The 58,199-nt window shown below is 34.9% G+C and overlaps 3 protein-coding genes across 11 annotated transcripts in view; 2 read left to right on the top strand and 1 right to left on the bottom strand.

Annotated features, from left to right (window-relative positions):
- The first annotated feature begins 6,422 nt into the window (after nt 1-6,422).
- On the top strand, nt 6,423-26,934 carry LOC102603266 (putative cyclin-B3-1). Of its 6 annotated transcripts, none has more exons than XM_015308123.1 (26): nt 6,427-6,580; nt 6,665-6,704; nt 6,802-6,883; nt 7,536-7,593; nt 8,582-8,630; nt 8,714-8,807; nt 11,265-11,322; nt 13,744-13,801; nt 13,882-13,963; nt 14,073-14,105; nt 14,185-14,242; nt 14,863-14,920; nt 15,000-15,081; nt 15,192-15,224; nt 15,315-15,372; nt 15,486-15,534; nt 15,628-15,724; nt 23,062-23,119; nt 23,800-24,096; nt 24,185-24,307; nt 24,435-24,524; nt 24,618-24,779; nt 24,950-25,009; nt 25,815-25,913; nt 26,145-26,323; nt 26,405-26,934. In XM_015308123.1, the coding sequence occupies exons 1-26, from the start codon at nt 6,578-6,580 to the stop codon at nt 26,535-26,537; spliced, it is 2,193 nt and encodes a 730-aa protein (XP_015163609.1). In that variant the 5' UTR covers nt 6,427-6,577; the 3' UTR covers nt 26,538-26,934. The 6 variants fall into 6 exon arrangements, with proteins under 6 accessions (XP_015163613.1, XP_015163609.1, XP_015163610.1 ...); XM_015308124.1 differs by having other exon boundaries at nt 26,409-26,516; XM_015308125.1 differs by lacking the exon at nt 6,665-6,704.
- Nucleotides 26,935-27,874: 940 nt separating this feature from the next.
- LOC102602928 (ent-kaur-16-ene synthase, chloroplastic) lies at nt 27,875-34,183 on the bottom strand. Of its 3 annotated transcripts, none has more exons than XM_006345957.2 (15): nt 34,016-34,183; nt 33,816-33,923; nt 33,702-33,748; nt 33,317-33,602; nt 33,057-33,237; nt 32,545-32,762; nt 32,341-32,461; nt 32,110-32,207; nt 31,805-32,019; nt 31,602-31,714; nt 31,405-31,503; nt 30,821-31,036; nt 30,588-30,729; nt 28,424-28,669; nt 27,875-28,330 (listed from the first exon to the last, which is right to left on the bottom strand). In XM_006345957.2, the coding sequence occupies exons 1-15, from the start codon at nt 34,068-34,070 to the stop codon at nt 27,995-27,997; spliced, it is 2,481 nt and encodes an 826-aa protein (XP_006346019.1). In that variant the 5' UTR covers nt 34,071-34,183; the 3' UTR covers nt 27,875-27,994. The 3 variants fall into 3 exon arrangements, with proteins under 3 accessions (XP_006346019.1, XP_015163608.1, XP_015163607.1); XM_015308122.1 differs by having other exon boundaries at nt 30,821-31,018; XM_015308121.1 differs by having other exon boundaries at nt 33,702-33,745.
- Nucleotides 34,184-45,534: 11,351 nt separating this feature from the next.
- LOC102602589 (ribosomal RNA large subunit methyltransferase I) overlaps nt 45,535-58,199 on the top strand; it is a 19,071-nt gene continuing 6,406 nt past the window's right edge. Inside the window, exons 1-5 of one of the 2 annotated variants that reach the window (XM_015308120.1) lie at nt 45,535-45,725; nt 45,804-46,029; nt 46,116-46,250; nt 47,452-47,674; nt 56,262-56,448. In XM_015308120.1, the coding sequence (XP_015163606.1) occupies nt 45,629-45,725; nt 45,804-46,029; nt 46,116-46,250; nt 47,452-47,674; nt 56,262-56,448 (868 nt within the window). In that variant the 5' untranslated portion in view covers nt 45,535-45,628. The remainder of the gene's footprint in view (nt 45,726-45,803; nt 46,030-46,115; nt 46,251-47,451; nt 47,675-56,261; nt 56,449-58,199) is intronic. The other variant, XM_006345956.2, reaches the window with a different exon arrangement.

The following is a 58,199-nucleotide window of genomic DNA, read 5'->3' as shown; positions in this document are numbered from 1 at the left end:
GGGGGGAGAGTAAGTGATGGAGCGAGATAAGAAAAATATTTTACATTTTTTTTATAGAAAAAAGATTATTTTTCTGGAATAATAATTCTTTACTTTAATTTTAACTAATACTAATAATTTATTTAATTTTTGTTGAGGTGGAATGTTTGTCTATGTGGAGTGTGATGTGACATTTTTTAAGAAAATGAAAGAGAGTGTGTAGTACACACACCATGGAGAGAATGTAATAAAAGAGAAGGATGTGTTTTTCAAACTAATAAGTGATAATTTAAGCATGAAACTTCCACTCTCAATAATTTAGATATGAAATTAAAAAAAAAAAAAATAGTTTAGATGTGTGTTTTTGACACTTATGTCTTTATTAATTTTACTAGATAATGTTGCCCGTGCTATGCACGGGTCCAATAATATAAATGTATGTTCTGGGGCTAATAACCGAGTTTTTGAAGCGATTATTTGCGTGGATAAAGGAATAAGTTTTTTTATCACAAACATGTACTTTCTTTGACGCTATTTAAGGCATAATAAGACTACCACATACAACATTTTTGAAAAATTTTATGTTGTCAATTATCATGATTTATAGTATTTTTACGATAGATTCACTTCAAGAATCAATGAAATTTTTTGTATTTTTTCAAAACATATTTTATATTGTCAATTATCATGATTTATAATATTTTTATGCAATTTTTAAATATAAAAAAAAACAAAAAAAAATAAGACAAAGAAATTAAAATGGACCCAATATATGATATTTTGTTATCTCAATTTATGTGACACAAATGAAATTTGGAGAGTCATCCAAATTTTAATTTTTTTTTTAAAAATGTTTTAAGTTATTAATTATTGTGATTTATAATATTTTTATGTAACTTTCAAATAACGTACATTACTGGTCACTTTGTCCTAATTTATGTGATATGGATAAAATTACAAAATTAACCCTTTTAAAATGTCTTTCAGATATTTGAAGTTGTTAATTATTATTATTATTTATAATACTTTTTTGGTAATTTTAAAATGATATGTGTTATTTTTTCTGTCCCAATATATGTGAGCCTGATATAATTCTGAAAGTCAACGTATTGTATTATGTAGCTTTTAAATATTTTAAATTGGTAATTATTGTAATTTTTAATGCTTTTTAAGTCATTTGTAAATGATATATGTTGCTTCCTTGATTGGGACTTTTCCATTTGTGACACATATATATAGATATTTGGTGCCCGTGCCAACAGGGCCCAAATAATTATTAATTTTTTTTGTTTTAATTTATGTGATATCAATGGAATTTGAAGATCAGTCGATTTTTTATATGTTTTCTTAAAAATATATTTGAAGTTATTAAATTGTTGTGATTTATAGTATTTTTGCGTTAGTTTTGAATAATATAGGTTACTCATGTTTCAATTCACGTGAATAATCATAAATATTTTCAGTTGTTAATTTATTGTGAATTCTAGAAATTTTGACGTTATTTTCAAATAGTACATGTTACTTATTCTATTCCAATTAGTCAACCAAATGTGTTTTATGATTTAAAAATATTTTTAATTGCTAATTATTGTGATTTATAGCATCTTTTATGTAACTTTTAATAATATATAATTTGTTCAAATTCATATGACAATGATAAGATTTCAAGAGTCAACGCAATAAAAATTTAAATTTTTAAAAAAGTTGTACCTCTAATTTATTTTGTAACTAAAATATACTCTCTCCGTCCACTTGTATTTGTCATGTTGCGCTTTTTGAAAGTCCATTTGACTAATTTTCAAAGTTAAATCAGATTGTATTTAATTCGATATTTTAAACAAAAAATTCAAATATGCAAAATCTATACAAAAAGTACTATAAATTGTAATTTTTTGCCTATGAATATGATGAAAAACACATTGTAAAATATTAGTTAAAATTCTTATAGTTTGACTCTAAAAAGGAAATCATAACAATTAAAAGTGCATAGAGAGAGTAATAAATATGTAATTAAATTTCAAGAAATTTAAAATTAAAGGTTGAAAAAAAGAATTAGATAGACAACATATATTGAAAATTGAAAACATATAAATAATAAGTGGGCCCAAATGAGGTCAAACTTTTCGGCTAATAAAGTAGTAGGTAATTAATGGTGTTAAAATTGTCTAATAATACAAATTTTAAAGGTACAACTATAAAAGAAGAATGTACAACACTATCTAAGCACATATCATCCAACATTTGTCATGTGCTAAGTAGTAGATATTCCACTTATTATATACAGTAATACACTCGATTACACATATTTCGATAGACATTTGTTAAAATAAATATAAAAAAATGTAAATGAGTCAAATCTGAATAAATTTACACGAAATTGTTGTTCACTAATTCTTTTTGCATTTGGTTTTATTTTGATTATGTATTAAGTACTACGGTACATTTTCTTAAAAGAGTTTCAGTTTTTCTTTATAATTTTAGATCTTAAGACCATCTCCAATCTCATCCCCCCCCCCCCCGACAATCCCCCATCCTTTTATTTTTATAATTTCTCTTATAATTTTTTTTAAAAAAAAATCATACTTCACCCTCTCCCCCTCCCTCAAACCACCCACTCATTCCCCAAATACTCTCCATTTTCTATATTTGGAGAGTAAAATAGAGATATGGGTCTTCAACCACTCTCTAAAAAACTCTCTATTCTCTATTTTATTAGAGAGATGAATAATAGTTCTCCAAATTTCTCTATTTAACTTTTTCATTACTTTAATATTATTTATACTATTTGTAACTAACATATTATTTTTCATATAAGGTTATTAATTAAATTTCTAATATTCGTAATTTTTTTTAGGTATAATACAACAACATAAATAATTATTTTTTTTAAAGTCTGCGGAGGCAAGTAAGAAATACTTTCCTAAAAAGATATGTACATATCTAACACAAAACGAAAAAAAATGAACGAATTAACAATATTTTAAATATATTTTTTCAATTTTCATCACTTTAATAGATAATTTGATATTATTATTGATTTTCACTATGAAGAATGCACAAAATTTAAATGATAAAATGAAAAATTTAATTTTAAAATACAATACATGACATAATAATTTAAATACAAGATAACAATATAATACATAGCATAGTGATTTTTAAAATCACAACAATAATTTAATAATCTGTTAGGTCGTTTTCAGATTTAACAATATTCGAAAAAAGATAGTGTATGATCTAGAGAATTGTTGTGTTTGTGATTGCGGTTGTGCTTGTTGATTTCTTTTTTCAATTTTCCGTAGTTATTCTTTAAAATTTAGAATAAAATATAATTTTATACTAAATAAAGAATTTTTAAAAAATAATAATTTTATATTACATGAAAATTATATAGAGTGATTATTTTGAAAAAAGAAAGAACGAGTTTATATTATGAAATAAGAAAATGAAATAGAAATAGAAATAATAATATAATATTGAGGAGAGAAAAAAAGATAATTTTTAGAGAGAAATAGATAATTGAATTTGAGTTGGTTGTCTGAAAAAATAGAGAATTATATATTTAGATTTGGGACCTCAATTTATATTTTGATTTAAAATTAGTACTTGTTTATCTACGTAAAATTTTAATTTTAATTTTAAATCTTAAATTCTTTAAAAAGTAGAATACAAAATTTAATTTTAAATCTAAGATTCTTTGAAAAGTAGAATTTTGTAGTGTAATTTTAATAATCTTAAAAAATATGAAATCTGACCCGTAAACTTATATGTTGTTAAAAATGATCCATTATTTTAGATCTTATGTACAAACAATTAATTTGTCAACGAGAATAGATTGTTCTTACAATGCAAATGATTATATTAGGAATAACTAGTTACTATTGTTATTTTTTTGAACTGATGCATATTTTTTAAATTATGTGTATTTAAAAGCTTGTAATAATATATATATTTTTATAAATAAACACTTACTTATAAATGAAACATGAAAATTCCAATTAATTAATGTGATGTCTTTAAGATATTTTGATACTTATATATAAACTACTATGATTCGTTTATCGGTAAGGCAGTGTAAAGTTAAAAATATTTTGATAGGAGCTGTTGTATTTGTAAATCGGAAAATGGTCATATTTGCCCTCGTACTCTTAAAAAAGGGTTATATTTACCCTTCATCATACTTTTTTGATATATTTGCCCTTACCATCTAACTTTGGGTACATATTTGTCCTTATACAATTAACTTATTATGTCACCATTTTTATTAATCCACGTGGCGCCTACATGGCTCCATGTGTATATACTTTTATTATAATTATAAATTAAAAAATAACTTTTTATTTAGTATTATATCCGATCCATTTAGTAAAATCCGACCATTTTATACCCATCATCTTGGGTCATATTAGATGAACGGTTCATACAGTAAGAAAAGGCATTCATGTCTTGACTGAGAGAGAGATCCAACAATAGGTAAGATTTCTATCCTTAAATCATCTCTTTATCTTTTTTATATAGTATTAGCTACTGCTAATTAAAAATCCACAAAAGAACAAACAAAAATCAAAATCCAAATCGAAGAACATTTCTTTTCCAAAATTTCATCAGAAAAATGTCAGGCAGAGGTAAGGGAGGCAAAGGAGGAGCCAAGAGGCACAGGAAAGTGTTGAGAGTCAATATACAGGGAATTACAAAGCCAGCTATTTGAAGACTCGTTCGTAGAGGTGGTGTGAAGCGTATTTCTGGGTTGATTTACAAAGAGACTCGTGGGGTTCTTAAGATCTGCATTATCTATGTTTTCATGGGTAAAGTGATGTGAGAGAATGGGTATGGGTATCGGGTAAATGGGTCTTCACATTGGTTGAATTAGGTTTTACTAAGTAGGCGTTTGGCCATGCGATATCATATCACGATATGGTGTTGTGAGATGGAATAAGCGTTTGGACATGCGATTTTACGCTGATTTCATCTCATGATTCCATATCATGAGAGGTGATACCATATTCTCCAAAAACCATTCCATATCATGATTTGAGATATTTTTAATATAATAATTGATCCATGAGTTTATATTTTGTTAAAACAACCCCACATTTATATCTACTAACTATTTGTTTCATATGTAAATAAAATTTATAATTACATCATTATTTTTTAAAGTTTATTATTCTCACCAATATAAAATTTATTATTACTTTAAATTTGGTGAATATAAATGATAAAGTAGAAATTCATTTGGTGAATATAAATAAGAACGAAGGGAGTAATACTTTTTTGATTTTTCATAATATAAAAAAAGTCTTAATCTTATGACTAAGCATAATATTGATAAAAGACAATTTTCATTGGCGGTGTCGCACTTTCTTAATCTTAGTATTCGCAAAATGTTCGTTCACATGATTGAAGAATATCAAGTCCAATTGATTGAGGACTTTGGAAAATCTGATCAATTAGTTATTAATATTTAGTCAAGTGGATTAGTTATAATTTTTTTGATTAAAATTTTATTAAAAGTGTTTTTGACTTCAAACTTGTGGTAACTTTTTAAAATTTCGTTATTCAAGAATATTTAACTATTGATTTTTCTTGTAAATAGTTAGAAGTCAGTGATGTTTGTTAATTTTTATCTTGGTGTATTTAACTTATAAGTTAATATTTACTCACTAATGTATGCTTTTTTTCTACTTTATAGGTTATTTGTAAGAGTAGTTGAGAGATATGAGCATATCAAGTACAATTTAAGTTCAATTCTTTAGATGAAACAATTACTTAAGTGAAGAACAAATAACTTTGTAATAATTTGTTATGCGATTTTATAATTTTTTTTATTTGATAAGATTGAATAAACAATTGGGGCTATTTTAATAGTTTTACAACTTATGAGATTTTTATGTTTATGAGAAAATACACAACAAAAAAATTCCATATCGCATGTCCAAACAAACCTTCAATTTCATCTCATGATTCCATATCATGATACCATATCATGATTCCATATCATGATACCATATCGCATGACCAAACGGGCCCTAAATGGGTTAGATATAATACTGAATAAAAAATAAATTTTTTATTATAATAAAAGTATATACACATGGAGCCATGTAAGCGCCGCCACGTAGACTAATAAAAATGGTGACATGATAAGTTAACTATATAAAGGTAAATATGTATCTAAAGTTGGATGGTAAGAGCAAATATATCAAAAAAATATGACTAAGGATAAATATGACCATTTTCTAAGAGTATAAGGGCAAATATGACCCTTTTCCGTTTATATAAATTAGAAGATTTTCATGTTTTTATAAAAAATAAAAATAAAATAAATGCAAATTTTAAAATTAAAACTATATGTAAATAATAAAATAAAATTTTAATTTGGATGAGAAATGAGATTTGTGTTTTGATTTTATTGGTGGGCAGCAAAGAAAGGACAATAGCGTAAAAAGGCACATTAGCAATTCAAACCCGTGGAAAACCCTCTCTTCATCTCCTATTCATGTAAGCATAAAGCACTTGTTCAATTGAATTTCTCAGATCTGAGCGACAGTTCAGTTCAGTTCAGCGCAACTCATACAACTTCAAACAGGGAGCTTTCATGGTACATTATACTAATCTCTTTCATTTGTGAGAGTTTTAGTTTTGTTACTACTGATATATTATTATGTAAATTGATGTGTTTTAGGGTAAACTGAACTCTCAGAAACATAAATCCATCCAAAACGGTGCTTCTTTCAATTTCCTAGACTCTTATCTCATTTTTAGTTTTACTTTTTTTCCCCTAAAAAAAAAAGGGCTCATTTGAAGCTGCTTTATCTACAGGTGGAGTTAGAGAACTTAAGATTTACGAAGAGGCAGATAAGATAAAATTCCAAAGCCGTGATTCTCTCAGCAGTCGGTGCAAGTAAGCCTACCATCTACTGGTCTTGTATTAAATGATTTACCCTTCGGTTTCTCGATAGCATATACCGAATATCAGCCATGGTTTGTTTTGTTCGGTTCATTGGTGGGGACGGGTACCTAATATGTTGGGTCCCTGCTTTAAAAAAAAGAGAGTCTATTTTCCGAATTACAAAAATGCACCACATTTGAAACTTTTGTGGAATGCAAACTATATATACAGACTCTAAACTCATTAAACAGTGGTTTCATCCATTAATCTAGCTAAAAAAAATATAAAGTTAGACATTTCTTAAATTGGCTCAATGGTTGAGCAGATAGGATCCAAAATTTTTGATACAGCAAAAATATATGGTTCTGAGCCTGCTATGAAAAAAGCATTAAGAGCTTAAAACGAGCATTTTCTTATTTGGGAATCTGTTTCCTCCATTGAAATGACAAAAAATAAGTATTTTGGTTAAACTGAAATACCAAAATCTTAAAGCCAAATACTGAAGTTTTAAAAAACCAATACTTTAAGATTGACTGAAGAAAATTGATTTGGTTTGGTCCAATTTTTCAGGTTTTATGCCCACCTTTACCATTAGTACTTGAAAGCCAACAAAAAGAATTATCTTTTTTGTTTTTACGTATATGTGACCATCTCATGTTCTTAGGGGAAAGTCTGGTGTGCTTAGCATGAGTGATGTGCAGACCAGTCAGAAGAGCTTGAAGGTTGGTCCTATTTCGTTTCCTTTTTTATTTTTTGTTAATAAGTTGCATATCTAGGCAGATGGATTATATATTTGTTAGTAATTCGCATGTATTTTATCTCGTAGTTCACAATTTTCACAACCATTCAAGGAACACATCCAAAAACCACACATCTTATTTAAAGTGTTATGATTTTGTTATGAAAAAACCAATAACTTAGTGATTTTTGTTAAATAGCAACACCTTTGGTAAAAGACTACTGTGGTGACAATTGATTTTAAAAAAAAGGTACTGTGGTGACATATGGTGATAGATTGCGGTCCTCATAAAATGCACCTATAGCCTAGACGCCTGTCTTGTCAAGGCTCACTGGTCACAATTAAGCACTGGAACTAGATACAAAACAAGCTGAGTGTTTTGCCTCGCTTAGGCAGTGCTTCAGTTCAGTCACTGAGACACTAAGACGTGTGTCTTATCACCATGTGCCTTAACTTGAAATGTGAAGCACTGAACATATATATTTCTCTATGATTTTCCAAATTCTGTTTTTCCGATAGTTTTCTTATTTGTTTATAGTTGTCATTCTTGAATATTGGAATTACATGTATATCTTCTATTTCTATTTGTGCCATTTTCACTTTATCCACTGTTTGAGCATAAAGCCTCAACACTTGTGCACTTCTTTTTTCTCGCTTTTCTCCTGATAATATTGCTAAGGATTGGTTCCAGTTCCACACAAGGTTCTATAGTTAAAAGTAAGTGTTGGCATTAAAACAAGCCACCTTACTTAATTAGACTTCTCTAAGTGTGCATAGGAATTCACCTCTCTGTACTTTGTATTTTGATGCATCTGACAGTGCGTAAGTCATAGATTATATTGTATCCTGTGAGTGTTATGCCTAAACTCGTTAACAGATTTCATGCGATGGTAAAATAAATCAATTCATCATACCTCAAAATCTTGATTTCTTACTTTCTTTTTGTCCATCCATCTTCATTTTTTCAACAGAGTGATATTAAGAACGAAGAGAAGATAAAAGAAAAATGCATCACTTCTGGTAAGTTTAGGGAATTTGTTTGGTAAAGTTACTAATTTTCATGTTTCCGAACCGTTCTCAGTATGCACTCATTGTATTTGCAGTTAAGATATTTGTCAAAAGAAAAGTATTGACTGATATCAGCAATATCAGGGGCAACTCTTTGAGAATCAAATCATATAATAGTTCCAAACTGGTGTAAGTGATTAATTTACATCCCGTCAAGTCTCACCTGACAGAGGTTTTCTTGTGTTTTGTGTTGTCGTCCTTAGTTATACTTTTACAGGAAAGTTGTGATAGGGCAAACTAAAATTCTTATGGATTTATATGCTTTCAGCAAACGGGAATCTGTGAATGGTTCTCCTAGTTCATTTTTTCTGTTCTCACATTAGATCTGGATATGAAATGTCAATGATGCTTCTTCAGTAGGCCATTGTAAGCATGCACACAACTGTGGTTAACGAGTCAGCAGACACCATGCAATGAGATAAAAGGTTTATGACATGATGATTAGTGTGTATGGAGTAATTTTTGTGAGATAAATTGTATCCGTCATTTTGGAATCGTCGAGAGAAGAAAAGAAAATACATAGGCTTCACGCGGCATGTCTAATTTCTTTTTTTGATGAAGTAAATAATTGTATTAATAATGGGGAAATCCCATGTATACAAGTAGTCTAAAATATAGTATTATTCCTAATGGAAGACACCCAATCTTCTAAACATGCTGGAACCTCATAATTACACCAAAAAGAAACTAGAAATGAAAGGGTATTTATAAAGTGTTCATAGGCACTCTATGTTGTCAAAAGCTCTCGTGTTTGTTTCCTTCGATAGGACCCACATGAATTCTAGTGGCAACATCCCATGGTCTCGATTTTTGCCTCCACCCAAGAGGTTGGCTCCAAAATTTTGTCAAGTCTTGATCTTAATTTTCAGTTCTCCGCCTTATCCTCATGAAATATATCTTATTAAAGGAAGACCAATAAGAAAATGGTTATCAATGAACTTCGAGAACTCCTAGTTGCACTTGACATCTACAACCCATCCTTTAATAGTATTTGAGTTCCCCCTCTAACATCCATGAAATATCTCATTCCATATAAAAGTGGACTACTCCCAAAATGTCTCCTTCGACTCCTCCCACTAGATCATATACTCCCTTAAGTCCCCAAACATCCCCTGTTCCCATGTTTTTAATGCAAGATGTTATTATGAATTCTCATTTTCTTACCTCTGTTACTTCCAACTTTCTCTCTTCCAGCAGAAGTTGTATGACCTTGACATTCTCATGAGTCAAACAACATCCTACCTGACCCACCTCATCCCCAACACACTTCTTGCAATAAATATTGATATAACCATCATTTTAGTTTTCTATAAACATTGTAAGTTTGACCCTCATTCCTCTCATATTCCAAGATATAGTGTAAGATCCATAAACTGTCATTTTATCCTTCCTACCGTTTTAATAATGACCTTTTTATTTAGGTCATTCATTCCTCTTATGTTCCAAGATATAATTTTACGATCCATTTTTATCCTTGCCCCATATCGCCTCTCCATCCTTCCCTTCTTCCCCCTTATACCTTCTCTCATGCACCACATTGTTACCTTTTCATGAGGTTCCACCACCTCATTTCCCTCCCACCATCCTATTCTTGTTTCCATATCGTTTGCTCTTCTAAACTCCTGTTCAGTGTCATTTAAAAGTTCTATGACTTTGCCCTCATTTCCCTTAAACAAATCACCTTACTATTCTTGTTTCTCAGTACTGTCTTTCCCTATTCGTATAATTTTGTGTTCCCATCAAGGCTGCATCATTGATTCACTCCCTTTGACCCAACTAGTCTCATCTTGATCAATAACAACACCACTAAAGTTATGCTCCTTGATCTTCGACTTGGCTAGAGATTAGCCCACAGATTCTTCGTCCAACGTACACATGCAGTTTATTTGCCATTCTTCCCTTTGTGTTTTAGCTGACCACTTCAACCTATTCTCCGTGCCAATAACCTTATCCAATGGTATTTTCATGTTTTTGTCACACTTTTCACATTCTTCATCTACTTCAGTTTCGATTTTGGAGTGCCTCTCAACCCTATACAAACCCACAGTTCTTCCTCCCTCTCTCACACACTACTTCCCTCCCTCTCTCCCTCTCCTCGTACTCCTTTCTTCCGCCCCTTCCTATTCAACAGGAAAGGCCTCAGTGTGTGGCTCTTTAATTTGGTTTGTTCTTTGCAAGGTTAATGCACACTTCATAAGATCTTCCTAAAAACGTTAGATTAATTCATCTTGCTCTTGTGATAATAGTGTTATTCTTCTTTCTTAGCATTTTCCTTTCTTGTTTCCTTTTTCTTTTGGCCCCAAAACTGTAACCCTGGACTTCTTTGATTAATCATTGTAGTCAATGAATGAATATCAAAAATATTATAATTTGAACTTTCTGTGGTTTATAATCTCTAATCGCTTCCACTTGGTTGAGCTTAGTTTGGCATGATCTGATTCCATCTACTGATATTTTGATGCTTTACTTTCATTTTTGTTTGTGATTCATGATGACTATCTTTTCCTCTTTTAGATCTTTTATGTCCCTAGATGCTTAAATTATCTTAACACAATTGTGTAATATGTGCTTATACTTGCTTTTTAGGGATTCAAATGATAAATGGTCAAGAATAGCAAGCAATTCATCAAGAAACTTTATCATGGTATGCAAACATAACAATATTTTATATGAACTTTTTATTTCTTGTTTAGCCATTTGATGTCTTCTTCTAATCATCAAGTTTTAAAAATTTAGTCATGTAGGGAAAGTAGTTTATGACGGGATTCTTTTTCTATATTTGTAATTTTATTTAAACAATAATAGGAAATAAAAAGGAGTCATCCACAATGTGGCTTTTCATTAGGAATCGACATTGAGCCATTTTGCATTTATCCTAGTTATTGATGAGCTTATTTGCTTTATACGGGATGAGGTCCCATGGTGTATGTTATTTATAAATGATATTGTGTTAATTGAAGAAAGTAACAAAGGTATAAACCAAAAGTTTGAACTATGGAGAAACACTCAATAGAGTAAGGATTTTAGAACTAGTAAAAGTTAGATTAAATATATGCGTTGCAATTAGCTAGCATAAGAAAGATTAAGTTGAGGTGACAATAGATGAGTTGTGGTGCATATACAAACAATTTATATATCTAGAGTCGATGGTTCAAGTGAAACATATGATAGATAGATGCTACACATAATCAAAATAGGATGGCTAAACAGTTGAAAAACCAACAATGTTGTATGATAGTGAATACTTGGTCTTTGAAGTCTAGCATATCCACAATTTGAGTGTTCTAGAGATGTGGATGCTAAGATGGATATGTAATCGTACAAGATTAAAAATGATCATATTCGACAAAAAGTGCAAGTAGCACACAGAGGATAAAATGAGAGAATGTCTCCTAGATGGATGTCTTGTCCTATGCTGACCTCCAGATGCACCGGTCATGGGTGTGAAACCATGACAAGTACATTTGTTAATAGTGTAGGCTTAAATCACATGGAAGGAAGTTGTCCCGAATGTCTTTTAGTCTCTTGGAATCCACGTAGACCTTGCGAGGAACGTAAAGAAATGGAAGAAAAACATCAATATAGGCAATACCAATTTGTTACGAATAAGTTTGAGACATGCTAGTACACTTAACTCATTTTTTCCCATAATTGTGGTGTTTGGGCCAGGTTGCGCGCACATCAACTAATTGCATGGTGTACCTTCTATCCCTATCAGCATAGATACTGGGTAGCTCTGTCCACAAAGGCTTGGATAGATGGGACGAAATCACCTAGTGCCTTCGCTGGATTTGAACTTGACACGTCATGTGTTAGAGTGGGTTACAATCCCACATTGGTTATGGACTGGACTAGTGACCCTTATAAGGACTTAGGAAAATCTCCCCTTATGAGCTAGCTTTTGGGGTTGAGACCAAGTTAGGCCCAAGGGACATATCTTACTTGGTGTCAAAGCCATGTCCATCCGTGTCTGGACCCCATGTTAGATTGTTCACGCTTCAGTTGATGGGTTGGGCGTGTGGTAATTGAGTGTCTTAGAGTCTCATATTGGTTGGGGGTGGAAGACTTGGGCAAACCTCCCTCATGACCTAGATTTTGGGGTTGAGTTTCGCCTAAGGGCCTTATCAAAGTTCTTAACCCACTTCATTGGCCATTATACCACAACTTGTTTTGCTAGTACATAATTTACGTCCAATGTCTTCGAGGAGTCCTTTAGTCTAGCTAAGAAATTTATATATGGTAGAAAATATAGAGAACTTCTAGTAGTAGAGAGGCTAACATTCATATAGCCAGCTCCAACTTGCTTGGAATTAAGTGCATATTGTTATTTTTGTTGTATCTGAAGGACACAAATTTTGTTTCTGGTCCTTCGGGAAGTGAGGGTCCGAACTTTTGATGTTGTTGAACAAGAACCCTATCATCATCCCCTTATCTTTTCCTTGCTTTTGATAATAGCTATGGCTAGTAAGACATAAACAAAACTTTGTTGTTAGGATCTCTTTATGCACATTTATTTCTGTGACTATGAGACCTATCTCAAATGGTAAGGTCTAGACTCTAGCCCCACCAACCCAAACCTCTTGAGATTACTCCCCTTAAAATTAACTGTGTAGTTATTGATTTTGTGTATGTGGGTAATTTTATTATTTGCAGTTTGAACTTGTAATCATAATATTGTAGCAGACATAAGCTGGTCCTGGTGAGTGGTGACATTACAGCATCTAAACAATTAAACCATTTTTGTTTAAGACATTCTCCATTAAGGGCAGAATTGCAGAAGAACGGTGTAGTCTTTCACTGGAGAAGAGCACAAAGTCTAAGTAGGTGTAAATGCTTACCATTTAAAAAAAAGTCTAAGTAGATGTAAAAAAAGTCGATTTGAACCTATCTATGCTTGTGATTTGTGAATATCACATGTCTATCTTTTTCTTTAACCTGCTTGTGATGATCTCTAAAAAGGTAATTAGGTATTTTGGTATCACTAATTTTTTCTGCTCAGGTTCTTGTGATTTTTCTTAGTTTGCAGTAGGTGCTGAATAGATTGTTGTTTTTTCGTACAAACTAGGGAAATGTGAGGACAAACTTGAATGGAGCTACTGGTGACGAGGGAATCTTGACACGGGGTGAGAATTTTGTCCCAAAAGGATAAAGAAAAAGAATTGTCAGTCACAAAATAATGTGTTGCCTTTTTGTGTATGGGTAGCACCATTCAAAGATACAAAAACCTCCTTTGAAGGACCTAAGACCAAAATTCAAGGCCGTAAATCAGTTACCATTGGAATCAGGTATTTGGCATCTTAAACATAGTTATATATGCTCTGGTTTCCATGATGAAAGTAATATTAACTCTCTGTAGTTGTATAAGTTTTATCCCTTTCTGTTTGATTTATTGAGGCCAACTAGAAGGAATGCTCTACCTCCATCAAGGTGTTTAGCTTGTTCCATTTATCTTTCATTAATGTTTTCTTAGCTCATTACCTGACACATTTGTGTTATTTTCATGAAGGAGGTCTTTACCGATACTACAGCAGGTGAACGTTGATGATACAAACAATAAAGAGAAGGTTGTTGTTACATATTTATATTTTTGACTCAATCATGTGCTGCGAGGTTTGGCATAAGAAAAAAGTCTTGTCAATGTAAACTGGTTTAGTCTTTCACCGGAAAAGAGTGAGAGGGTTCAGTAAATTTAAGAAGACTGTTTGAACTTGTCTAAGTTTGTGACTATCAGGCAACCCTCTTTCTCTTTTTAACCTGCTTGTGATGATAGATCTTTAAAAAAGATGCTTAGGTATTTTAAGTGTTAATTTTTTATGCTTAGGTTCTTATCTTTCTTTTTTTGAAACTGGTAAGGTTGTATTCTTCAGCATTAAGGGCATGCTGGCCACCACCAAAAAGTGTCAATTACAAACTTCCTATCAAATCTACAATTTGATCTGTATCTACTATACACAACTGTTTACACCAAAAAAGTAGAGATACTATACAATTCCATTTGACCTTGTGTATGGAATTGGATCTATTGTCGAAACATCTACTGTTCCTTTCCTTCCAAACTGACCACCATATACATGATGGTATTAACCTCCACCATCTCTTCTGGCTCTTGGTACCTCCTCTCCTTACTTTCTTAGATAGCAGTAGGTGCTGAAAAGATTGTTTTTTTTTTGTTTGTAAAAAATAGGGAAACTTGAGGCGACACCTGAGTGGAGTTACTGGTGACAAGCAAATTTTGACACAGGGTGAGAATTTTTCCACTAATTGGATAAAGAAAAATAATTGTCAGTTACAAAATAATGTGTTTCCTTTGTGTATGGGTAGCACCATTCAAAGCTATGAAAGCCCCCTGTGATGGGCCAAAGACAAAAACTCAAGGCCGTAAATCAGTTACCATTGGAATCAGGTATTTGGTATCTTCAACATAGTTATATGTGCCCTGACTTTTATGATGAAAGTACTATTAACTGTCTATAGTTGTATTAAAGTTTAATCCTTTCTGTTTGGTTTATTGAGGACAACTGGAAGGAATGCTCTACCGCCATCAAGGTTTTTAAAATCTCCCGTATATATTTCATTAACGTTTTCTAACCTCATGACTTGCCTTTTACTTGACACATTTATGTTATTTTCATGAAGGAGATCTTTACCAGTACTAGAGCAAGTGAACACCAAGGGTACCCACAATAAAGCGAAGGTTGTCATTAAATATTTATACTTTTGTCTTAAGTTTTTGTCATGTGCTGCTAGACTGGAATCTTTGGCATTAGAAAAATGTTTTCTTAATGTAAAAATTGTGTACTTGTTCAGGAAAATTCCAAAGAGTTGGAGAAAGGCAAAGGAATAAATGGTGTTCCAGGTTAGATGCTCTACTTTGAGTATGTGATTTTCAGTAACATTAACTACCATAATAACTTCACTGATGAATGCTATGCTTCCTATCTATTTTCAGTTTCGGCAAAGCTTAAGGCCGCAGGGAATGTTTTACCACAGCTGAGCAACCACAACAACATCCGGAGAAATCGAGTTAGTGATGCCTCGGCAAGAATGTAAGTTCTTTTACTGATCAACTTCCTATACAACTTAATTTTTTTACCATTATTAGTTTGGACTTGAATGTGATGTTAGTCCACCAAAATCCATATATGAAAGAGATGCTCAAGTTTCAGCAGAAAAAATAATCTTCTTCTATCTCAACTTGTATCTAAGCTTTTCTGGTTGCACTTTACTATTTTTCTGGTGAAGAATTGGAAATCTGTCTATAGCATGTACCATGTGAGGTATATGTGCTTCAAGACGAGAAGATGGGGAAGGGGAACAAAATAAGTACTTTGCTGAAAAGGTCTGAAGCAGCAAGTAGTATACTCTTTAAGGGAGGCATCATGTCTCTAGGAAATCATGAAGCCAATACATATTTTGGTGATGCATATACTATTTGAGCAATTAAATAATTAATATGAACATGTATGCCAAACTTCACATACTAGTTATGGGGAGATTATTATGCAAGGATAGTTTATACGCTGATTAAAAATGAAGAAATTGTTATGTTGTGATCGATAATGAGGAATTGTTATTCATGAATTACTTTAAAAGGTTTTTGTTCTTGTCTTTAAGTAGTTTAATCCTCAGATTGCTAATACATGTATTCTTTTTTGGCATTCTATCCCTCATAAATTTCATGAACTATACCACCAAGACTCACATAAAATAGCAATTCAAAAAAAGGGGTGTAAACTCTTGATTAAACACATATACTATCTAGCCATCAGTAGTGTAGGAAGGGTCCTAAGGGTTGCAAGTGAAGCTATTGCTTTTACAGAATCGCTTAGCAAAAGAACAAAGTTGATTATTTGCTAAATCTAAAGCTTAAACTTGTCGAGCTGGAAATACAAGTAACACAATTACAATTAAGTTAAAATTGATAATACAAAAGAACTGACTGCTTGCTCTTACTCTGGTGACTATAAGTCTATAATACTGTGCTCTATTTGTTAATTTCTCTGCAACAACATTTTTCATATTACTCCGTTTTAAAATGAATGACCTAGTTTGACTTGGAACAGAGTTTAAGAAAAGAAAAATAATTGTCAAAAAGAATGGCCTAGTGAAAGCACAACGTTTGGAGCCTAGGACATGCTCTTAGGCACTTTTCCCAAAAACTCTCTCTCTCCTACTTCCTAGGAGAGAGAGAACCCTCTTTCCGGTAGGTCACCTGAGAACTGCCTCCCTAACTCTCCTTCCTCTATATCCGGTGATCTCTTCCGATCATTGGAACACCTTCTCGCTTCTTCTTTCTCTCTCTTTTCTCTTTCTCTTTCTCTCTCTTTCTTTCCATTCTCTTTCTTCCTCAGCCAAACATTTGATGGACGACATCATTTACTTCGCGGTGGGATTCAAATCATACGATATTGCAAGAACCTCAGGTACAACAGGAGATTGGTATGACTGGACAGAAAGAAACACTGGACAGAAAGAAACAGGAAGTCTGTGACGAGAACAACATTCAATGGCAAAGATATGGAATGGATTTCTTGGACCTTGCGAGAAGCTTCCAATTCGAAGGGGAACTCAGTTAGAAGATGGAAGAAAAAAGATGCCTTTTCAGAAATCTATTGCGCCAGGAATTTTAACAAGTTTGGCAGATATATAAGCTTGATAAACGTCAGATGTAGAAGAAGGGCAGTCATCATTATACCGGAGCTAAATTTTAACTCAGGCTGGACAGGAATTGCAGAGAAAGTTGGGAGATTCATTAGTAGTCACAAACGCAGGGGGAACTCAGAGAAGCATAGACTGATTGACAACAACATTTCCTATGCGAATATGCTAAGAAGCACTAAATGGGGGAATGAGGGGAGGAAAAACACGCAAACAGAGTTAAAAGGGGGGACAAAATTTGCATTTATGAGGACTTAAATTCCCAGAGTGATGTATTAAAGAAAAGTTTGGTGGGAAAATTTATGGTTAGTAAAGGTGAGACTCCAAATCTTACAGAGGTTAGGAAATGGGCAAATAATCTCTGGAAGCAGATTCATGGTCTCAATATTTACGAAATGGGGGAGGGAATTTTCCTATTCGAATTTGCATCCAAAACCACTGCAGAACAAGTGGTAGAAGGTGACTGGGTGTGGAAGAATTTTCCGGTCAAAATGCAGTGGTGGAGTCCGACAATAGGTACATCGGCGGATTATGGCCGACCCAAATCCACTTGGGTTAGAGTGGTAGGTCTGCCGTTGCATCTCTGGGCACAAAAAACATTCAAAGCCATCGGTGATTTTTGTGGAGGTTGGGTTGAAACGGAAGAGGAGACGCACCTCCGTAACCATCTCAAATGGGCGAGAATCAAAATTAATGGTGATGGCTCTTGCGTGCCGAAGGAAGTGACGATTGATGACAGCTCTTTCCAATACACGATGCAATTATGGACTGAAGCTCCAGTGAGAGTGGCTGCCGTAGAAGATGGAATTCAAATCCAGCCTCAGATGGTTTTTACCCAGCAGTCAACCAGTCGTGGACCAGTGGTTTTGGTAGAGAACTCTGTTTTAGTAAGAGAGGGGACAGATAAAGCTGCCCAGCCACGTGCTAGGGCTGAGACATGTGGGGTAGCTGCCAAAATCCCAGATCCGAATTTGGGCTTGAAAGTATTGTGCAATACAGACCTAGGCCCAAAACCTAATGTGGGTCTTTTAATGAATGGCCTTTCTAGCCCAATTAATTCAGTAAAGCAAAAAGAAGTGGCACATGATGAGCATGTGGGGATTATGAAGGGCTAAGTGGACTTAAAACATTGGCTATGCAATTCTTAAAAGCCTTCGATGCCTGGGAAAGTTCTTTGATGGATAAAAAGCAGTGAACCCAACGCAAAGAACACTCAGGGAGAAGTCGCAGATATGCATCTAAAAGAAACTGAGCAAGTCAGGTCAGATGAAAGCGAGGGTAAGCAATCACATGAAAAAGGAGAGAGTTCGAAAGGATGGGACAGTAACAGTGATGAACACAACATGCAAATACAACAAATTCTTGATGTTGAGCTAGTAACATCAAATATGCCTTGGAACCACAATGAAGAGGAGATTAGGGCATCCAACTGGGTTAACCAGCATATCTTGGAACTAAGTGCCACTTATGGAGTGGCTTTTTGAAGGCTTCAGAGAAGAAACCTTTGCATTACTGAAGAGGTTGGATGAAAGAAAAACTGTTATGGAAATCAAGAAGGTAGGAAGTACAACTGCAACACCCAGATCTCGAGGAATTGGAAAATATGAATTGAAAAACTTGCAGTCCAGTTTAAACCAGCAGGTGGAGGGTTCCAGAACCAAAGGGAGAGTCCTTAGCTTAGCCTTTAAATGAAGGTAAAATTACTTTCATGGAATGTAAGGGGGATTAACAATAGTTCTACCAGAAATATTGTTAAGAGTGCTTTGCTGAAGTGGAAAGCAGATGTTTATTGCCTTCAAGAAACAAAGATAAGTAGGGAGGTAGAGAGTATTGCCAAACAATTATGGGCTAGCAGATGGATGAGGTGTGGTTACTTAAAAGCTGATGGTAGTAAAGGGGGAATCCTAATCATGTGGGATTGTAGAATATGGAAAGGAAGCTTAGGAGAGACGGGGCAATTCTCAATCACCTATAGATTTGATGCAGTCCAAACTACTTTTAGTTGGTATCTCACTGGTGTATATGCCCCTCAGAGTAGGAATGAGAAATTGGAGTGTTGGGAAGAGGTGGCAGCAGTCAAAGAATTGTGTGAAGGTCCATGGGTCACATGTGGAGACTTTAACACGGTTAGAGTCATGGCAGAACGAAGAGGATGCAATAGGATCACAAATGTGATGAAAGATTTTGCCAAATGGATTGAGGACGTGGAATTACATGATCCTACAGTGCAGCTAGGTTAGACAGATTCTTATATTCAATGGAATGGGAAGAGACCTTCAAAAATATAAGGCAGACGATAATGCCTAGAGTGACATCTGACCATAGCCCTATTATGCTATACTGTGGGGACTGGGGTCAGAATAAGTCCTATTTCAAGTTCGAGAATTGGTGGCTCAAAGTGGATGGTTTTGAGGGGCTTGTGCATAGTTGGTGGAGTGAGTTTGTAATGGAAGGTTTCCCTGATTACAAGCTCAGTATGAAACTGAAGTTGTTGAAACATAAACTCAGAGAATGGAGTAAGCAAGTGGGTGGGGACCTAGGCACTAAGAAAAACAAGTTGTTATCTGAATTAACTGATATTGATCTGGCACAAGATTCAAGACAGCTGACAGAGGATGAGCTAATGGTGAGGGCTACAATTTTGGTAGAATTGGAAGAACTAGCAAAAATTGAGGAGTCTAGGTGGAGACAGAAATCCAGGATTTTATGGCTGAAACAGGGAGACAACAATACTAGGTTTTTCCAGAGGATGGCTACTGCTCACAAAAGATATAATAATATAGACAGACTGATAATCAGAGGAGAGGAGGTCAAAGAGCCAGAAGTCATTAAGGTGAATATGATTGAGTTTTATAAAAAACTCTATACTGAAACAGAGTTATGGAGGCCCTCTTTCGAGTATGTAAACTGCCCTAGAATCTCCCAAGAGGAACAAGACTGGTTGCAAAGGCCTTTCAGCGAAGATGAAGTGTTAAATATAATCAAACAATGTGATGGTGACAAGGCACCTGGACCTGATGGATTCACCATGAGTTTCTTCAAAGTGTGTTGGGAGACTTTGAAGGAGGACTTGATGCAGACAATCCACAATTTCCACCAGAAGGAAACGTTTGAGAAATCATTCAATGCCACTTTTGTAGCTTTAATTCCTAAAAAGCATGGAGCAGAAGAGTTGAAGGATTTCAGACCAATAAGTTTGATTGGTGGAGTATACAAAATCATAACCAAACTTCTCACAGGGAGAATGAAGAAGGTCATGGGGGTTTTGGTAGATGAGCACCAAATGGCTTTTCTTAAAGGAAGGCAGATAATGGATGCATCATTGCTAGCAAATGAACTAGTGGACAGTAGGGTGAAGCAGAATCTACCAGGAGTCTTATGCAAACTGGACATTGAGAAGGCCTACGACCATGTAAATTGGTCCTTCCTTTTGAAGGGGTTTTTTCAGTCACAAAGAGGTTTGAGACAAGGTGACCCCATGTCACCATTCCTATTTATCTTAGCTATGGAGGGTCTCAACTCCATGATCAGGAAAGCAAGTGAAAATGGGTGGTTGCAAGGTTTCAGTGCAAATGCAAATAGGGGAGATGCTATGGAGATCTCACACCTGCTTTATGCAGATGACTCCTTGGTCTTCTGTGGAGCTGAAGTTAATCATATAAGACACTTGAGGGCCATCTTAACCATCTTTGAAGGAATATCAGGATTGCATGTCAATTGGCATAAAAGTTGTTTATACCCAGTTAATCAGGTTGCTAATATGCAGGTGCTAGCTGAGAACCTAGGATGTCAGGTGGCCTCCCTCCCAACAAAGTACCTTGGAATGCCCCTTGGTGCCAAGGACAAAGAGGTGGAAGTTTGGAATGAAGTACTGGAATGATGTGAGAAGAAGCTGTCAAGGTGGAAAAGCCAGTATCTATCCTTGGGAGGCAGAATAACTCTTTTCAAATCTGTGATGGATGCACTTCCTACTTATATGATGAGCCTATTCCCAATACCAAGAAGTATAGAGAAGAAAATCAACAAATCAAGAAGAATCTTCCTGTGGCAGGGAAATAAAGAGAAGCTTGGGTACAATCTTGTTAAATGGGATGTAGTGACACTAAACAAAATTCAGGGTGGTTTGGGTATAAAAAAGTTGAGTACGCAAAATGTCAGCTTGTTGAAGAAATGGCTATGGAGGTTTTGTAGTGAAGATAGGGCTTTGTGGAGGAGATTCATATCACAAAAATATGGTCTCCAAAACAACTGGATCACTGAAGAAGCAAATGGTACCTTTGGATGCTCTGTCTGGAAGACAATCAGAAGACTGTGGCCATCCTTTATCCCCAATCTATCCTTTAGGATTGGGAATGGGGTGAAAACCAGTTTCTGGAATGAACTTTGGTTAGGGGAAGAGAATTTGAAGATCATGTACCCAGATCTTTATATATTGAGCCTACAACAGATGGACACTGTGGCACAAGTGTGGAGTCCTCAAGGTTGGGATTTGATCTTTAGGAGGGCTTTAAATGACTGGGAGGTTGATAGAGTAGCAGGATTATTACACACACTAAATGCATTTGCAGGTGTCACTGAAAGTCCTGATACTCCAGTCTGGAAAATGCACAAGAAAGGGATTTTTTCTGTGAAGTCTTGTTACTGGAGCTTAAACTCTAATCAGGCTATGGAAATGGAATGGCCTTGGAAACTAATCTGGAAAATCAAGGTTCCTCACAAGGTCTCAGGTTTTATTTGGTTGGCAATTAGGGAAGCATGTCTAACTCATGAAGTGTTACAAAGAAGAGGTATACAGATTTGCTCAAGGTGTTTCATGTGTGGGGAGAGGCAGAAGTTAATAGTCACTTATTCTTACACTGCAGAACAGCTGCAAATCTGTGGAGCATGTTCTTATGTATACTTGGAGTTAACTGGGTAATGCCCAAGACTACTTTAGAGTTGTTGAGACAGTGGGAAGGAGTGGGCAGAAGAAGAAGATCCAAAGAGGACTGGTGGAAATGCATCCCAGCCTGCATCTGGTGGAACATTGTGGAAGGAAAGAAATGAAAGATCACATGATGGGAAACTTAGCAGCACTCAGAAAATCAAGATGAATAGCTTGAGCCTGCTGTATTTTTGGTGTAAACAGGATTTGGTGGGGGAGGTAGATAGCTTAGTGGAGTTTAAAGCTCAATTGTAAAGTTTTGGCTTTTTTTGGCTTTTGAAATTACCCCCTGGGGGCTGTAAATCCCACCTCATCAGGCTTTGCTGATGAGTTTTGATGTGAATATAAAGTTACCTTATCAAAAAAAAGAAAGAAACTTTTTAATCTTGTGGTTCTAAATTAAAGTTATGTCAAATGTACCAAAATGTCCTTTAATCTTGTGGCCTTAAACATGCCACGTGGAAAGTTGAAGTTAAAGTGTTGACAAAAAAGGAAAGGGGTCATTCTTTTTGAAACAGACTAAAAAGGAAATGAGGCCATTCTTTTTGAAACAGAGGGAGTAACATACTAGTGCTTAAAATTCTGTCTTGCTCCTTAAAGATTATAGTACTTTGCTGGTTGAGCTCTTAGGTAAATGTTGTAAATTGTAAATTTTATTGATTAAAGCCCTTTGAGTAAGAAGTATAATAAGGCATGATTTCTCAAGTCATCATAGGTTGAGGTATGAGCTTGCCGTTTTTTAATTGAATTGGAATAAATGACGCTATGTTCTTAATTACTTTGTGGCGTATCTCTCATCAGGGCTCCGAAGGGTCATGCTAAGGCGGAAATTGGAGCATTAAGAAAAAAACCAGTCAAGGTAAATGGTGCATTTGTCATGTTTCACCCTCTTCTCCTTCCCCTATCTCTAGCAGGAAATGATACCATGAATAGTAAATTGTGTTCATCATTGTTGAATACCGTCTGGAATGCCAAATTTTGCAATCCAACAAAAATAATTATCCTTCTCTTTTGCATTTTAGTAGCTACTTTTCCATGCTCTAACTTTAGAAAGAGTGTGACTCCATTAATCTTTTTGTAGCAGTTTTACCATTTATATCTTTCAAAATTTACTTTAACTTAAGAAATTAATAATCCTTTCATTTTGTTGTATATGACCTTATTGGAAGGGCATGGATAAGAAGTTATTTGCCTTGTCCATTATATTAGTAGTGCTGGAAGAAAATATTAGGTCTCAAATTGCAAGTTCCTCCTGTTGGAACGAAGCAATTTTTCATATTAGATCAAATTGTCCGGACTTAAGTGGTTTCCTTTTATTATCCAATATATCAATCATTATAATACAAAGTTATATATAACTTATTTTTGCTTTCTATAGTAGTACTTTTAGTTTGTAGTATCACATTAAATTTCTTAGTAAAACAAGTGGAGGCAATTATTTCAAAATAACTACTGGAGCTTTTGACTCTCAAAGTCCAATTGCTGATGTCTGTTTCCATAGGATAATCTCATTTCTTTGTTTTCTCTTGGATGTTCCAGACAGTTCTGAAAATTACTGCCAGCGGTTTCAATTCACAAACATTTTCAAAGTCAAACTCCATGTCAAATGTGCACAAATGCACCTCTCGAGTTGCAATTCCATATAAAAGGCTGGAGGATGTTAGTACCTCTTCCCTGTCAAAATATGCAACATCAGATATTTCAGCTGAGCAACCTCATCAAAAGGAAGTTGCTTCTAGTAGTAATGGCAGCTTAGATACACCTGAATGTTCAATTGCCAGGAGGAAATCTGATCATACGAAGTCTTTTACGTGTTTACTGATGGCAAGGTCAAAGGTTGGTGTAAAATCTATGTTCTTTCAGATCATTCATTTCTTCTGTTCTCTTTTTATCCATATTAGACTGCTGACATGAGAGTGGACAGCTTCTCAAGGAGCAATGTGGAAGTGTTAAGCTGGAAAATTTGTCAAACATTTACGATAATTGCAATCATCTTGAAGTTATTGAATATGTTGATGACATCTATCTGTATTATTGGGTTATAGAGGTGAGCTAATAATATACTTTCATCTGTCTCATTTGAACTAACAACACAAGTTTCCCTAGATTCTTCCAAGAAAGACATGTTTTTTGTATTTTTGACCTCCAATTGCTTAAGCTGATTCTTACTGCAGGCTCAGAATCAGCCTATCAAAAACTACATGGGTATTCAGAAGGAAATAACACCCCAAATGCGTGGCATATTGATCAACTGGCTTATTGAAGTATGTCTTGGTTATTCTGCATATATGCATTTTTCGTTTTGCTTGTGCATACTTCCTTGATGTCACTTTCAGGGTTTTACTTGTCTCGTCTAGGTTCATTTGAAATTTGATTTGATGCAAGAAGCTCTATTTCTTATGGTTACACTACTGGACTACTACTTATCATTAGTGAGGGTCAAGAAGAATGATCTGCAGCTAGTTGGCCTTACTTCACTGTTTTTGGCATCAAAATATGAAGACCTTTGGCATCCGAGGGTAAATGTTTATGCATTTACTTCTTTATAGGATTTCTCTTTAGGTATATCAAGGAGTTAATTGCGATCAATATGTGGCTCAAATGTTTTCTATGAATAACACATTTAGTAGGTAACATTCTGATTGAAATATGTAACTGCTCTTTCACCTCAAAATTCCAATTGTTACAGATCATGGACTTACTAAGCATCTCTGGAGAGTCATATACTAGAGATCAAATGCTGGAAATGGTGAGCATGCATCTTCTTTAGTTTCAACATTTTTGTGATATTTTTGTGTTATCTAATCTTGTACGATTGATGGATTCATCTTTAGCCTTTATGACACTCATCTTGTGAATATGTTGGAACTTTTAGAGGGCCAACATTCACTTACAATATTGCTGCCCTTAATGTCGTTTTGTAGAACTTACCTTTTACTTTGGTAGGTAGAGATGTTAGTTCGTCTCTCATCTTCTGGTTTCTACTAAATAAAAACTAATTTTTACAGACGATGCATAAGATCCAGTCAGCTTCTGGTCCTTTGGACATGCGGCTTGCTCAAGTACCGAAGATGCTTTATGTGCTTAGAAATGAGTGGGCACCTGTGGCTTTCTGCATATCTTTCAAGGTTAGCTGATCATCTCTCGAGTTTCCTTTACCAATCTTGAAGTCTGCTGTACCAATAAAAATATGGTGTCTGAACAATTAACCTGTGTTGAATATATATTGAGGAGAACTGTGCATATGCTGCTGTCTGGAACTAATAAGATCAAAGTCATATTTTCTTCATCTTATTCTCGCATTTTTTTTTTTTTTTTTTTTTTTTTTTTTTTTTGGAGGGTTGGGGGGGAGTCTATTCATGGGCTTTTAGCTATGTTGCTGCACCCGTTGACATTTGTTGTGAAGAGTTCGAGCAGCATAGGCTTTTAGTGGTATTTGACAGTGTTGTCAAGATAGGGGGGTAAGGTCTGCGTACACTCTACCCTCTACTTGTGGGATTACACTAGGTTTGTTGTTCTTGTCATTTGACAGTTTTGCACATCTTCTTTTACAGGAGAAGGATATCTTAAGGAAATTGAAGTTTCGCCTTAATGCAGCAACTCCTTATGTCTTCATGCTAAGGCTTCTTAAGGCTGCTCAAGCAGACACAAGGGTAGGGAAAAACTTTTAGAATGAGTAATAACAGAATTCCCTCCTCTCAAGTTGGTGATCAGTTCAATGTCAATCATATTTGAAAATGGACAGATTCCCCCACCCCCAGCTAGCTTTTCCTCAAATCCCAGTTAATATTTCTGCATATGTGCTGAATGTTATTCGGGTGAGCTATAAATTTCCTCAATCAAGCAACTAACATGTTTCTAAATTTATGAAAATCTTCTGCTAGTTTGAACATTTGGCCTTTTACCTCATCGAGCTGTGCTTGGTTGAATATGAGGCTTTGAACTACAAGCCATCTATGCTTTGTGCATCAGCTATTTATGTGGCAAGATGTACGATGCAAGTGATGCCAGCCTGGACACCACTGCTGGGAGTGCATGCACGTTACCAAGAATCCCAACTCAGGCAAATTTCTGCATAGTATTTGTGGCTCTTTTCTCTTTGCTCGTTGTCATCTACTGATACATAAATTCTTTGAATGTTCAGACAGTGTGCGGAAATGATCTTGCGGTTTCACAAATCTGCAACAACAGCCCTGCTGAAAGTCACACATGAGAAATATTTGTGTTCCAGCAACAGCAAAGTTGCATCAATAAGACCTTTGGAGAGTCTCCCTTAAGACTATATGAATTGTAGGGACATTTCTTTGAAATGTAAGTTGCAAATGAAATGTTGAGATGCGATTCTTGTGCGTTGAAAAGAAAGGATTGATTGCTTATGCAATCCCTCTGTTATATCTGCTGATTTTAGTAGTGCAAGTACATCTCTTTCTGATTTCATTTTTTTTTTTTTGAAATTATAGATCTTCAGCATATGCAATCCTTCCATTCTGTTCGTCTAAGTCAAAAGCACACATTTTACACGGAAGAGCATTATGCATTCATTTTGTCATAATTTTGTGAGATAGTGGTATATCTAAGTAGATGGGCGTTTGTCGACTTGCGTGATTTCAATACGACAATATTGTATTCAAGTGCAGAAATGTTAGTGAATAGCTGAAATCACTAATTCAATAATTACTCCATCTTTGTGGTAGAACTGGCCATCCCCACCCATACAAGTGCAAAACCAAGATATTTTAAAAGCAGGAGATTGTGCAATATCAATATTTGTCTTCGTAATTGAGATGAATGCTGGTGTGATTTTTACTATTGGAGAAAACGGTAACGGTCCCATCCACTCTGCCGTCTCGTCTTTTGTTTGGATTTTTACAAAATTGCTCCCAAATGGATTTTGGGAGTACTGAATTTTTTGATAATTTAATGATTGGGATGTCTTTTGGAAGTTGTGATTGAAATTTGAAGCCATTGAATGAAGATTTGTGCTACATGATGATATTTTTGCGGGTTAAAACTTGTATAATCGTGTAGAAGTGTGTGAATACTTTTTGTACGTTATTAGACATTTTTATGCAAATTTGATAAAGTGTATAATATTAAATTATAAACCAAATAGGAGTATATAAATACTAATGTATGCATGTTTCACCACCATTGAGGACCTGTTAGGGAATCGGAAAATGTAGCTGTGGAAATCAGTATGAGTAGGTGTTATCTATGGACAAAGTAAGCAAGAAATCTTGAACAGGGGAGGGAGTTTGGTGATCCAAAGAGACCTTGACAGAATGATAGAACTTAAGGAGGAGACGAAAATGAAGATGGCCAATGAAAATGTAGGTTTAGGACTTGGGAGTGGCAGGAGAAGTAGTGACCAAGTCCAAAATGGAAGCAGCTCTTCTGAGTTGCTGAGATAAACTGAAAGCTAAGTGATCAACTTTGTGCTCACAGATGGTGTCAAATGGATCCAACTTATAGGTGGAAATACCCATGAAAGCCTTGCTTCCCAAGGACGGGAGGGACAAGTACAGCTATCAAGTTCCATCAAATCAAGATGACATGCTCGAAATCAGTAGCAGACATATGCTGAAGTGTCCGTGTTCACACACCACAGAGTATGCATAGTAACACCAAAAAATTACAAGAAAGGTCATGATATTAACCTGTTTGCACTATAAAACAGAAATGGTTGTGGATGCACTGGCTAAGGAGAGCACGAAATCTAAGGGGTTGAGACCTCTTAATTGTAATCAGTAATTAGTTTTGAATCCCCAAGGTAGTTAAGAGTTATAGGTTCATGAATAATTGCCTTCACAGTATTGGCCATCCCCATTGAACTGAAACCATCGTCCTTGATGTAAAATTGATGCAACACTTTGCTCATTTTCCAAAACAAATCCTTGCAAGCACTTGGAACTACGCTGCCCTCTCTTTGCAAAACCAATTTCAGGAGTTCTTTCCTTTGCATTTCAACTCTGTGACTCAATCCTTCAATGGCTGCTTCCTCACTTATTCTGCCATTTCCATGAGTGACGCTCAAGGTTACAGCATTTAGTTTTCCATCCTTCGACTCTCTCTGCAAAAAAATAAATTAAGAGGTCAAGAAACTTAGGGAATGACGAACCAGCACAGGAATTTTTGAGTGCAAAATGATGAAGCATGTATATACCTCAAAACTCCTGATATCATTAAGAAGACGTCCACAAGTGCTCACTAACTTGAATAAACTGTGGTATTCAGGATGTTTCACAACATCATCTGGGAGTTTGGGCCCAACAAAATAAAGTGCCGGAAGGACAATTGGTCCTAGGGCAAATGATACATAACCGTTGGCCATATATTTGTCCAATGTTGGCACCGACATATCTCTAGCCCATTCAGCTTCTCTTAACATAGCATTCAGTAGATTCAACCACTGCAAACATAATTTTACCTTAACTCATAAATAAATAATAGAAAAAAAATCAACTGCAAGAATTTTCTACTTGATTTTCCAAACACAATTTGAAATTAGACATAAGCACTTGTAAACAAACGATATTGTGTGAATCTTCAGATATAGAAAGGACCCAATAGCTCTCATTGCAGAGGGATATTGTTTATGTGACAGAAAGAGCATCTTGAAGTCAACCCTATATGGTAACTTATGGTGATAGTAGAACTGCTGTCAACGAAATCTGGATGATGCATGGTTGAAGGTAAATATGCTCTGAACAGCAAGGCAGCTATGCCAAAGGTACAGTAACCGTGTATGCCTGGATGCCTAACAAACACATCATCAAAGAATTCTCTTCCCAGCACGAGTAGTGGGGCATTTAGAAAATAGAATAAAGCATGACTAATAGATTAATGAAGGTCCACTTCTTAAGCTCACTGCTGAAGAGAAGGGGTTGATGCCATCATGTTATAAATGCAATAGGTGGTATTAGTCTGGGAAAGTTATAAAGGCCAACAAAAGTTATCCTTGAATTCATGAGTCGGACCAAGTTTTACAAGTTGAAAACCAGTCAGGTAAAATTGTAAATGTTAAGGGAAGCGAAGTCTACTGAAGAAAGATGATACTACATTAAGTGGCATACTTTCATCTTTCATACTGCTTCTTCTAGCAGTTTTTTCTTAGGGCTAACCACATTAGCCTCCCTTTTACATACTCATAGTCCAGGAGATCTCCCTCTAAGTTAAAATTTGCAATAACCTCCCTCCTACTACAATTTTCATTGTGAAATTCCACGTACGTTGGTAAAGAGTTGGACTGATGGTCATACCAACTCTTTTTTAAAAATATTTCAAAAAAAGAGTTGGTTTGACCGTTGGATTTGAGTAGATTTGAGTAATCAGACCAACCACTTCAAAATACCCAGTTGTCCTTATTTAATCTTTATATCCCATTCGATTAACTCTGCCATTTATTTTGAAAAATAGTACCTTGGGATCAGCTCATCGTGTCAGATGCATTTGATTCATGAGTCATGACAGATTATAAACATAACGAACAGGAAATATTTAAAATATACATTCTTAAAACTACACAAAACAGGACTACTTATTAAGAAATCATACATTTGTGAAAACATATGTATATTTATAACTTACTTTATGAAATAGTTATTCAGGTGGTAAATCAAATATGCAAATGTTAAAGAGTCTTTTTCTCTAGTTATACACTCCTCTAAAGATTACTCCGTCTATTCCTTAAGACCTTAACACTTGACCCAGTTGCTATCATATGGTCAACAATACTCTTCCTTGTCTTTTATGATATTAATTATCCTTTGATCAGTTTAAGTTAAGAATAGTATAGTTAGTTTATGTGGTTCTATATTTGAAATATTTGTTTTCAAAAGATAGACAAACCAACGTCTGACAGTAGACCAAAATTTAACCAAGTCAACCATACGAATTCTAGTATTATAGGACAAAGGAGTATAAGATTGTAAGGGTAAAGTAATTTAACATCATCAATTACCAAGATCCAAGAGTGAGCTGGTAGATATATATTTGAAACTAATTGGAGCTCAGAATGATTGAACGTCAAGGGTATTTGGGGGCCGAAAGGTGGATGAAGGGTAGTTTTGTACCAATTCAAATAGTTGAGGGGCATTTTAGGCCATTCTTTGTTTTTGTTTTACACTTCAATTTGGCATGTCATACCCCACATAGTAAATTTCTTCCCTACAATCCCTATGCAGAAAAAATAAAAAACCTCAATTGGCATGCCATGTTGTAAACAATGTAGAATATGTGGGAGAATTATGAAATATGAATGTCAGAGTGCAAAGTCTCTATTAGTTATCAAAAAATGCATAGAGACTTTTTTGGATAAAGAGACTAACAATATCAGTTATGTGTCTTGTCACACTACGTGCTTGCCACTTTGATGCTTTGTCTCCAATCTCACTAATAGTACTGTGAAGCGCCGAAAATATAATGCCTACTCTCTCCGAACAGCAATCAGTGCTAACATCTACATCCCACCTACCAAAAAGACCAAGGCATTTGAATAAAAAGACAGATGAAATCACCAAGGAATATTAAGAACAAAGGAAATATGAACGAAAACATGTACTTCTTAAACAACAAAATTAGGTTGTTCAATTCTTCCATAGAACCTCCTACATCAAAGAAATCATCAATCACTGTAGTAAGTACACCATTCTTGGCCCATGACATGCGGGCATCAGATAGTTCAGGTTGAAAAATTGTGGCTGCAGCAGAAAAGTAGCAGTATGCAGATCTCTCTCTGGCGAACTTCAGCTTGTCCAATCTGTTTTCCATTAACCACCTGATATCACATAACACTTAAATCTGCACATCACGAAAGCTATAGCAAGAAGAAATCTCTTTGCATTTTGATATCATAACTTTTTCAACAGGATAGAGTGGCAAGCAATGAGGAAAACAAAATCAGAAAACTTATGAGCCAAAGGTTGCATTTGAGTTGAAATCAACTTCCCCTTTTGTCATGTACAGAAGTTGTTGTTGAAAGACAAGAAGTCAAACAAGGAAAGAAAAAACATTTGGGAGCAGTAGTATTTGCTTTAAGTTTTTCCCGTTTTCTTCAATAAATGTACCACCTCTGATCTAACTATCATAAAACAACTCAGGGACAACTGGCTCCACCTAGTTATCAAGGTTCAAAGAGATACGAACCTCTCAAGTTGTTTTAATTCGTTGCGGTGGATAGATTGGCAAAGGTTGAAGTCTTCTACCGCCAGGGTTAAGAAATCTTTGTTGCCAAAATTTGATGAACTGTCCCCAAAATGCGATGAAAAAGAGTAATTGACGAGACGGAGCACAAGATAACCAAAAAATCACAAAATCAGTCCTCAAAAATTTGAAGAAGTTACCTATATGAAGTTTTTAGGACTCTTGTATTATCTACATCATAGTGCTTTATATTTCTCCTGTTGGCTACCCGTTCTAAGTTCGCATGAGAAGGAAACTTAAGAACATCATCCACCTAAAAATAAGCAACAGTAGCAGTTGGCCCTAGATCAAAGAGACTATAACAATAGTATGAGCTAAACACAATGCAACTTATGGCAAGTACCTGTTCATGGATCTGTTTGGTGAGTCCATTTGGAGGATAAAACTCACCTGATAGTCTCTGTATCAATGATTGTAAGGATGATGAGTTCAATTTCTTTGAAACTGGTTGGTCTGTAGCAATAATCATTTCTAAAGCTTGATATAAATCCAACATAGTATATATGTCATTCAAATGCCCACTACATTGCTCTTGCTCCAGAAACTGAGCTACAGGATCTATAATGCAGACAAACTCGTCAAAACTATTTGAACAACAAAAAACATTATAAGAGAACAAACTGATATGATTACAAACGAGTGAAGTACCAGAGGAGATATTATATCCATATCCGCGCAATATCCTGAATGCCATGGAACAAGTGCCAGCACTTGTGAAGATTTCGTCCTCCCCCTGCAGCCAGCATCTTTTTTGTTTTGTGGCTAATGTCATGACTTGTAAAAATAAAAACTTACATATGTGTAGGCTTGGAGAGAGTCAATCTAACAGGACTAATTTTTTTCTACAAGCCCAAGGGTATCTGTGGTTTTAAAGGTTACCTGTACGTTTCATCCAATACATTCTGAATTTCCTCAGCAAAATGCCGACAAATTCCTAGTTTTTTGAGATTATCGACCATACAAAGGCGTGCATGTATATTTATTGGATAGATAGTTGGAACTGTGAGAAAGATATGCATTAGACAAGTTGCTTCAACATGCCATCCTAACTTTCACAAATAAATAAATGTGCAAATCTTTTACCAGCATTCCCAAACTTTTTCAATGCACCGCGAAGGTAATCGAGGCAACCAGAATCATGAAGGTGAATAAGAGAAGCAGCTGTAGTAGATGGTGAATTGAATAGTGAACCATTCTTCCTCTGATATTTCATTACCATTTTCCAGTCTTGAAGTTCTCCCATTCCCTCTGACACATAAGCGAGGTAAGCATTAAGCTCCAATGAGCTGCTGTCATACGACCTAACATGAAGAAGGAATCTTCAATGAAAATATGGATAAGCTGAGGTCAATATGAATCAGAACCCAATAATGTTTTCTTTCTTGAAGACTTTAATTTTCTCATTGAAGCATAGTAAGTAAGTCACGAGAATCTATATGATACCCAAGTTTGAACGATTCAGTTACCCTCTCAAATTGCACTATATTTTTAATAACTTAGCTAGGCCCCAACCACATAAATGCTACATCAGATTTATATAACTAGACTAGAGTAGAAACCACATTTAGCTCATACAGAAATAATCTAGAATATACCTTGTGAGCTGGATAGCCCTTTTATGAAGCAGTTCATTAAAGACTCTTGATTCTAAATGAAGCTTCAAAGATAAGTGTTGAGCATATTCAAGCATGCCAGGGAATATGACATCAAATCCAATTGGAGAATATTGGTCCTTGTCAGTAGCGGAAGCGAAATTTAACTCGATAAAACGTAAACCTGCAACAACAATATGCAGTAGTGTGAAGAAGATAAAGGGGAGAGGGGAGTTTTAGGTAAAGAAGATTCTAATCCATACCCTTGCTAATTAATTGTTCACCAATACCCCATCTTTTAAGCGCAAGCACACAAGCCAAAGTAGAGGAAAGAACATCTTTAAGTAAGAGGGGTTGGTGATGCGGAAGGCCCCATGATCCATCTTCAAGTTGATTATGCAACACCCAGTGTAGGCACTCAGGGAAGCATGGGACTTTAGCAGAATGTGGAGAAGGGACCATTGCAACCCAGGCAGTATCGTATGAAGAAACGGAAAATTCAACTTTATGGAACAGTTTCCTAATTCTTTCTTTGGTCGCCTCATTGCACTGCATTAATTCAATTTAGTTTTACTACAGGATTAATCATCTGAATTCAGAACCAAACCAATATATATTAATAGCTAGCACAGATTAGGGGAATCATACTTGAAGAGCAAAATCCGGTACTCGGGTGGCATCAACTACACAAGCTGCTAAAACAAAGAAATGGACATTAAGAGAGAGAGCATATATAATCACTTCCAACGTCGTAGGACTTACCGGTGGAATGGGAATGCTGGGTGAAACTCAAACCCCCATCCAGGCGGCGACTAGGAATAGTGTTGGCTGTGAGTGTATTTGTGTCACGAATCGTCTGATGCTTAACAACTACATATATATATATATATATATCCAAAATTAAGTGGGAAGAAAGAAAAAAAAAAGCTTGTTGATCAGTTCATGAGTGGAAGAGCGCAAACCTGAAAGATAAGAGGAGGAGGAGGAGGCGGCAGGAAAAATAAAGGTAGCAGACATGATTCTGCCAGGTGCTGTTGCTGTTTGCTAAAAGAGCAAAAGAGGAGGAGATTATATATACTCCATCACTTTATTACAAACGGAGACGGTATATAACAAGCATTGTGCTCCCGCATCTTACACTGGTTACAAGACAAGTTTTTTTTCCTCTTTTGTCACCACCTTATTTTTTGTTTTTCTCTCATACCCTTTTTCCTCCTACAAATAAAATAGTACATCACTTAAATGCAATATTAAGGGTCTTTTGAATTAATTTATTTTTAGGTATTTTTTATTTTTAAGTAATTTTTAGTTTTGAAAGTGTTTGAAAAAGCTATAAAAGTGTTTTTAAGCATTTATTTTTCGGTCAAAAAAATTTAAAAATCAAAAGTAAGATAAATTTATTTTTTATAAATTCATCCAAACAACCCTAAGTTTTTTAAGCTTCTATTTTTAATTGTTTAGAAAGTTGAATTTTTTTTTCTCGTCATTTAGGTTCTGGACTCTCCCTTTCTCGTTACATTATTTATTTTCTCATACTCTTTTTTATTATTAATAGTGGGGTAGTAATTTAAATGATTTTTGATAATATTTACTCTGGCTAACGTACCACGGAAAAAAGTCATTTATAGAGTTGTAACAATACAATTAAGGAAAAAATTGTCGAAGGGCACAATTTAGTTTATCATGTTTTCTAAAATTTTCTATCATTTGAAAAAATTACTATTCTTTTCTATTCGCAGATACATCATTCTTATGCAATGTATCAGGACGCGATATATTGAGACATGTATATTTTGTATCAACAAAGATAATGTATCGGAACGTTGAGCATGTATCGGGAATGGTGTGTCTTGTATCAACAAAAGTAATGTATTAGAATGCGATGTATCGAAAGTTGAGTGATGTGTCTAAAATTGGGACGTGATATATCACTACGTTGAGTGATGTATTCGAAAACGAGACACGATGTATTGGGACGTTGAGTGATGTATCCGAAATCCTTAAATTTTAAGAAGTATCAAAAGTTGAGTGATGTATCCGAAATCGGGACGCGATGTATCGAGATGTTGAATGATGTATCCAAAATAAGACATAATGTATTGAGACATTGAGTGATGTATCCGAAATCCTTAAATTTTAAGAAGTATCAAAAGTTGAGTGATGTATCCGAAATCGGGACGCGATGTATCGAGATGTTGAATGATGTATCCAAAATAAGACATAATGTATTGAGACATTGAGTGATGTATCCGAAATCCTTAAATTTTAAGAGATTTTTGTAATTTAAAAAAAAGTAGGAATATGATGTAATTAGCTCTTAAACGTTAAAATTATGGAGTTTGTGTAAAATATACATTAATTAAATAGGGGATAAAGTAATGCTGAAATTATCTATGCTAATAATATTTCTTATCTACTACTATTTACTTTGATGTATTCAAGGACAAATCTGTCTTTAATTGCCCAATCGACACATATGAAGGAATCAATCTTGAATTTATTGGATCTTTAACAATTTACATGTGAGGATTGGTCATTAATATTTCTAGAAAGTTTTTTTATTGGATTCTTCCTTTTATCTAGACTGACTCTAATCGTGATTTTGACTCTATTATGATACCACCCTCTGTCGCAATAGAAATCGAGAATGAAGGTGACTTCGCTACACAACAATAATATACCTAGTAAAATTACATAAGTGGTTTTAAGTCAAAATAATTTTTAAATATTTTTATAATGTATATTTAAGCATTTGTTTATAAGTCAAAAAAATAATTCATAAGTCAAAATTCTTTTAACTTATAAATTTTGTTTTATAAGCTCATTCATATTTTTAGTAGTTTTGTAAAGACAATACTTTTGATTTAATGGATAACTCAACATTGTTCTTTCTTTTTTTTAAGCACATCTTTTTCTCTGTTTTGGAAAATCATATATCATATATATATATATATATAAGAGAATCCTAGGTCTTCCTACGTGGCGCCACCACAAATAAGAATTCCCTTTGAATTTATTTATTTCCTAAACTAGTCTTCCTTTCATGAATAGTTGTGACTTTTACGAAAAATTGTGAATTTTAGAAAAGTTGTAACTTTTATGAATAGTTGTAACTTTTATGAAAAGTTGTGATTTTTACGAAGAGTTGTGACTTTTATGAAGAGTTGTGACTTTTATGAAAGGTTGTGACATTTCTGAAGGGTTGTATTCCAAAGAGTTGTGACCTTTTCGATAAGGCACAATAAGCATTTGTTCACACTACCCTATATTGTATATAAATAGAGGGATTTCCTGCCACTATTATTTGTAGGTTTTTCCGCTATAGGGTAGTCGAATTCAAATACATGAATTAAACTTCTTATGAAGTTTGTTTCATTCCTCAAAGTTTTCTTCCTCTTATTTCATGAAGCTTAATATTTACTATAAGTCATAGTGATTCATGTAACTATGACAATTTCTTTTTGCTATTTTGGTGACTTTTTTTAAAGGGAAAAAGGATGAATTTACCCCTGAACTTTGATAAATGGTACGTTTATGCCCTCTGTTATACTTTGCATCCACATAAGCCTTTGCCGTCCAATTATCGGTACCACCGATCCGAAACAGGTAGTTGATTAGGAGTAAGACACGTGTACAGAATGAGGGTCCGTTAGTGAGAGGGGCATGTGTGTACCGATAATTGGACGGTAGGGGCTTATGTGGACGCAAAGTATAACGGAGGGCATAGACGTACCATTTATCAAAGTTTGGGGGCAAAATCGTCCTTTTTCCCTTTTTTAAACTATGTTAAAAATTTCAGCAAGAATGATTGAAAATTGATCTTCTCTTTTGTCCCTTTCTACATGTTTCTTCATATAGACAAACAAATTTGATTTTAATTGCAACAGAACATTACTACTCTTGCACCTCTCAGTCCAAAACTCATAACACTGCTGAAATGGTTGAATTCATTACATTTGGTTCTTTACTAAACAAAACTTTTATTTTTGCCACTATTATTTGTAGGTTTTTTTCGCTATTGGGGAGTCGAATTTAAATACATTATTAAAAGGGCCAAAAATACCCCTGTACTATTCGAAAAGGTTTAAAAATACCCCTCATTCACCTATTGGGTTAAAAATACCCCTCAGTCAACCTTTTTGGTTCAATATTACCCTTTAAACTAACAGCCTTATATTTTTTAATTATTATATTTAATAATTATTACGTGGCGTCTTTCTATTGGATAAAGTTAAATTCTAACTCACCAAATTTTCTTCTACCTGACCCATATTTACATTCACCCAAATCCAATTAAAAGATCCATCACAAATACAAAAAATATCGTCTCTTCTCCTTCTAAACCTAATATCCTATTAGACAATTAAATGGAATCTAACAAGTGGTGATATCCTGTATAGTTGACGACTTACACATATTCAACTCCTCTGCAAGTTCATGAGATGGCCTAAAGTAAATTCTTGAAATCTCGACTATTTCAGAGTCAACTAGTCCCTTAACACCAGCTTTGGTATCATCAATAGCCTTCCTCTCAGCCGATGAATCATAATCCATTTCGATCTGACCATATGATACTACATTAGATTTATTTTAAACATACATAAGGGTCTGTTCTTGGTATAGATCCTATCTATTTAATTTGAAGATATAAACAGTAATACTTAACAAATATGTTTTTGGCTAATCCACTACTCATTATTGTAAAGACAATAACAAACTTCTCAATGTAATCAGTTACTGTAAATTCTTAATATAAAGGGGGATTTTCTTCTGATATTACATCCTTGATCGGACCATATATCTTTGGATTTGCAAAACTAACATTGAAGAAGCATGCCAGACATTTTTGCAGAGATATCTTTTTTATGTGTAACTTACATAAATCCCATAGTGTAAAACCTAAATTACATTCTATCCCTGCTATTTTCTATTTTACAAAAATCCCTTCAAAATTGTAGCATCCGAATACATTATATTCAATCGGATACATAGCGTCTGATACATTAAATAACTTGATTGTTGCGCTTAAAAAGGAATCTAAATGTAAAATTAATTATCAGTCCACAAATCACGCAAAAGAGATTGATATCAATCTATTCCAATCCCTAATAGATTTAGAGAATTCAAAATTCAAATTTTCTTCTCCTCCATCTATCCTAAATCATAATAGATCCAAAATAGACGATCCATGATGCATTTTCGTACGTTTCAGATATAGCACGTCCCCCCCTTTTTGTTACTATCAAAACCTTCACGGGAACCAAAGGCCTTTGTGGCACTAGTGTGCCACAGAAGTCATAGGTGATCATTGGTCCGATGCTTCGGGCGAAACGAATTCCCAGGGTGTGACGGGCGGTGTGTACAGGGCCTGGGTACATATTCACCGCGGCATGCTGATCCGCGATTACTAGCGATTCCAACTTCATGAAGGTTGATGATAAAGTCAGCGAAGTTTCCATGGGGGTCTGCTCAGCAAACGTGTATCCATGTGCAAATCGAGATGCGATCCGGTTCGAGCATATCCAGTTTCATATCTATATCTCATAGATCCTGATTCTTCTATTACATAATACCTATCAGCAGGCTGGGTGTTTGTGGAAGCAGTTAACCAGACTGCAACCACAATCGCTGACCTTCGAAACTCTCTTCTCATACTCCTCGTTCGTCGTTCCAAGCGTACTCCAGTTAGCTCTTCTCTTACAGAGCCTTGTCTGTTCGATTGCTTTCCTAGTTTTCAGAATTTTGGGTGAGCGATATGAGCTATGAACGATGTAATAGTGATGGAATAGTTGTTGGACAAATAATTTCTTTTGTAAATCTCAAATCCGCCATTGAAACAACAGACAAGATGGTTGGAGAGATACATTATTTTAATGCTACATCTGGTAGAATTGTACGTGTCGAAGTTGAGAAAAAGATACTCGCTAAATAAAGCGGCACTCATCTTTGTAATAGTGAAATATAAAGTAAAGCACAACTTCAATTTCAGAGGTACAAAGATCTGGTAAAAAAAGGTATTGGATTAGTTGTTTTGTATTGTGAATTAGTATTTTAGATTTTTTGATATATAAGTCATGATATTATTCATGATACAACGTTAGTTACTACTTTATACATAAATAGGTTGCATCATAAAAAAGAAGGAACAAAGCTTAGGTTTTTTTTTTCTTGGAGCAACTTACAACATCTGTTATCGTACAAAAGTTTCAAGACAACATGGGTATTCCAAAGATTTCAAATGTCACTGACTTGCTTCACCCTCCTGCTGAGCTAGAAAAGCAAAAGCACAAGCTTATGTGTTTGGTCCAATCACCTAATTCTACTTTTCTGGATGTCAAATATCAAGGTTGCTTCCAAATAACAACAATTTTCAGCCACTCGCAAACTGTGGTTACATGCCCCAATTGCCAGCAAGTGTTATGCCAGCCAACTGGTGGCCGCGCAAATCTTACTGAAGGATGCTCTTTTAGGGTTAAAGAGAAGGATATGATGGTCTTGGGTTGATACTTGCTAGAGGTGCTTTTAAGTTATGATATATTTTAAACTAGGTTTTTAAAGAATGACTTGGTCAAGATAAATTTTTCCTTTGCTCAGTACTTTTTTTGATAGCATTCTGACTATAATATTGTCCATATTGTTAGTCTTGACACATTTTGAAGTAATTAATCTTCTACTCCATGTTTGCTCAAAAAAAAGAAGTTGCATCATATGTGTTAGATTTTTAGATCTGTGTATCATTGTGTGGTAATTCTAGAATATCAGAAACATGTGAAATACTTCTTCGTTTTTTTAATATATCATTGATGATGCGTGTGTAATTATGGTACATTGGTATGAAATATATCATGTAGTTGTTTTGTATCTGAAACATGTAAAATGTTGAGGACAATATGGTCAGTTGAGATTAGTTGTAATAATGTATCTTGCATTGTTTTTTTTGGAATGATACATGAAACAGTAGCAAACTTTTAATGTATCTTGTACAATTGCAATAGTGAACAAAGGGAGCATGATGACTTCTAACATCGCAGAATATATCAATAGTTAGCTTGTTGAGGCACGACAACTACCTACATTATACTTTTTGAAAGAAGTTAGAATTCTATTTGGTTCTTGAAACTGCAAAAATCGGGAAACAACATCTTTTACAAATGATACACTAGGAAGGATATATAATGTAATGTATCTCTAACTTTAACACGATTTCAGATTGTTTGATATTTTTGTATCAGATCATGATATATGAATCAGATACTTATTTTTTGATATTTTGTATCAGATAATGATATAGTATCAAGTGTTATGATGTGTAAAATACTTATAATAGACAAAATGTAACACGATACTAAAAATATTGAAAATTACATTCAAAATAAACTATCTTTTTTCTTTTACAAAAATATAGTAAAACTTGAGAAAATGTATCTTCAAAAATAATAGACCCTCCAAAACATTAGTTAATCTATCTTAAAGACAATAAAACATTAAAAGTTTTATGTGAATTGATACATAATTACTAATCTACATGAACCAAGTCATCATGTTGTGGTGGAGTGAAATAACTCTTCGGCTTTGGTGGATCATCTTTATCGTTAACATATCCCACCTTGGCCTTGTCGAGACAATACCTCATAAAAGTGTTGCATATCTTATGCGAAGATTGTCAGCTCGGAAACCATTAGATGGGATGTTGACTTCATCGCTAAAGAATTCAGCAAAGGCAACTACAAACATTCCGTAATCACTACAAAAATTCCACAGATACATTATAAAAATGAATTAAATTTGAACTAAAATGTAACCAAAAATGTTAATTACATGATACGTTATAGTAACTACAAAATATCTTATTGTTTAGTTGATAAATAATGATAACAATAGTAACTGATACTCAATACCACTTGATGATTTTGTATCTGATACTAAATGAAATGTCATATATTCATTATATGTTATTAAAGTATCATGTTTAAACTATTTTATAATATCATACACTGTTATGCAAATTACATCCCATCAAAATAATTTCTACTTTATAATTTGATACATTAATTGCAATATATTGAAAAAATAATAATCAAAATTAGGATTTTATGTATAATTTCAGAAGATTTAAAGCAAGCTACAAAACAACATGATAATGTATCGACAATAATGTATCAAATAGCGTATCATTTTTTCCCCCAACAAATCATATACCGTACCACATGATAAAAATAATGTATCGGCTTATTTCGACCCAAACACCATAGACCATATCAAATATAAAAAATCGTAAGAAAATTCTGCCGCCATTGATTGAACTGCCAGAAGATATATGGGATTACATATTGCAGAGGCCACGAAATGCCAATAGAGATATGAAATCTGCACAGAAATTTTTGCACTATGTGGAGGCGAATATGCAGGGATACTTACATGGGGAGAATCATTGATATAGGGATACTTGGATACTCTTAGCCATGTCTTACAACTTAGAGAAAGAGGTAATTTCTGGCTCTTTTTTGTTTACTTTGTTTTGCATTTTTTAAATTTTCCGTATACATCAGTAAATAAAAGAAGAAAAAAATAAAATTGAACAAGACGATCATGGAATCTTATCTATTGAGTAGTTTGAATTTGATTGACTAGAGAGAGAATTCTATAGAAAATCTAATTGATATGAAAATTGTAACTGATAAGATTTTGTGGAGAAAAATTAGGGAGAGATTAAAGGAGTGAAAAAAGGAAGGGAAACGTGGGTTATGACAGTTATATTTATGTATCCAGTTGATTTGAGAATTAGGTAAAAATAAGGAATTTTGGAAATATTTTGAAATGGTAGGGAATAATGGAAATTATGAAAAATAAAGGTGTGTATTTATTTGTGATGGATCTTTTAATTGAGTTTGGGTCAAGGAATGTCAATATGGGTCGGGTGGGTAGGAGAAAATTTGGTGGGTTGGAATTTAACTTTATCTAATAGAAAGACGCCACATAATAATTATTAAATATAATAATTAAAAAATATAAGGTTGTTAGTTTAAAGGGTAATATTGAACCAAAAAGGTTAACTGAGTGGTATTTTTAACCAATAGGTGGATGAGGGGTATTTTTATATCTTTTTGAATAGTACAGGAGTATTTTTTGACATTTTCTGTTCAAACTTCTTATGAAGTGTGTTTCATTCCTCAAAGTTTTCTTCCTCATATTTCATGAAACTTAATCTTTTACTGTAAGTCATAGTAATTCATGTATATTGCAATTTCTTTTTGTTATTTTGGTGACTTTTTTTTAACTCTGTTAAAAATTTCTGTGAGGATGATTGAAAATTTATCTTCTCTTTTGTTCCTTTCTAAAGGTTTCTTCATATACTTTTTGGGAAAATTGCTTGTGGGTTGTGCTATATTTGACAATACACAATAACAAATATGTGATAACTAATACGGAATCAATGATGAAGTTTGTTAAAAGAATCAAACAGATCGCTCTCTTGCTTGCCAGAGTTAGTATATTATTTTGATTGTTTTTTCTTAGGTACAAACATTTTTTACGTCATTGCATTCTTCCTAGAATATTAGTATAGAGACAATTAGTCCACTACTTTTATCGCAAGTTAACTAATTTGTCATATTTCTTCGTCTCTTCTTTTTGGGCATAATAAAAGATCAATATTTCTTGAAACTAACAAATGTCCAAAATATACTATAACAAAAATATTTTCTATCGGCAATAAATATGCACATTAATGAAGAGTGCTAGAGCCTATACCGACATTAATTAATTGTCATTACATTCAATGTTGCTATATACTTTAGAGACATATATAGAGTACCAATTGCCTTTGAAAATTCATATTTAGCGACAATTAAGCTATTAATTACCGTTAAAGATAATTTTTGTTGTAGTGATAACTCTTTCTTTTGATTAAGTTTTTTGTTCTTTTATAATGAAGTAATAACTCTTTCTTTTAGCTTCTTTCAATTTAATTTGTCAAATGTAAACTTGGATACGGCTTGACAAACTATCTTTTTGAAATATATGTTGAGCAACATCCCTTTTTCTTCTTGATTGTTAGAAAAGTAAGGTCGTCTATATTATTATTTGTGGATATTTATGAGTTCAAATGCTCACAAAATTATGCTATAAGATTTTAATATGTTATGTGTCAAAATTTTGGTTTAGAATATCCAGTTGTTAACAATTCCATTCAGATGTCACCTACTGCTTGGTTATAATTGCATTAATTCTTTGTAACTGCATACTATAATCATAACAATAAATATGATTCAATTTCAAATAAGTTGGGGCCGGTGATATGAAACTTAAGCAATAGTAATGACTATTCTGAGATATTGAGGAAAAACATTTATGATACTAACAATTTTAGTAGTCATTTTTTAACATACATGATACGACATACTATAGTAAAAAGAGAATGATGGAGGTTCATAAGAAAGGAGCCGATTTTTTTTCATTTGAATTTAGTTATTATGTTCTTGATAATATAGTGTAAGTATCGAAAATACGAATGTTACCGAATGATCATATGTAAGCTTAATAAAATAGTTCAATCCTGTGCAAAGCACGGATAATTTACCTAGTCATATAATAAGCCACAAAATAAACTAGCTTCGTGATCACCAACCTATACAAAGTACTCTTCGAGTGTTTAAATTGGGTTTTTAAAATAAATTAGTTTAGTATACAATTTTTTATAAGAAAAGTAAAAATATATTTTAAAGAAAATAATTGATATTAAAATAAATGTTATATAAGAATTTCATATTAAAAGGTTCAAAAGTTATTTTAAAAAAATGTGAACCTCTTTTAAAATATTTTTTAATTCTTTTATTTTGTTTATCATAAGTTAAATAAGCTTTAAATAATATAAATTATTGATTTTAAAGTCTTTAATATTACGACTTTTAATTTAGTTTCAATAAGGAACGATGTAAAATGCAAAATTTAGTTAAGTTCAAAGTACTAAATATTAGGACTTAGGAGTTCTTACCTATTATAAATAATAAGTAAAAATTTAATAGCTATAATTTTAATTAATTTCAAAGTCTTAAATATCATGATAATAATTAAATGACAATTATTTGAAAAAAATAAATAGTAAATAACAATTTTATCTATTGTAAAGTTTTTTAATGAAGAGTTCAAAGTTCAATCAACATTTTAAAAATCTTTGTGGTCCTCCCCCAAATTTTTGCCTATTTTTTTAATGTTGATTTTGTCCACAATTTTATGTATGACATATTCAATCGTCTTTCTATGTATTTAATAGAAATAATAACTCCATGTAGCGAAGGTGAGAAAACACCCTGTTCTATTCAGTAGGAATATTATTGCAGTTAAACTAAGAACACCTTGGCATATGATTTTGCAAGAAAAGTAAAATTTGTATATAAAGAAGGTATATGTATATCATTTACGATAATTCAGGGTATATTCGTTCTTTTTCCTTAAATCAATGTTAAAAGGCGAAATGGTCTAGGAGACCCTTAACTTGTATGTGTTTGTATTATGGGCTCTTTTACTTAACCATTTATCAACTAAACCCTTGACTTAATCAAACGAAGATTTTTAAACCCCTCTTATCATGTGTATAGTTCACTCGCCCTCAAATGAATGACATGTTAAATCCATGTCACCTAAATTAATGACATGTCATACTTATTATTAACTATTTTTAAAAATTATTATCCAAAATTATTTGATAAAAAAGATAAAATAATATTTTTTAAAATTTACTTTAAAATAAAGTTTGAAACTCCGTACATCATCTCCTCATTCCCACAAACAACCAAAATCTAAAGCCACCATTGTCATCACCGTTGTGGCTCTTGCCGCCTGCCGCGACCACCTTTACTCTCTCTTACTCGTCTTCATCTCTACTGCACACCCTTATCATTTTCATTTCCTCCTTCAAGGATGTGTCAATGTCAAAATTCGTTAAAGAAGATGACAAAAGCATGGAGAAGAAAGAAAAAGGGGTCGAGCAGGAATAGAGATGAGATGGAGATGATTGAAAATGGAGGTAGAGTGGGTGAAGAAGGAGTTTTTAATTGATTTTTTTTTAAAGTTCTATTATTTTATTCTTTCAATATTTTTAAACCTTAAATAGGATAGTCACTCGCCTTCATGTGCGTGAATTCACACACTTTTGCCAACTTATCCATGTTGATGTCACATAAACTTGGTGTCTTGGTCAATGGTCGAGGAGTTTAATAAATTGTATTTTATTGAATTTTAAGAGTTTAATTGATAAATGGTTAAGTAAAATGATCTACAATATAAACTCGTTCAAGTACAGAACTCCATAAGACCATTTCACCATGTTAAAAGATAGGCAAAAATTTGAAGGAGGACAACAAATACACTAATATTACAAACATAAAGAAATTATTAGTGCTATATGTGAACATTAAAAAATGACCTAAATCTTAATCCAAAAAACAAGAGATTATTTTGAGTTTTTTCTCATATCCAAGACCAAGCAAGAGGTCAATTGGGCCGTTTGAATTCAGGATAAAGGACGATGGAGCCCTATCAATTGCAGTCGGGTCGTCGACTGTGCTACGGCTATTATGCTTCTCACTGGCCGCCTCATGCTCAGGTCTCTATCTGTTGCGTCATCACCGTCAACCCCTACCCTTCAGGAAATTGCCTCTAATCACCCTGCAGGTCTGAACGGAAGTACTTAAAAACCAAAGGAATTACTAGGATACAATTGCATCTAATCTGATTAAATTGGTTCTGCAGGTGTTGCAAAAGTAGTGCTTAAAAAGGGAAAGACACAACTATTTAAGGATGGAAGCCCAATGGTTTACAGTGGTGCTGTTGATAGAGTAATTGGTAGACCACCACCCACCACTGGCGATATTGTCCTTGTTGCTGATGGCTCAGAGAAACCTATTGGCTGGGGTTTTTACAATTCTACTTCTATGTTCCGTGTCCGGCTCATGCAGCTAGAAGAGGAAACTGCACAGTACTATCTGACCCTTTTTTCGTTGCAACCTCTAGCTAGTATATTATATGCATATTCACCACCTTCATTGGTCTAAAATGGTGCAGAGACCCTTCTTCTGCGCTTAATCCAGATAAGCTACTGGAAACAAGAATTGCAGCAGCTGCTATGTTGCGTCAAAATCTAGGGCTTCCTTCTGCTCATACAAATGCATATCGTCTTGTTAATAGCGAAGGAGATAGGTATAATCATCACCCTCCCGAATTGTGTCACTTCTTATTTATTGACCTTATATTGTTACTAAAGATCATTTCATTATGTCTACGTAGATGAATTTTTTGGATAATTGCACAAAGGACTTAGAAGGAGTACTCACATGCTTAACAGCTGAATGTCTTAAATCATGACCTTGTTTATTAGTGTTTCTGGCTCTGTTGGAATATCAACCTTAGCCGTAATGCTTTTCAACGATTACTGATTAGGGACTATGGTACTTGGTTGATGTAACTATTCTATATAAAAACAGGGACAATTCCAAACAAAACAACAACAACAACAACAACATACCCAGTGAAATCCCACTAGGTGGGGTCTGGGGAGGGTAAAGTGTACGCAGACCTTACCACTACCTCGTGGAGGTAGAGAGGCTGTTTCCGGAAGACCCTCAGCTCAAGTGTAACAAAGCCAAGTAAAGGAAGAGAATTATATAAAGCATAACATCCAATAAGAAAAATAGTGCATAATCAACAAAGGGGGCAATACATCAAGAAAATAATGCGAGAAGTGAAACGCAGTAAACAACATAAGGCAATAGGGAAATGGTGGAGAAGGAGAGGGAGGACTGCTAGCTGCCAGTGCTAGACGGAAAACTAATAAATGATTGTGATAGCTATTTCTTACTTGGAAAGAATTAGTCAACCCTTGAAAATTAGGAAAGTTAGTTATAGGAGTTAAAATTAGGAAAGTTAGTTATCATGTTGGAGGTCTCAAGTTTGAAGCCCCTTGCCCGAGAAAGCAAGGGGTTTGCCTTCTGGGTCGAGCTCGTCGCACCGGACACGCCTAGTGCGGGTTACCTCTCCTATTGGTTTGTGAGCTATTGCATAGGAGTGGGGGTTTTACCCTGTGCTCACCCAAAGGGTAGCGGCTGCGGGTTTCCCTTGTCATAAAAAAAATAATAAAAAATTAGGAAAGTTAGTTATTCATATTGAAGCAAAATTTGTAGAGCCAAAGCATGATTGATGTCTTTAGGGGAAAAAAACATGTGTTAGAAATACATATGTCAAGTTTATATGGAGGTTGTTAATGCCTCGAATTGTTTTCAATGATAATTTCAATTATCCCACGTGCTCGAAAATGTCATTCATTTACTTCTTGCATGTCATTCATTTACTTCAATTGCAAGAAATTTGATATTTACTTGTTACAAATATTACCGGATGACAGACTATCAGGCCTTATTGTTGATATCTTTGGAGATTTAGCTGTAATAGCTTCATCAGCTGCTTGGGTGCAGATGTACCAGCACCAGATAATGGATTGCTTGAGTAGATTAAATATTATCAAAAGGATAAGCTGGAGGCCAACTGCTGAAATCTTGAAGGAAGAAGGCTTAGATCTTTCTGATTTGAAAAAACCAGATCTAATCATACCTCACACTAGGGTTAAGGTGAGATCTATATTCATATGGATATATGTGCCTTTCAGATTTCTTACAAAGTCTAAAACCAATTCAAATATTTGTTTGCTCTCATAGAGGTAATAGGAAAGCTAAGATAAGCAGTATGATATTATCGGACATGAAGTCCTGTTAGCATATAAACTTTAGATGCTAGGATTTGCAAAGTGCAATGTGCAATCCGTCCTATGGCTTTCGGAGCGTGTCCTCTGTTGTTTATTAAGGAGGCATCAGAAGTGTACTTGCCACACTTTGCGTGGTCATGAAGAAAGAATAAAAAAATATTGAATACTAATACCATCACATCATGTATAAAATTATTTGATGGAATGAATTTGATGAGAAACATTTTAGCTTAAATATGAAAAAGCCAATTTAAATCAGTATATGTCATTTGAATTAGAAAACCATGTATAAAACCCAACACAAATTTAGTTAAGGACCAAGACACTTCATAATAAGAGGAAAATCAAATAAGATGAAAAAAATTAAATTTGCATCTAAAGTATAATATGATGGAGAAACATTTTATGACGATTCATTAAAATGTCAAGTAAAGAATAGCGTTTTATTGAAACATCATTTGCGAACTCTTTTATCTTGGGCAAGGAAAATTTCATCAAGTAATTAACAATAATTTAGTTAAATGCATTTGATTCATGTCACTCGGTAATCCACAACCAGAATAAGGACAAAGGATAAAGATTCCAAAAACACAAGAAAGTAGGCGCCTAATGTTGACACTTCTCCTCTTAAATTTCTATCTAAAATTCCTAAAAGAAAATCTTAAATTCATAAAAAGGGCTTTCAGTTATTAGGTGAAAAAATTAAAGAAAGCAACAAAAAATACATGAACTCAAAATTAGTTCTAGAGCAACTTAGATAAGAAGAAAAAATTGTTTTTGTCTCTTTCTCTTTCTTCTAATGTTTACTTTTCCTTTCTCCTCTCACGCTAAACATGATGCCCTTAAAATAAGATTTGACTTTGTTGATAGCTTATACATGAAGGCACTTAAAAGAATTGGTGCAAGATGGGAAAGCCTATGATCATGTTAATTATGAATTTCTGGATTTCATTATGTTGAAGATGGGTTTCGGTGCAAGATGGAGAAAGTAGATCAAATATTGCATTTCAACTGTTAGGATTTCGGTCCTTGTGAACGGAAAGTTGTGTGGTTTCTTGGGTAGTTCAAGAGGAGTGTGACAAGGAGGCCCTTTGTCCCCTATGTTGTTCATATTAGTGGTGGAGGCTTTGAGCAAGATGATGGATAAAACTGTGGTAGGAGGTTAATTGAGAGGATTTTCTGCATCGATTTGCAGACAATGTAATGTGAGGGTGTCACATCTCCTATTTGGCGATGATACTTTAGTGTTTTGTGATGCGGATAGAGCTCAGTTGGAGTGGTAGGAGGTTAATTGAGAGGATTTTCTGCATCGATTTGCAGACAATGTAATGTGAGGGTGTCACATCTCCTATTTGGCGATGATACTTTAGTGTTTTGTGATGCGGATAGAGCTCAGTTGGAGTTCTCGAGGCAATTGTTGATCTGGTTCCAGGTGGTGTCTGTTTAAAAATCAATCTAAGAAAATGTGAGATCATCCAATTGGTGAGGTGGAAAATATTGGGTCTTAGCAGAAGTGTTGAATTGCAAGATTGGGGGTTCTTCCTACAACTTATCTTGGTTTACCTCTAGGTGCCGCTAATAAGGATTTGGCAGCTTGGAAACCGATGGTAGAAAGGGTTGAAAAGAGACATGCAGGCTGACAAAAGAGATATTTATCTATTGGGGGAAGGAAGTGTTAATTAAGAGTATGTTGTCGACAGTGTTATCAAAGGTGAAAAAAGCTCTAAGGTCTGTTGGGGCTTTAAGCGCAAAATGCAAATAAGTGTGGGCTTTAATGAAAAAAGGCGCAAAGGGAGAAAAAATACAAATATATATGTTTAGTTGAAGACTAATAATTATAAACATGAATGACAAATATATGAACAAAGAAATTGATTTTTTTTATGACAAAGTGAAAAATCAATTGTCAAAATGCTCCCAGGCACAGTTACCGAGTTTTTTCTCTCTCCTACTTCCTAGGAGGGGATCCACCCTGAGCCAACCTCTGGTGATCCTTCCGATCACCGGAAACTCTCTCCTCTTAGTACTAGCGACTTAGTACTAGCTCTTGATTGTCAAAATGCTCCCAGGCACAGTTACTGAGTTTTTTCTCTCTCCTACTTCCTAGGAGGGGATCCACCCTGACCCAACCTCTGGTGATCCTTCCGATCGCCGGAAACTCTCTTCTTTTCACTTTTTTTCTTTTTCACAAACCTTCTTCATCAATGGAAGATTGTATTTATTTCACGTTAGGTTTTAAATCTTTTGACATCAAACGACTCAAGGGGACAGCAAAACTTCTTTCAGTAGACAATCTATGATCCGGATCTCTCAAGTTTTGCGGGAAGCTTCGAAAACAAAAGGGAACGTGGTTAAGAGATGGAGGAAATCAGAGGATAGGGCAGAGGTTTTTTGTGCCAGAAATTACAACAAATTCGGTAGGTACATCAGCTTGATCAATGTGAGAGGAAGAAGAGGTCTGTCATTATTATCCCGGAGCTAATGTTCAACTCAGGCTGTGGGCTATTGCAGATATAGTGGGAAGATTCATTGCTGTAAGGAAGGTTGAAGAAAACAGAAATTTGCACAGATTGGTTGATAACAACATTCCATATGCAGAGGCGCTCAGAAGCAGTAAATGGGCCAGCAATAAAGAAGCTGAAGTTAATGTGGTGGCATCCTTAATGAAGGGGGGCCCTATCTACATTGATGACAAATCTAACACCTTTGGTGAAGTCCTAAAGAGAAGTCTGGTGGGGAAATTTGATAATACGACTAACCAATTTCCCACACTATCTGATGTTAGGAGATGGTTGAACAGGATTTGGAAGATAACACATGGGTTAAACATTTATGAGATGGGAGACAGAAGTTTTTTGTTCGAATTTGCAAGTCGAACCACGGCGGAGCAGGTAATAGCAGGAGATTGGACATGGAATGAGTCCATGCTCCGGCTAGTATGGTGGAACCCGATGGTAGGAACAATAGAAGGAAAAGACAGACGCAAATCAATCTGGACCAGGATTGTGGGACTTCCTCTCCATCTCTAGTCGGAAAAAATATTCAAGGTCATTGGAGACTCCATTGGGGGCTGGGTCGAGATGGAGGAGGAGACAAAACTTCGTAACCACCTCAAATGGGCAAGAATCAGAGTCCGAGGTGATGGGTCTAAAATACCTAAGGAGGCAACCTTTGTTAGTGCAAGAATCAGTGTTGAAGAAGACAAAGGTCAAAATTATCAGCCTTCGAGTCTTTACACGATGGGTAATGGAGAAAACCCTGCAGGTGGCAGTTCTAAACCACGTGCTGTCACTACAAACACACGTGAATTTTCAGAAAATTCAAATCTGAACTTGGGCCTGCCTCCTGCGGGTAAAGGTAAATGCCCAATGCTTTCAACTTTAAAAAGCCCAAACCCTATTCCAAAAGAACCCAACCAAAAGATTGTGGTGTCACGTGAGGAGCATGTAAGCACGACTGAAGGTTTAAATGAACTCAAGGAATTAGCTTCTAAGTTCCTTAAAGCCTTCGAAGGATGGGAACCCATGTCCGAGACACGCAGCACACCAAACTTGTCGGTGGAGGTGAATGACGGGGAAAAAATAAACTTGTGTCCAGAGGATGAAGCCGACGGGAGGAAAGAAGGCTATAATGAAATTCAAACAGAAAGAGAAGAGGAAGGTACAGGGGCCCACAACATGCAAAGATCAGAAGGAGACCTTCAAATCCAGCAAATCCATGATGCAGAACCAGTGAATATCCAAACCCCTTTCACCCAAGAAGAAGCTGAATCAAACGCTTCTAATTGGGTCAATTCCCACATATTGGAACTAAGTAACACTTACAGGGTTGCTTTCGAAGGTTTTGAAAAAGAAACTTTAGAGCTCCTTATGACAATTGATGAGAGGAAATCTGTTTTGGATTAAAAGGGTCAAGCAAAGACAAACTCAACTTCAAAAAGCAGAGGCATTGGGAAGAATGAATTAAGGAATTTAAAGTCCTGTTTGAATGAAGAAGTAAGAGGTGGCAGGATCATAGGGAGAAATCTAAGCTTAACTTACCAATGAGAGTTAACTTAGTCACTTTGAATGTAAGGGGACTCAATAAACCTAGCAGCAAAGTCCTGGTGAAGAGTTTGCTTCAAAAATGGAAAGCAAATGTGTATTGTCTTCAGGAAACAAAGCTGAGTAAGAACGTAGAAGATATAGCTAAACAGTTATGGGCATGTAGATGGATGCGATGTGGATTCATGGAAGCATAAGGTAGCAAGGGGGGTATTTTGTTCATGTGGGATAGCAGGATATGGACCGGAAATCAGATTGAAATAGGATATCATTCCATCACGTACGAATTTATATCAACCCAAACTTCTTTCACTTGGTACCTCACTGGAGTGTATGCTCCTCATACCAGAGAGGAAAAATTGTTGTGCTGGGAAGAAATATCAGCAATCAGGGTGCTATGTGGGGGACACTGGGTGGCTTGTGGTGATTTCAACACCAACAGAACCATGGGAGAAAGAAGAGGGTGTAATAGAATTACAAATGTGATGACTGACTTTGCTCAATGGATAAAAGATATGGAGCTTCATGACCCCCACATGATTGGAGGGAAATACACATGGTGTAGGGGTCCAAATCATCCTAGTGCAGCTAGACTAGACAGATTCCTCTTCTCCATGGAATGGGAGGAGACCTTCGACAACATCAGGCAAAAAAAATTGCCCAAGGTAATGTCAGATCATAGTCCAGTCTTACTGGAAAGTGGGAATTGGGGGCAAAAGAGGTCAAGCTTTAAGTTTGAAAACTGGTGGCTAAAGGTGGAGGGTTTTATTGAAATGGTACAAAAGTGGTGGGATGAATTCATAGTAGAAGGTTGCCCGGATTACAGGCTTAGTAGCAAACTAAGGATGCTGAAACAGAAACTTAAAGACTGGAGCAGAGCTACTTTTGGGGAGATGACCACCAAGAAAAATAGTTTGCTTGAAGAATTGACTGAACTTGATTTGTTGCAGGAAAGTAGAGAACTATCCGAAGAGGAGATGCTGGTGAGAACAACACTTGTAGTAGAACTGGAGGAGTTGGCCAAGAATGAGGAGTCCAAATGGAGACAAAAATCCAGAGTCTTGTGGCTAAAGCAAGGTGATAACAACACTAAGTTTTTCCAGAGAATGGCTAACGCTCACAGACGGTATAATACCATTGATAGATTGATGGTGAGAGGTGTGGAAATTGTGGAACCTGGAGACATCAAGGTTGCTATGATAGAGCTCTACAAAAAGCTCTACTCAGAATCTGAAAAATGGAGACCAACATTTGACATGTTAGGTTGTCCAACCATCTTACCAGAAGAACAAGAGTGGCTACAGAGACCTTTCTCAGAAGCTGAGGTGTTAAATATCATCAAACAATGTGATGGTGATAAAACTCCTGGCCCTGATGGTTTCACAATGAGCTTCTTCAAAGTTTGCTGGGACTATAAAGGATGACCTGATGGGGACTATTCAAAATTTCCATCATAAGGAGATGTTTGAAAAATCCTTTAATGCCACATTCATATCATTAATACCTAATAAGGCTGCTGCAGAAGAGCTAAAAGATTTTAGACCAATTAGTTTTGATTGGAGGTGTCTACAAGATAATCTCCAAACTCATCACCGAAAGGTTGAAGTCTGTTATGGGGAAGCTGGTAGACGAGCATCAGATGGCATTCCTGAAGGGTAGACAAATTATGGATGCCTCACTCTTAGCAAATGAATTGGTGGATTCTAGGGTGAAACAAAAGATTCCAGGGATCCTTTGTAAGCTTGACATTGAGAAAGCCTACAATCATGTCAATTGGAATTTTTTATTGAAAGTACTGGAAGATATGGGATTTGGGAGGAAATGGATCAACTGGATAAGGTTTTGTATATCTAGTGTGAAATTTTCTCTAATCATTAATGGCAACACTGAAGGTTTTTTCCAGTCCCAAAGGGGATTGAGGCAAGGGGACCCATCTCACCCTTTTTGTTTATCTTAGCCATGGAGGGGCTGAACCACATGATCAGGAGGGCAAAGACAAATGGTTGGCTGAGGGGTTTCCAAGCTCGGACTCAAGGCATTAGAGATAATGTAATGAGGACTACCCACTTGCTATATGCAGATGACTCCCTCATCTTGTGTGAAGCTGACATATCTCAAATCCGACACATCAGGGCAATTCTCACCATTTTTGAAGGCATATCGGGTCTACATGTTAATTGGCAAAAGAGCTTCCTCTACCCAGTCAACAAAGTAGACAACATGGAACTACTTGCTGCTAACCTTGGCTGCCAAGTAGCTACTCTTCCTACAAAATATCTTGGCCTTCCCCTGGGCGCTAAGAACAAAGAACTGGAGGTTTGGAGTGAAGTTTTGGAGAGGTGTGACAAAAGATTGGCAAGATGGAAAAGCCAATATTTGTCTTTAGGAGGCAGACTAACACTTGTTAAATCAGTGTTGGATTCCATTCCCTCCTACATGATGAGTTTATTTCCCATCCCCAAAAGTGTTGTGAAGAAAATTAATCAGCTTAGAAGAACTTTTCTGTGGAATGGCAAAAAGGAGAACAAAGGCTATAGTCTATTGAAATGGGATGTTGTAACTCTCAATCAGAAGCAAGGGGGGGGGGGGTAGGAATCAAGAAACTAAACTTGCAAAATTCATGCCTACTACAAAAGGTGCTATGGAGGTTCTGTAATGAGGACTCACCTTTATGGAAAAGAGTCATCACAGAAAAATATGGCCTCCAAAGCCATTGGAATACTGAAGAAGTTCTGGGAACTTATGGCTGTAGTGTCTGGAAAACCATCAGAAGACTCTGGCCTCAGTTTCATTGCAACATAGCACTAAAGGTGGGTAATGGTTTGAAGATCGATTTTTGGGGGGAACTTTGGATAGGAGAGTTGAGTTTAAAAACTCTATTTCCTGATTTGTTCATCCTTTGTCAATAAAATAGAGCCACAATAGCCCAGGTGTGGAGCCCACGAGGCTGGAATTTAGTATTCAGAAGAGCCTTATATGACTGGGAAATTGATAGAGTTGCAAGTCCTCTGTTGATACTAAACAACTTCCCTGGATTGTCTGATGTAGCTGATAGAACAATATGGAAGCTTCACAACAAGGGCATGTTCACTGTGAAGTCATGCTACTGGAACAGAAATGTTACCCATACTCAGTCTACAACATGGCCTTGGAAGCTTATGTGGAAACCCAAGATTCCCCTAAAAATCTCTTGTTTTGTATGGTTAGTGTGTAGGAAAGCTTGCCTAACTCATGAAGTACTACAAAAAAGAGGTAGACAGATTTGCTCAAGATGTTTTATGTGTACATCAGATGCAGAAGTAAACAGTCATTTGTTTCTTCACTGCAAAACAGCTGCAAATCTGTGGAACATGTTTTTCTGCTTGCTTAGAGTGCACTGGGTGATTCCAAAAACTACTAGAGGAATGCTTAACAGTTGGAAAGGGACTGGAAGAAGAGAATCAGAGGAGGACTGGTGGGAAATGATACCTGCATGTATTTGGTGGACCTTATGGAAGGAAAGAAATGCAAGAGGTTTCGAAGACAAATTCAACAACATGCAGAAGATCAAGATGAATTGTCTCAGTCTTCTTTATTTTTGGTGTAAACAGGATAGAGTGGGGGATATAGAACTTTTTGTTGATTTCATAGGGAAATTGTAAAGCCACTTAGTCTAGTTTTTGGTTTTTTTGCTGGAATAGTGCCCTCTGGGTTGTAAGTGACTGTCCTCATTATCCTTGATGATGAGTACTTTGTGAATACACAAGTACCTTTTCTTAAAAAAAAGTGAAATCAATTGTTTAGTGTCAACTCTTCCACAGAGGCTCATTGGCAAGGAAAGTATGCCTTAGAACCTTGATGACGACACTGAAGCGCACATAAAGTGAGGTGAAGCGCTCAACACGTTTTGAGCCTCAGGGCTTATGCGCGCTTAAAGCGCGCCTTTGACAACACTGGTTGTCGAGCATTCCCACATATTTCATGTCTTTGTTACATGCCCCATCAAGTGTTAGTGGAAAGCTGAAAAAACCTCTGGAGAGATTTTATGTGAGATAGCTCTAGCGGGGAAAGGACGTTTCACTGGGTAAATTGGGCGATTGTCACTACATTGAAGTGTTAGAGTGCATTTGAAGTATCTTCCTACAAACTACGCTTATGGTTGCACAAATTTTGAATACTGAGGACCAAATCACAACTTCTGAAATAGTTTGGTGACTGATTCTATAACTTCTTGTATAATCTGCATTTAATATGTGAGCTATGCCTTGCATTGGAAAAAGGGAGTTTGAGAATTAAGAGCTCCATATGCTTAAGATTTAAGTCGTGGTATGCAATGTTGATATCCTTTTCAGTTGTATGAACTTTTCTGTTAAGTGTCAATCTATGCTGCTGAAAGATTTGTTAACAGGTTTACTCTTTTTTCTGGTTGAGGTAATGGAGAATCAGATGTCATATTTGATATCCTTGGATGGCCAAAAGACAGGGTTTTATGCTGATCAACGTGAAAACCGTTGCTTCTTATCTACCATTTCAGAGGGTCGTAGAGTTCTTGACATGTGTTGCTATACTGGAGGGTTTGCTCTGAATGCAGCATCTGGTGGTGCTTTGGATGTTATTGGTATCAATTACTTCCATTGTCTTGTCAATTGTTATATGCACATTTAAGTTGCTACTTTGCATGTTACTTATGCAATAAGATAGCGACAATAACTACCTCTTATTGGGGTAATTTCTTAGATGGTCACTCAATATTTATTTTATTGCGCAGAAGTTAGTGGACATTTTTTCGAAATGAAAAAGTCACTCAACTTTGTCCATCTATGATTGGAAAATCATTTTTTTTTGTAACAGAAAGTCACTCTACTTTGTCTTAATATCATAAAGATAATATTATGTCCAGTTGTTCACTATCACCAATATCATAAAGATAATATTATGTCAGGTTGCTCACTATCACCATGTCTCCTTTGTTTCCTCCTAATAATTTTCTGTGAACGTACCCAAAGTACAAAATATTGTTTTGTGACTGGTGATATTTAGGTAAATTTGATCAACTTTTTCTGTACAAAAAATACTTATAGCAACTTTGGTGCAATAAAGTGAAAGTTGAGTGATTTTTGTTCTTTGCTAGCTTTTAATGCCTTAGCACATAAAATGAAAAATTGTAGTACCTAATCTTTTCCTAGAAAAATAAGTAAAAAGTTATTAGGAAAAACATTAAATCCCCCTTCCACAAAAACTTGTCTACCTAACTTAGTTTAACACTTCAACTTTACAGGCGTTTATGTTCCCTCTATTTTAGTATGAAGTGAAATTAATGTCCCCTTAATGTGTATGGCAAAGATTTTTTTTTATCAGTTTTTGAAAAGTGTGTGAAAAGGGAAAAAATAACATTAGAATTGGTCCAAATTGTACATATGTCATCCTCTTATTAGATGATATTTTATTTTTCATTTTAGGTTTTCTTTTTCCTTTCTCTCTTTTGGTCTTCTCCCTTTTCTCTTTCTCAGCTTCTTACTTCACAACGACCATCTCCCTCACTAATTATCTTTTCCCTCATCTACACCATACTCTTTTTCTTTGTAATAAATTGGATTAATGTTATACATAATAAAGAAATATCAAATTTGTTTCTTAAATAGATGTGGGTTTGGTTGGCCAGAAAAGATGTTCGCAGATGCTATTTTTCTCCAATAAAGTGGAACATGTATATATTTCCTTTTTAAAATGCTAATTAAATCACCTTCCTTAGATCTTACCCCTTATAAATCAAAATTCCAGATTCAAAAATAGAGACTTGAACCATCTCACCTTCATGGGAAATCAAATTCCAGCGACTTTGGTTTTTCTCGATAGAATTGTCCATCTTATCTATAAAGTATAAACTATCTTGTTGAGAAACCTGTCGAATTTGAGTGGTGTATGTGTTGTGAATTTGATAACTGGAAAAAAACTATGCCGTGAAATGTGTAGCTTATAGCCATGGAAATGGGGGTGATCGAATTTGAGTGGTGTATGTGTTGTGAATTTGATAACTGCAAAAAAACTATGCCGTGAAATGTGTAGCTTATAGCCATGGAAATGGGGGTGATAAAGTAAGGAAAGAAGGAAGAAGAAAGGAAAACTTAAAAACTAATAATAAATAAATGACAAAAAATAAAAAATAATTTAAAAATGGTTTTATGCATCTGTCAGGCGCGTGTATAACACTCATGAATATTAATCCGAAGTTGTTTTGGGAAGAAGGGGTATTAATTTCACTTCAGACTAGACTAGAATAGGGGTACATAAATGCCCGTAAAATTAAAGTGCTAAACCAAGTTAAGTGGTCAAGTTTCGGGGGGGGGGGGGGGGGTTTTTTTTTTATGG

This window comes from Solanum tuberosum, unplaced genomic scaffold (assembly GCF_000226075.1).
Source record: "Solanum tuberosum cultivar DM 1-3 516 R44 unplaced genomic scaffold, SolTub_3.0 scf00076, whole genome shotgun sequence".
NCBI lineage: Eukaryota > Viridiplantae > Streptophyta > Magnoliopsida > Solanales > Solanaceae > Solanum > Solanum tuberosum.
Note: the sequence above shows the minus strand (reverse complement) of the source record. Positions and strands in the feature narration are given on the sequence as shown.

Excerpts from the sequence above, each read along its gene's own strand:
- LOC102603266 (XM_015308123.1), top strand. Across the intron at positions 14,921-14,999 it reads CAAGCAAATTTTGACACAGG|CACCATTCAAAGCTATGAAA; the intron begins GTGAGAATTTTT and ends GTGTATGGGTAG. Across the intron at positions 25,010-25,814 it reads GAGATCAAATGCTGGAAATG|GAGAAGGATATCTTAAGGAA; the intron begins GTGAGCATGCAT and ends CTTCTTTTACAG.
- LOC102602928 (XM_006345957.2), bottom strand. The coding sequence starts at position 34,070 with ATGTCTGCTACCTTTATTTTTCCTGCCGCCTCCTCCTCCTCCTCTTAT. Across the intron at positions 32,763-33,056 it reads AGGGCTATCCAGCTCACAAG|GTCGTATGACAGCAGCTCAT; the intron begins GTATATTCTAGA and ends TCTTCATGTTAG. Across the intron at positions 31,715-31,804 it reads CCAAACAGATCCATGAACAG|GTGGATGATGTTCTTAAGTT; the intron begins GTACTTGCCATA and ends GCTTATTTTTAG.